The following is a 70,603-nucleotide window of genomic DNA, read 5'->3' as shown; positions in this document are numbered from 1 at the left end:
ATCATTTGCTTTCGCGCCTAAATAATCAGTCTTCGCTTTGGTACACTTCTGTTCATTTATAATTAGTAAAAGTACACTTGATTTCTATCAATGGAGTCTTGTGGTTTTCTTTCCTGATTATCCAATGAAGGAGTGTTGACAGTAAGTGAAGACTCACTCACATCCCACCAGGAGTTTTCAACCTACCGTGGGGGGTGTACTCACAAGAAGGAACGAAGAAAATGTCATTGCGAGCGAGCGATGAAGAGGAGATTGAAAGGGAAACTGCAGACCCATCTTTACCTGAAAGGCTGGCTGGCCTAAGAGTAGAGGAGCCTGCGGTTCGCCGTGACCCGTCAAAAGCGCGAACGTCATAAGCGCGCCGACAACACCGCGGTGCTAAAACCGCGATGTCAAAAGCGCGCCCACAACAGCACGCCGACAACAGTGCGCCGACAGAAGCGCGATTTAATTTAAGGTAAGATTTACAGTTAGGTTTAGGGTTAGGTTTAGGGTTAGGTTTAGGGTTAGATTTAGGGTTAGGTTTAGGGTTACGTTACAGCGCGCTTCTGTCGGCGCGCTTTTGGGCTAATTAGTTGCTCATTCGTCGTGCGGTTTTGTCACCGCGCTTTAGACACTGCGGTTTAGTCAGGCGCGCTTTTGTTTTGCGCGCATTTGTGGTGGAACCCAGTTCGCCCCCGATGGACTTTGGGAGTGGGGCAAAAAGAGGATTCTGAGGAATTGGATGCAGGAGTTACCAGAAGGAGACTAAAAAAAAAACCAGCGGACTGGGAAGAAGCTATGACCGAGCAGAAGAACCGAGGGAGAGCGATGGAAAGGGAGCAAATGGAAGAATTTGAACAAAGGTACTCCTTGCATAAATTTAGGGAGTTTGAAGAGGCCAAGGGGGGATGGGAGCAAGCAAACCCAGAAACAGCCTCCCCACCCCAGCCAGGGCTGCTGCCAGAGTAGCCCCCCCCCCAGAAGATGCAGAATAGCAATTAGACTTATATACCGCTTCATAGAGCTTTCAGCCCTCTCTAAGCGGTTTACAGAGTCAGCATATTGCCCCCAACAATCCAGGTCCTCATTTTACCCACCTCGGAAGGATGGAAGGCTGAGTCAACCCTGAGCCGGTGAGATTTGAACAGCCGAACTGCAGAACTGCAGTCAGTTGAAGTAGCCTGCAGTGCTGCACTCTAACCACTGTGCCACCTCGGCAAAAGTCCCTCCCTTACCAGTAAAATGCCAAGAAGTTGGGCCTTTTCGTCATTCAGATTTGGAATTACATGGAAATATATGGGCCAGATTTAGAATTCGATGAGATGAAGGTGAGAATGGTTTTACTTTCTTTGGAAGAAAAGGCGGCCGATTGGATGGTGAGCTTACACCAATGTAATTCCCCTCTCCTGAGGAATTTTTTTTTTTAATAAATGTTTTTTAATTTTAGTTTAAAACAGGTACACATCTTTCTTTACATCTGTAGAAAATGTATCAATCAATTACAGATAAGTTTTGGTACATCTCCTCCACAGTCAACCAACATAACTCATATTAGCTAAAGCATTATTATTATATATCCTTTTTCATTTAACTGTAATTATTATTTAGAAATATTGATAAAAGTAATAATCTTGAACAATCCCTGCCCACACCGGTGGGAGAGGAAAAAGTCAAAAAAAAAAAAAAAAGGACAAATAAAATATAAAAATTAAAATAAAAAATAAAAATAATACAAAAAAAAGACAAAAACGACAAAAGACAAGGCAGGGAGACAAAACAAAACACAGGTGTCTATCATGAAAAAAAAAAGAAGTATATCAACTGGTTACAACATGCTTTGGTGCTTCTCTTCCATTAACTCATATTAATTCAAATATCTTAACTCAAATATTTACCATATCAACATCATTATACCTCCAGTTTTAGTTACCTATGGTTATTTAAACATCCTTCATCCTTAGCTATGCATTACATAATTAATCCATAACACATGCTGACAATTCATTTACTTATTTGTAAAATCCTCTATTATCATCAAATCCTCATATCCTATTTTAGCTGGACATCCATAATATTTAATTATATATCATAACATTTTCCCAGTATTGATTAACATTTGATTGTATGTATTTTATTTAGTTTTTTAATAGTGATAATTATTGTAGTTAATGCTCTTTATGTATAATCTTCCAATTGTTAGTTATCATATCAACTCCACATTATATACATTACTATCAATATCAATTATTATTCAACTATATCTGTTACAAGAAAAAGCAATTAGGTTTAACTAGTTTTCAATTATATTCTTCAATCTATCAGCCAGTTCCAAATTATATATATTACTATCCATATCAGTCATTATTCAGCTATATCTATTACACATTAAGGTAATCAGATTTAGCTAATTTTAAATTACGTTCTTCCATCTGTCAGCCAGTGTCTCTCCAATAGCAAGATCTTCTCCATCCAATTGCCACGCGTTGGGTAAATGTACCAAATTTTTTCATAAGCAAATCCAGACAAAGATATTTTGGCACCTTTGGACTCTGAATGTCAGTGATGAAATAATAATGTTGTCCTGGGCTTGTAAAATTTTCCAAATTAACTTTAATTCTCAAGGGTGGATTTTCCATTCCTCCTGCACTCTGTCTCTTTAAATGAGTCTTCTTTATAGCTTCCCCCCTCCTTTCTTCCTCTGAGATAGACCAGACACCATTTCTCACATTTTCCGTTTGTATTTCAGGAGCATTTAAACATTCAACGATCTCAGTTTTTACTTCATATTTTAAAATCAGATGATCCAATTTTCTTTCCAGCTTTTGATAAGAGTCAAAGAGTCCTCTGCATGCGGAAAAAAGAATCTGGAATGAAATCTTAGAGGTATTTTGGGACACCATGATGTGTCGCAGTTAAAAATTGCAAGCTCTTTTTTTTTTTCCCCACAGACTTCTTAGTCTCTTACAGGCTGTGCAACAAAGCCAAGTAATAAAGTAATAAAAGTGTCGAGTCGTGACGGTCTAATTAGTAGAGAATAAATTTTACGATCCACTTAGGGAGATTCAGAGGGGGGAGGATGTCGAGGAGTTTCTTGAAGCATTTAAGAAGTAAAGTAACCACCAGCCATAAATCCATTAAAAAAAGCCAATTCGCCGCTAAATTTCCCTGTTCTTTGGTTTCAGTTATCTTAAGTTTTTAACGCGAACAGTCTCTCTTGAATAATAAAATCAGCTTACCAGATGACATCACTTCTACCATTCTTAGGGGCAACCTGCAGTTTCAGTTAGCACGCAGCTAATCCAAAAAGGAATTGGCACGAGGAGTTAATACCCCCCCCCCCAGAGACTTGCGGGTGTCTCTGAGGTCCTGGGTCTCTCCTCACCTTCACTGTCGTCTACGGGACAGCTAGAGTTCAAAGAACCCGTCCAAAAATCCTTCGGTATAGAGGAATTTCAGGAGTAGCCTGAAACTCCATCTTCTCACTGCTAAGCCCCGCCTTCTTCCCCCTCTCCTGAGGAATTTTGATGACTTTATGGCTGCACTAAAGAGGAGGTTTGACGATCCGCTGATTGAGAAACGCGGGAAGGTGAATTTTATGGCCCTAAAGCAGGGAAATAGACCAGTGGCTGAATATGTTCAGGAGTTTCAACAGCTTTCATCGTATATGAGGGGGTGGTCTGAGGAGGCCCTCCTGGATCAATTTGCATTGGGATTAAATGAGGACATTTACCAACAATGCGTTAACAGACACCTTCCCAAGCGAGTTGTTGCTTGGTATGAAAATGCAGCAGACGTTGAGCTAGATTTGATTAGACTTCAACGTGCAAAAGAGGAAAAAGCGGAGCGGTCATCCCCCCAGCTCAAAAAGTCCCATTCCGCATCAGGGGTGAAGGGACGGGAAGCTCCGCCAGCAAGACCAAGCCTTTCACGTGCTTCCGTTGTGGGAAGGGAGGCCATCGCGCTGTGGATTGCCGCGTTAAACTTCCCCCGACTGCCCCACCCCCTGCCAAGAGGGAAGGAAAGGCAAGCAAGGCCCCGGGGAAGAAAAAGGAGGCTGCGTACGCTGCTGAAAATACCCCCCAGCGTTCCCAGCCGGAGGTGGAGGAGGAAGCGGATGTGACCACCAGCTCCTCTGATGAATCTGATGACGATGCCTCACCTCGTTGGGTGAGTTCAAATAAAGGCCCCATGTTAATCCCAATTGAGTTAAGGGTGCCACCTGCTGGTGTGACGGAGCAGCTTTCCACTCTCCTCGACTCGGGCTGCTCTAGATGTATGATTAGTCCGGCAATGGTTGAGAAATTGGGCTTGAAGTTGAGGACTTTGAAAGCCCCTATTGTTTTTTGCCAGATCGATGGATCCATTGCAGGGGGGCGGCATTTTTACACTGAACCTCTAGAAATGAAAATGGGCACCCATTTAGAATTAATCTCTTTTATTGTGGCACCTGGGATGGACAGACCCCTTATTTTGGGACTCCCCTGGCTTCGTAAATGGAACCCTCGCATTAACTGGAGGGTGGGGTGGCTGCGCATTCAGACCAGCACAGCCCCAGACGGGGAGGCTGAAGCCTCAGAGCCTGCTGGCTCCGGCCCCACTTTGGCCGCCAGGGGCTAAGAGAGAATTGAGGGGGAAGAGAAGATTCCAAAGGAATATTGGGACCTGAAAGGAGTTTTTAGTGAAAAGTCTTCCGATAAGCTTCTGCCCCACAGACCCACTGATTGCTCCATGGAGATTTTGCCTGGGGTGCTGCTTCCAAAACCCCAAATATACTCTATGTCACCCAGGGAGATGGAGGAAATGGGGAAGTTTATTGACAAGAACTTGCAAAGGGGTTTCATTGAACCAGCCAGACTCAAGTGGCTGCCCCGGTACTATTCAGAGAGAAGAAAGATGGCTCTCTTCGGCTCTGCATGAACTTTAAGAACCTTAATTCCATCTCTTCCCACAATCTCTACCCTTTGCCTCTGATGAAGGACATGCTGGCCCAACTGGGGAAAGGCCGCATTTTTACTAAACTGGACTTATGGGAGGCATACTATAGGGTCCGGATTAAGGAGGGGGACGAGTGGAAGACTACGTTCAACTGCCCCCTAGGTTGCTTCCAGTTCCGTGTAATGCCCTTTGGTCTGCAGGGGGCGCCTGCAGTTTTCATGCAATTAATTAATGAGGTTTTGCATGACCACCTCTACAAGGGCATTATCGTATATTTGGATGATATCCTTATTTACACGCAAACACATGACGAACACGTCAAGTTGGTCCGCACTGTCCTAAAGAAACTCCGAGCTGCGGAGCTTTATGCCAAGTTGTCCAAATGTGAATTTCACCAGGAGAAGATAGACTACATTAGCTATCGTATCTCCCACGCAGGTGTGGAGATGAACCCCGCTAAAGTCAAGGCACACAGGCAATTGCAGAAATTTTTGGGTTTTGCCAATTTCTATCGTCAGTTCATCCCTTCTTTTGCCAAAATTGCACTTCCCATCACTAATTTGTTGAAGTCCAAACCCAAGCCTAGCAAGCTGTTGAATTGGACCATGGAGTGTCAAGCTGCTTTTGAAAAGTTGAAATGACTTTTTGCCGAGGAGCCAGTTCTGAAGCATCCGGAGATGGACAAGCCCTTTGTCGTTCAAGCTGATGTCAGCGACGTGGCAGTGGGGGCCGTATTGCTTCAGACCAACGACCAGGGTAATTTACAACCTTGTGCCTACACCTCTCATAAACTCACAGACACTGAAAGACGTTGGGCGATCTGGGAGAAAGAAGCATTTGTTGTACGTTGGGCTTTGGCCACATGGCGCTACTTCCTGGAGGGCGCTAAGCACCCGTTTGAGGTATGGACTGACCATAAGAATTTGGAGGCTTTGAGGACTCCCAGGCGGCTCTCCCCTAAGCAGATGTGCTGGGCTCAGCATTTCAATCGTTTTAATTTTACACTTAAATACATCCTGGGGGGGAAGAACTTCATGGCTGATGCTTTGTCCAGACTCCCTCAATACAACTGCTCTAAGCTCAGCATTGTCCAGCCCGTTGTTCCCACATCAAGCCTCGCTGCTCCTGTTGTTACTAGGCAACAGACACGCTCTAAAGTGGACGTGTCCCAAGATTTTCTTTTTGACCTCAAGAAGGCCCTTCCTCAGGATGATTGGTTCCAGCAGCATCAAGGTGAATACACCTTGAGGGATGATTTGCCATGGATTGGAGTGAAACTTAACGTACCTGCCTCTCTTCGTCTCGTTGTTCTCCGACGGGCTCATGATTCCAAGTTGGCGGGGCACTTTGGGTTTGTGAAGACGCTGCATCTGGTGAAACGGCAGTTTTGGTGGCCCTCTTTGAAGAAGGACATTGAACTTTATGTCGCCAGCTGTCCCGTTTGTGCGGCTGCTAAACGCCCGCCGGGGAAACTGCAGGGTTTGCTCCAGACTGGAGCTTGCCCTGTCACTCCTTGGAAGGAGATTTCTATGGACTTCATTGTCGAACTTCCTGAGAGCCAGGGGCACACTGTCATATGGGTGGTTACCGACTTGTTCTCCAAGCAAGTTCATTTTATACCTTGCCCTAAGATTCCTTCTGCAAAAGCGTTAGCTAAACTATTCATTTCTCACATTTACCGTTTGCACGGCGTGACTGATCGCATCATTTCTGATAGGGGCGTGCAATTCACCTCGGTCTTCTGGAAAGAATTTCTTAAACGCATTGGCTCCGCCCAAGGCTTAAGCTCCACCCACCACCCTCACACTAATGGGGCTTGCGAAAGGACTAATTCTGTTCTGGAACAATATTTATGTTGTTTCATCAATTACCAGCAAGATGATTGGGTGGACTTGTTGCCGCACGCAGAAGTGGCTTATAATAATTCTGTACATAGCAGCACTGGGTTCACCCCTTTCCAAGTTGTGTTTGGCCAGGACTTTGTTCCTATTCCCGAAGTTCCTCTTGAGCAGCCGCAGGTGTCTTCCATCTCCGAGTGGAGTGAGCGGTTGCGACATATTTGGCCTTTGGTACTTTGGATGCTGCGCATCGCGCACATAAGAAACAGGCTGATAAGAAATGTGCTCAACCTTATTAGTACAAAGTGGGTGATCAGGTTTATCTATCAACAAAGTTCCTTCAAACTACGCAGAAGTCAAAGAAGTTGGGCCCTAAGTATGTGGGCCCGTTTCCCATAATCAAAATCATTAATCCTGTTTCGGTTCGCTTGCAGCTACCCAAGCACCTCAACTGTGTATACCCTGTTTTGAACATTAATCTCATTAAACCTGTTCGTTTTTCATCTTTACGTCCGCCAGTGGATCTGCCACCTGCCACGCTATTGATTGATGGTGAACAGAAATTTTGGACAGAAATTTTGGACTCTCGAAAACGACGGAATTGGATTCAGCACCTGGTGGCTTGGAAGCACTTTCCTCAGTCTCATGCCGAGTGGATGGACAAGTCTCATCTCCGGGCCCCCCATCTGCTCCGCCAGTTCTATTCTGCTTATCCTGACAAGCCGTAGTTGTCTCTCCTTCCTGACTTTTTCTCTCCCCCCCCCCTATTTTTCTTTTTCTGTTCTTTGTTGTCCGTCTGTTTGTTTGTGTTTTGTCATTTTCCAGATCTGACCGCCTTTTTCCGGAGGAGGGCCGGATGTCAGCCTCTGCTTTGCTGCTGCTTCGGCTGCCATTGAAACGGGGAGGGGGGGCATGGTATTTGGGAGGGGACTACTAATTGTGCTGGAGGAAGATTCTGGAGTTTCTGCTGCCTGTCTTACTGCGCATGCGGAGGAGGTTTCCCGCCAAGGCCAACGGCACCGACATTCCATCTTGGTGATGCCTTTCAAAGTTATCTTGCACTTGACACTTGGGAGAATTATGATTGGACTGTGACTGGGATGCCAAGGGGTAGGGAATGGGTTATTCTATATAACATTTGCTTTCACGCCTAAATAATCAGTCTTCGCTTTGGTATGCTTCTGTTCATTTATAATTAGTAAAAGTACACTTGATTTCTATCAATGGAGTCTTGTGGTTTTCTTTCCTGATTATCCAATGAAGGAGTGTTGACACCTGCATTTATATTCCTTTTAGAATTTTGGCCTGCCATACTTTCTCTTATTTAATTATGCTGTTTCTTTAAGAATAGTCAATGGGAGGGGGAAATAGAAGGAGTAGGATTGTGGAATGTATTGTTTTTCATTCTTTACTAGAAGCAAGGTCATCCTTTGTCTCTGCACCAGTACACCTGACCGGAAGAAGCTGGGCATGGATGCCAGCGTGGAAGAAGAAGATTGGACCATGAGATGAACTGTGGGTGTGGGTACAAGATCATGAACTTTTAACTGGGTGGGATTCTGATGTAACTTCCAGAGTTGGAATCCCACAGAACGATGCCAACATGCCTGTCTTATTAAATTGGAATTTTAAGCATAGTTTTGCCTTTGACTCTGATTTAATTCTGCATGGTATTTGGAACGCTGACAATACCATTCTGGGCAAACGGCTGTCCAATCTCCTCTTGAAAACCTTCAGTGATGGAGCACCCACAACTTCTGGAGGGAATCCCTTCCACTGATCAATTATTCTCAATATCAGGAAATTTCTCCTCTGTTCCAGGTTGCTTCTCTGTTTAATGAACGTCCATGGGGTTACTGCTCATCCTGTCCTCCTGTGGTGCTTTGAAGACTAAAGTCAATCTCTGCTCTGTCCTCTCTGACAGCCACTCAGTTACCGGAAGACTGCCCTCGTATTTGTAGGAAGGGTCGGCTGGAGAGAGAAATGAGAGGGCCACCATATGAAGAGAGAAGAGGCCCCTTGAAAAGAAAGTGCCCTTGATTGATGACCAGAAGCAACTACAGCCATTGGTTCTGGGACAGCTGACCAGTTGCTTCGTGAGTTGATGAGTTTTTATATATTTTTGGTGTTTTGCAATTTCAGAGTTTGTGTGTGTGTGTCTTTTATTATTTAATTAATGTTATTTCTTGCCCACTCAGGATTGTGACTGGCCCAAGGTGGGGCAAATGTTAATCCTCAATATTTGTTTCCTTCGTCGAATCATATCAGTTTGATTTAATCAGTTTTGGCTTGTTTCCGTTGTTTTGCCTATTTGGAGATTGCTGCTGCTGCTGCACTTTCCTAGTGAATGGGGAAGGTCCAGATTTATGAAGGAAAGATTGTTTCCATTCATGGACATTAGTCTCATTCAGGGGGCTTGCTTGAGGCTGTTTCAGAGGGCCAAAGTGGAGCTTTTGGGCAAATTTCTTTCTTTTTTTCCTAACCAGACTATTTCTGGGGTTCTGGAGGAAGTGTTGAGGGAGGAGGGGGAGTCCCACCATATATTATCTCTAGTCCTTTTCTTCATTAGTTGACACTTACCTACTACCCTTATCCAGTCATCCTAAGACTTAACCTTGAGCCTCTTTCAGTTTCTCTCTCCCCTATGAAGGTGGCAAACCACTCTCTGAAGACCTTGCCAAGAGAATTGCAGGTGGTTTCCAAGAACTGGGCCTGGCTGAACGGAAGACAATGAAAAAGAAAGTGAGATGGAATAGGAGGAGAAGAGAGAACAACACGTGGAGTAATGGATTTAAGTTAGTGGAATTGGAAGTCCTGGGTATGGAAGCCCTCCCCAACAGTTGAATCTGAATCTCTCCATGGCGCAGCAGAGGAAACCTGATGACCACAATAATTCTATAGTTTAGACATTTCAAAACTTTCCATTTTGTTTCTGCAAAATTGCGATAATGGCTGAAGTTGCTAATGGAAGAACTGACTGTGCTTAAACCAGACAAATCTGTTGCACGCTCACTGAGCAGATATCTCTGACTTTCAAGGCTGGGAAAAGAACGTGGAAGAAGTGGAGGAAGTGACACAGAATTGAAACCTGAGAGTAAGTAGGCATGCTGGAAGGCACCAGAGGGATCATGTAGTGAGTGGAAAAATCCATTTGTAGCATTGTCAAGATGTAGCTGCCCAATATCTGTTTAAGGCCTCCAGGGATGGAGAATGCGCAACTTCCAAGGGAGACCATTTTACTGGTGATCAGACTTTCCCATCAGAAAATTTTCCCTATACAGTATCTGAATGGAATCTTATACCTGTTACTTCTGGTGCTGGTATCTGGGGCCTGGAAAATAAGTCTTACTATTTTCATGGTAGCTTCCTTGAAGTGCCTGAACCCTGGTATCCGCTTTCCCCTCCCTCCTCTTTCCCCTAGATTGAGCATCTTCAATTCCTCCAGACTCTCCTCCAAGGGCAGGTCCTGCCTCACCTTCCTCGCCTTTTCTAAGCCCCTTCAAGCCGGCCAGAATCCTGGAAATGTGCTGCCCAAATCGTGCAGGGTGCTCCAGGCTGGGTCTCCCCAGAGTAGAGGGGAGGGGAAGGAGGACTTGGGGCATTTTTGCAGGGGATTCTAATGCAGCCCAAAACTGCATCCACCCTTCTAGCGTGTCTCTCGCTACCGAGTCATGTTCGACTGGTTGTCGGAGTCCACATCCAAGTCTGCTGTTGTGCTTCCAGGCCACAAATCTCCCAAATCGTTTGTGTGTCCTGAAATAGAATTCCTTACATGTGTTGAAACAAGTCTTAATCTTCTCAATCTGTAGTCTAAATTAAGACTACAATCTCATTCTGTCGTCATCGTGGTTAGCCGGATCTCCTAGTTTTGTGTTGCCTGCAAATCTGGCACGCAGCCTCTTTTTGGGTCATTAGGAAGATGTTGCATCCCACGGCCTCAAGGCCGATTCCTTTTGGTCAGAGCTCTTAACCCCTTACAGAGGCAGCTGTTGAATGCTGCTCCCTTTAGGCAGCCAGTTGAGGATTTCTCAACCCAAGTCTTGGCAGGCTCTCTTGGACTCCTCTGCACGAGCTTCTAGCTCTGGTGCGAAGATGCCTCGCAAACCTTCATTTATGCAGGACATAGATGCACGATGTCTGCAGGTGCCCCTGGTCCCCAGCCTCTGCGTTCTTCTTTTTGATCTCGGTCAAAAGTGCCATTTTCTGACTTGCTGGCACAAGGACTGCCAGGTGGGCTACCTGCCAGACTTCAGCACCCACCGGTGAGCATTTGCTGTCATGGGCATCCAGCTGGGCACAGGGCTGCCTGCCTCCTTTGGAAGGACCCATCCCTGCACTCTGCTTTGTGAGGTGGTGTGTGGGCCCCTTTTCTGCTGGGATCACCTCTGCTTTGGAAGACGTCCCTGGGCAGCCAGGCGCTCCCATGCTGCCACTTTCGACCGGCCCAAGGAGGGAGCGAAGGGGGGGGGGGAAGGCTGCTTGGTGCAGAAAGCCCCACATAAATGCAGGGAGGCTATTTTGTGTATACCAACCCCACTTCACATAGACTCTCAAAAGAACCTTTCAAATGTAAACGAAATGACCTATTTCGGAACACCACAAAAACAACCTCTAAAGACAAAGATGAAACTCTGGTATTGGGCTGCTTCTCTGAGCCGTGGTCCCTTGCTGAGGGGCCTGACTGGGAGGCTGAGTACAGCAGACAAGTTTCCCCTCCCAGCCTAAGGGACAGGGACAGAGGGGAGCTGGGCCTTCTGGTCTCCTCCCTCAGCACAGGCAGCTCTTTTGATGGGGTTGGGGGGGGGCACGGGGAGAGGAAAGTGGATGCAGGGAGGGCATCTTCCTCATTGGGGGCCCAGGGCAAACACAGCCCTTCAACCTCACCCTCACCCCCCCCCCCAAAATCTTTTGCCTCTGCTTGGGATCCCCAGTCCTCTCTGTGGATTTTTCTCTCTCAGCCATCCTTTTGAAATGGGTTTTGCTTGCTACACTTGAATCGCATTACACACACACACAGAGCACACTCTGCAGGAAGAGAAGTCTAGTAGTAGAAATAGTCACAATATTCTTGGCCGAAGTGTGAATTGGTCAGCCAAATGCTGAATTTCAAGTAAACTATTGCATTCCTCACCCTTAAGCATGCAAAACTTTCTAGCTAGCGATAATTTATCAGCAACAGGAAAGGGAAGTAAAGCCTGAATCAACTGCTGGCCTGAGTCCCTTGATAAGGCTTCCAGGTAGGCTTCCTGGAACTTCTCATCAAGGATGTGAGGCTCAAGCATGACAGAGTCAAAAGGGAAACCTCTAAAAGCAAAATGAAACCAGATCTGCCAGCACTACAGTATTAAAAGCAATAGTGACGGGGGAGGGGGTTTGCCTGCTGCTCACTTAGAAAGGTTGAAAAACGTTTGGATCCCAAAATAAATGAGTTTCTTTTTTATATATATAAATTTTTATTTTATACACACAAACACATCAACAGAAACAGACACATAACTTAAAACAACTTAGGAACAATAAGTTCCATCATATATCATACAGTAGTTCCGTATCGGTTTCTTTGCAGTTAGTGTTTTCCCTTCTATCTTGCATTCATAATCTCCTTATTCATTATCCATTTTTATGTACAATTCTATATTTATTTATACAGCTATTTATAACCAAATATTATTTACCTATATTGTGCTTTATATTTTTACTGTCATTTATTCTCTTACATACAATTATAGGTATACATTCACATAATTATTCTTTTTCTTTGCCATTCTTATACTATTGTTATTCCATTTAAAAGGTTATAAGGTATAGTTTGGATTGCTTTGTTTACCATCCCTAGCACCTGCTGTATCACCACCTTATTTTCTCTTTCTTTTCTCCCTCCCATCCTTCTCTACTTCCTTCCTCCTCTTCCTTCTTCCTTCCCTTACTTCTCCCCTACTCCTACCCTCTTTCTTCTCCTCCCTACCTTCTCTTTCTTTCTCTCTTCCTCCCTCCTCTCCTTCTTTCTCTCCCTTCTGCCCACCTCTCCTTATCTCTTTCTTCTCCCCTTACCTCCTCCACTCTTTCTGTTCCTTTCCTACTATCTCTCCTCTTTCTCTCCATTCCACCTTCCACTGCTTTCCCTTCCTTTGTCCCTCTCTTCTCTATTTCCTTCCTCCTCTCCTTTCCTTCCTTCTTCCCTCCCTTTCTTTTTGTATTGTTATAGGTGTCTTTTTCAAATCCCAGTTTATGTTTTCTTGGGGATGATATTTCCACAAACCCATATAGTTTCATATCATTTCCTTTTTTTCTCTTGTTCTACAGACTATATGCCAGCTATCGTCCTGAATTGATTTCACCAATCTTGACCCTCTTGTCTTACTTATAACTATTATTTTTTAGTGTTATTATATTCATTCATTGCTTTTTGTTTCTTTCCTCCATCCATCTATACCAGTGGTCCCCAACCTTTTTATCGCCGCGGACCAGTCAGCCTTTGATAATTTTACCGTGGCCCGCTGAGGGCGCGCAGGAGTGGGGGGGCGTTGTTCGCGCGCGCTGTAAAATGTAAAATTTTATTGAATATTAACTAGGTTGCTTCTTTTAAGCTATTTTAATGTTTTAAAAAGTAAAATCTGATTTGACAACATTCTCAAGAGTAGTACATGAAAATTTGGCATAAACCTGCGTTATTCTTAGGTGAACATTCTGAGTAAGTTCTAAATAGCCGAATTTCTCTATTTCCTTTTGAGCCTGTATCCGCAAGACTCCATGCAACACATTCAAGGAACTCATATCCCTCCATGAAGTATGGAGCATTCCCAGAGTTTACAGAATACGCATCTTGACACCATATTTGACTCTTCACAAGGAGTAGAATACACAGCTATAAAACGGGAAGAAGCAGACTCGGTCGGGGGGCGGCAACGGGCGCTTCACCAGGCGGGTCAAAGGAGCCGCAGTCGGCTTGGCATTCGGGGCTGGGCGGGAGGCCTGGCGCACCGAAGCCTTCGCCTCTCGGAAGTGTCAGCGAACCGCCTGGCGACACGGGAGGTCAGCCGCCTGCCCCCTCCCCTCCATGGGAAGCACGAGGCTCCGCATCGTTTCAGCCCGAGCGGCCGCCAGGCCAAGTGCGCGCCTTCGCTTCGGCGACAAAATGACAGCCCTGGAGAGTTACTGTGGTGCCAGGCTGGGCGAAGGGAGCCGCCGGCGGCGGGCGGGCGCCCTCCCCTCCCTCCCGCAGTGGAGCCTCCCTCGGCCTCTCGGAACGGCGAAGCTCCCCAAGTTCCCCCGAAACGGCCGCGCTGCGCCCCTCCCCCCGCAACCTTAGTTTCTCCTTGGGAGGAAAATGCAGCGCCGCCGCCCCCTCCTTCCCCCCCTCGTCATTCCACGGGGCAGGCGGGCCGGGCGAGTCCGCGGACAAAGTTTCGCCTCCCAGGCAGCCTCCGCCAGCAGCATCCCAAGTTCGGGCCGAGGCCGCCACCGCCGCCCCCTCCCTCCCGGGGCGAGCAGAGCAAGAGGGCGGGGGGGAGATCAGCTATCATGGCCCCCGGCCGCTGCGCGGCCCGGTGCCAGGTACTCCACGGCCCGGCACCGGTCCGCGGACCGGGGGTTGGGGACCACTGATCTATACCATTTATCCCATATCTGGTAGAATTCTGATTCTTCCTTTCCCTGTATTTCTTTCTTAATTTATCCATTTCGGCACAGTCCATAATCTTTCTTATTATTTCATCTTCATTTGGGGTTAGTTTGTTTTTCCACTTCTGGGCAAAAGCGATCCTTGCTGCTGTAAGTATATGTAGTATTAGATATTGTATTTCTTTTTTGTATTTCACCGACATAATTCCTAATAGAAAAACTTCAGGTTTCCAATGTACCAAAATAAATGATTTTAATGCATGCTTATAACATGCTTCCCCTGGTGATTCTGCCCCTCCTCTTCAGTGCAAACCATCCAATTCTGTGTGGTTTAGTGTCCTCTCCCTCCCCTGTTGTGGCTTCTGTTATTCCCAGCAACCACGCAAAGTAGGATTTCTGCTGCCGAGGGAAAGCGTGTCGGGGCAGGAGAGGTTCCAGCTGATGGAGCAACTCTCCTGGCCTGCTCCTAGGTCGCCTGATCCCACCTACCTTCAGGGAGGTCATGTCAGGATAGTGTCTTCCTCCCTCCCTTCCCGCACTCTTCTGCCCCACCATCTAATCTCCCTAGGAGGGAATTAACGGCGCAGCATCTCAGCTCCGCTTTAAACCGCTTTTCTTTCCCCTGCTCCTTCCATGGAGGCCACAGGAGCCCCCCCCCCCCCCCCCGGGTGCTTCAGGTCACGTCCCGTCTAGGGCACTGACTCAGCAGGGGGGGGGATGGTGGGAATCTTGCCTCCTGCCCGCTTCCTGCTTCTTCTTGGCTGCTGCCTCCCTTCCCACCCGCTCCACACCCAGGTTGAAATCAGGTTTATTGAAACAACGGCCAGCCAAAAGGTGCCCAGGTGCTTCTGCTGCCAGAGGAGGCGGCTGCAGGAGAGAGCCCAGCATAGGGCCAGGCGCTCCTGTCTCACCTGGCCTGGAGCTGGGAGCAGAATGGGCAGCAAAGGCATCCCTCCCCTGGGCCTGGCTCTGGGTTCAGGGAAAGCCAGATGGGCCTATCCAAGTACCGCAAAGTGTCCCCTGGCTGAGGGCCCCCCGCCCAGGCACCAAGTCTTCTGTGCAAGTTGGAAAAACTGTAAATCGGGTGGAGAAAACTCCCAGGAGTCCGTATTCCTGCACTTCATCCTTAACAGATTAGCATTCTCTTTTTTAAAGTCTAAAATGACACCCTGGGTTTCCTTCCAAAGGAGAGGAATGGGGGCCCAGGACAGGAGTGTTTCATAAATGAAGGTTGGGTCACTCTTCACACATCCCATATTAAAGGGGCTTGTTCTGTTTCAACTGAAAGGATTGGCTAGCTACAATGCACAAACTAATTCTGTGCCGAAATCCATTTGTCGGTTTCTCAAACATTTTCCTCCTCTGAGAAATGCATAATACATAAAGTGGGTGTACTTGGAGTGAGGCTGATATAGGGCCTGGGTGCATACACAAGAGACTTGCCCCCCTGCTGCCAGCGGGCAACCTGCAGACAGCCTGCGTAAACTGAAACTATGCCTACAGATCTCCATGCCCAGAGGCAGTCTACCTCTGAATGCCACATGCTGGGAACAAGGGCTGCACGGCTGCTGGGAACCTCCCCAGAACTGGCCAGAGTAGAAACCAGATGCCGAGAAAGACAGAGCCGGGCTCTGTTTGGGCAGGACAGTGTTTTACTCTCCTTAAGTCTTATTGAGGCTTAAGTATTAAGCCCTGACTTCTTTTAAGTCTTATTAACCTGGAGGAGCTCAGGTGGCCCAGAGGCTGGAGCGCCTGTCCTTTCTCAGGGATCCACGCTTAAAACCAGGGCTGCATGCAGAGAGCAGAGGGACAAACCCGTTTCCTCCCCATTGGCTCTCAGCAGAAGGAAAGGAAAAACCGAGGAGGAAAGAATCAGGAAGCAGCTCCAAGCAGGGGCACTCCTTGGCGGGTGGCCCAATGTTAGCGACAACCACAATCTTCCTTCGCGTTCTGACGATGACATGCTGCTCTTTCACTAAAACCACTCAAATGCAATCCATCACAGAACCTGCAGTAATAATAAAAAAATAGAAAATCAGCTTCCTTTTTTTAAAAAACAAAAGGCCCTGCCGTTCCTGGTTGTATTGTGCTGAGGATGCTTGAGTGAAGGGAGCCCGGCAGTGGCTGTCCAAGAGGAAGAGCTGCGGCTGAGGTATTGCGTCCAAAGTCCTTTTTCAGCAACTGGGCACAGCCTCTCCTTACCCGGACATTGGATTCAAGGCACACAATTCTATCTGCCTGTGCAACATGCTCAGCCTCGCCCAGCTGGTGACCTCAGCCAACCGCTGCCAGCTGCCCCATAAATGCTCCCGGAGCCGCCCTCCCAGGCTCAAGTCCTGCTGAGCTTTCAGGACTCCAGGGCAGCTCCAGATCACCTGCAGCTGTGGCCAAGAACTTGGAGAGGATGGAGGGCAGGGAAGAGGCCAAGGAGCAGATCATCTTTGATCAGGTAGGTTTTCATGTTTGGGGTTTTAAGAAGAGAAGCAATTGTTCCTCTTCCTCCTCTCCTCAGTCGGGCTTCAACTTCAAAATCTCACTTACAATGACTGTTTTTACCTGCTGTCAAGTTGGTCTTGACTCTTATCATCCACATAGAAAGGTTTTCTTTACGGGGAGGATCCCTAAATGATTCTCTTCTGGATCTTACGAGGGAGCCTCATCACCACAGAGCCTCCACTTGGCTGCTGCTGGTCCTCTTCTTCTCCTTCCCAGAGCCTTCTCTGGAGAGCTGGGTTTTCACATCAAGCAGGGCCATGTAACCAGGTGATTGGGGCCTGAGTGAAACCTCTGGCCCAATGGCTTTGGTTGGCTCTCTTGGCCCTTCACAGCCTTCTCAGAAGGGTCTTCTGAAATGGAGAGGGTCAATATTATTCCCCTTCCCCCTGCTTCTTCAAGGTCCAACTTTTGCTTTCATGAATGAGGCTCCATAGAGAATCCCAGTACTTGCCTGGTCTTGATCTCTGCAGGGAGGGAATCTCTTTCCCGAGCCCTTCATGGCAGCTGCTCTCCCAGGTGCTCCCAGGGTCTCTTCCTTGGCTGCTGCTCCCTTGGCTGCCAGGGGGGGGGGGTCTACCAGGTTCTCATTCATATAAATTGTGGAGAATATTTTGCCATGGTTTTGAATTTTTTAAAAAGTAATAAATAGTTGATATGTTTATGCTTTCATTTTCATGCTTACCTTTCCTTCCTGATGGTCTTTATTCAAAAAAATAAATAAATAGAAGAATAGTTAGCCATGAAGATTAGATTTAGATATTTTAAAAATCTCACCTTTATTATTTTTACAAATAATTCAAAGCAGCAGAGGTCTACTACTCCTTTCTCTTTCCATTTCCCCCACATCATCCTCATGGAGTGGGTTGGCGGAGAAAGTGTGATTGGCCCTAACTCACTGATAGAACTCACCGTCTCCTGGCTTCAAGCCCTTTAGATGGCTTAAGATTTCTTCATCGCTAGATGAAAGTGGTTCTCTCTCTCTCTCAATATTCAGAGAGTGTTCAGTTATGACAACTGGGAGCAAAATTTCTGTTGCTAAAAAGCAGGCACAATGGTGTGGCTTTTGCCTGTTTTTAAGCAAATCATTGGCGCTGTTAAGTGAATCACCAAGTCAAACCACTCAGGCTTCCTCCACTGGCTTTGCCGATTGGGAGCTGGCCTGGAAGGTCCCACCTGGCCATCTAATCGCCCTCGGACCCTGCAGCCTTAAAAGCATGCTGGTTGCCAAGCGTCCAAATTTTAATCATGCAACTGTGGGGATGCTGCAGTGGTTGTAAATGGGAGGACTGGTCTTCAAATGATTACTAAATGGTCATGTCAAGGACTCCTTGTATCTCAGTCAGATCAAGGCTATTGATCTTGCTAAGCAGTTCCGAACTCCTTGTGGCTGTCAGTGCTTGTAACTCTGAAAAGTTCAGGAGGAGCAACACATCCTGTTCAATTGGGGGCCATTTTTTACCTCAAACATTTTTGATGGCTCTTCAGTTTTTGGAAAATCTCTAAGAGAAATGCAGAGGTTGGCAAATGGCCTGTTTTCACTGCAGCGATGAAAAGAATACCCCCCCCCCTTGCAAGGCAGCTCCATTCATCGCCCTGCAGGGAGCCTAAAGGTCTGGAGGGGGCTGAAGACTGGCTGTGCAGGGAGCCCCTCCGTTGTCCCTGGAGGGCAGGGGAAGCCCAGATATTCAGGTTAGCCCGTCCAGAGAGGGTTTTGGGCAGCCTTGGAGCTCCTGGGAAGCTGTCAGCCTCAAGTCACTCCTCAGAGGGGCTTCAGTTTCCAGCTGAGGTTGTGGCCGTGGGGTTGGCTGGAGGGCCCCAGGGCAGGCTCAGCTTTCTTGCCCTGCACTGCACAATCTGGCACATCTGTTCGCTTGAAAAGTTTCCGCAGAAAAATTATGTAACAAAAATTCCAGTTTTGCGATATGCAGTGGCAATGGAAGAAATGTTGCAATCAGGCATACGCAGTGTGTGTGTGGAAAACAACCCAGTACTGATTACGACAGATGTGATATTAAATACTGTAGGGCCTCATCCACACCCTTTTCCCCAAAAAAACATTCTTGCAAAAGCCTGAGGACAACGTGTGGGGCAACATCGAACATGGGTTTTTGTGAGTTAACTGGAATCTGGATAGGTTAAATACATAAATGTTTTAAAGGGAACGTTTTGTTGGAGCTGGATAGGAGAGTTAATTGGACCAACTCATGCTGGACTACAATTCCCATCAGCTATGCAGGTTAGAAAGGTAGGCATTAATGATGGGAGATTTGTTAATTATCTGAAAGGCTTGTAATTCAAAATGATGAAAAAAATCACTTTTCCTGCAATATAATCTTATCTAATTCATTCATTCATTCATAATTAAATTTACGTCACCAATTCTTGCTCCTGGTTTTCAATGGCATAAAATTGTCCTCTACTCTGGGTGTGCATCTTGTTGTCAACCAGGTGGTAATAACAGACAGACATGCTGTCACCTTCCACATCTGTGATCTCCCATAATGCTCAGCCATATGAGTGTAAAGTATGGAAATTGTAACTCTGCCTTGGGAAATGAGTTAAATAGCATCTGGTTTGATTGAAATGGTGCAATCCTCTTTCCCCTTCTAGCACTTTCTTTTCCTTCAGCACATTTGTCTGTCTCACCACCTTCCTTCTCCTCCCCTCTGAAAAGGAAGTTTGCAATTCTCAGTCACTTACCAAATACTTTCTCTTCCTGTGAAGAAGTGATTGTGCAGCCCTTTCCGCCCTGTGGAGGAGGAGGATGTTGTTAAGCAAGCCCCAGGGCTGCTCTAAAGGAACAAGCGTTGAGCAAGGTCGGAAGGAGCAAGGGTTGTAGCGGGTGCCTGGGAGGTTCCCTGGGATTAGAAGTGCTGCTGCTGTTGCTGCCCCCTTCAGCCCCCTGGCTTCTCTACCTCCAGCCAAGGTTGGCATCCCCTTAGAGTGCAGGACACCCATCTAAATCCACGCTTATAATCCAATGAGGAGGGAGGGAGGATCCTGAGCACATGCTGCCATTTTGGATGGACACTGGGAGGAGAGTCAGTTTTTCATGCCCCTTTACTCAGCCCTCTTCCCTGCCCCTTTTCCCGGCCCTCGGCATCCTTCTATGGTGGCGACCAGAACTGGACCCAACATGAGATGCTGAAGAGTTATCACTCATGTGGTCTTAATTTGTGCACATTCAAGTCTGTCAAGATCCTTTTCAATCTTGAATGTGTTTTGGAAGACTTAATCTATTCCCCCATCAGGTCTTTTCTCAAATCTCAAAAGTCAGACAACTGCTGAGTTCTGGAGCATAAATCAGGCTTTAAGCTCTTGTTCACCCTGTGAGTCATGTGCAGAAGTTAAGTTATAGATGGGACTCCCAGCTTTTCTCTCCAAGGTCCCACCGACTCTGCCAAGCGGGAAGACCTGTGATTGCCAATCCAGGCCCTGCACGTAGGTTTTAGAGGCAGTTCTCTTTTGGCTGAGTTAGTTTTACAAATTATGAATACATACATTATTATAAAACTCGGTTTAGTTAGCATTAGATACAGGAACGTCTTTCCCAACGTGAACTGCGTGAACCAGCTTCAACTGCTCGGCGGTTTGGAACCGGTGCTGGAAGGAAACGAGCTCAGCTGCGCGCAGAGCTGCTCCGGCCCACGACGAAGGTTCGCTTTCGCTTTCAGCCAGAAGGAAGCCCTTTGGCTCCAGCGTGGAGCCTCGACCGGCTGGGATCGTGGGCGGGAGGCCGCCTCCATCAGCCAGGCACGCGGAGAAGGGGCGGCGGGGACAGATCAGAGAGGCCGGTTGGGAGACGCCGCGGACGCTGCCCGGGCTGCGCTTGCTTCCACGCAAGCAGGTTCGGAAGGTGCGGCTCTCCTCGCGGCGCCCGCCGGCCGAGCCTTCTCCGCTGGGCAGGAGCAGCCGCCTTCGCCAGCGCCCCGGAGTTGTGCTGCCCTGCAGGGATGCACCGAGCCTTGGCGGAGCAAGAGGGCGGGCAGGAGGCCCCGGCTCGGCTCCCTCCGCACGTGCCGTGAGACACGCGGCGAGGCGCCCTCGGGGTGGGGGGTTGAGCCTCGGCCCCCGGAACAGCCGCTCCCTCCACCCCCCCCGCACACACCCTCCACCCTGGGCCAATGGGCGGCGGCGGGCAGGGCGCGTCACGCGGAAGCCGGCCGGGATGCCTGATTAGCCGGCGTGGCTCGCGAGTCACTTTGTCCGGCCGGCGCCGTCCCAACTCCGCTCCGCTCCGACCGCTGCCTCGGGCTCCTCCGCGTCGGGCTGGGCGGTTCCGAGCCTCCGTCGGCGGCACCGGCACCATGATCGCCTCACACTTGCTGGCCTACCTCTTCACTGAGCTCCACCACGACCAGGCGCAGCGGGTGAGGCCGGGCAGCACGTGGGTTGGGCCGAGCGCGCTTCCTCTCTCCTCGCCAGCGCCGCCGGACCCCGCCTCGCCGGCACAGGCGCTCCCGGGGCTCTGGGGGGAAAGGTCTGGCGGGGGGGGGGCGCTTTCCCGCGACTGCGTCTGGGGCAGGGCGGGCAGCGACCCAAAGACAGGCGGCCTCCGTCCCGAGGACAGTGGCTGAAGAAGCGGCGCGGGTCAAGAGGCGTGAAAGGCGCCCGGCAGCCCCGCTTCTCTGGGACCTGGCTGGGGGGTTTCCGAGCGGCCGGGGCATCAGGCAAGCGTGGCGGCCTGGCGGGCAAACGGCGCGGGAAGCGACTGTTTCGCCCGTCGGGTTGCTCCCTCGCTCGCCTAAAGAAGCGGCGGGGAGAAACTTCCTAAGGAAAGGCAGGGGAGCCCTTTGCGCCTGGAGCCTCTCCCGGAGCCGGCGCTTCCCGGGCGCGCTCAGGCCGCTGGCCCCCCAGCCCTAGCGAGGACGGCCCCGGCCGGGCCTGAAGTGAGGCGGGCCGGACGCCGCTGGCATCTTTTCCCCTTGCCCGAAAGATGCCGAGCGGCAGCCGTGGCCCCGAAGGGTCCCCGGGATCACCCCGCGCTTCCCGGTGGCGGGGCCCGAAAGGCTCGCCTGGGAGGCGCCCGCTACCCGCCTTCAGTTCGCTCTCCTGCAAAGTGGTGTCCGCGAGTGCCGGCCGCGGCTGTCTCCAAAGAGGTTGCGGACTTCCCGCCTCCCCTGTAGAGGCCCCCAAGGCCCGGGAAGGGGCGGAGCCTGAAACGGGGAGGATGGGGAGGCCAGGCGGGGCGCTGGTCGAGGCATAAGGTGGGGAGGGGGCCTTCCCGCGGAGCCCTTCCCAGAAATGCCAAGATGCTGGGCCTCTTCCAAGGAAACTTCGGGAGCTCCTGTGCCCTCCCCCCACCCCCTAAGGGCTCGGCTTCATCTTCTCTAAGGTCCGAATGGGGGGAGAAGGTTATGGGTTGCATCAGGAAAACGTGGTTGTGGTGCCAACTTTTCCATTGTTGGATTTATTTGTGGTAAGGATGGCTTTATTCATAGGTTGTAAGCCATCCGGAGTTTTGTAAGAGAGCGAGGCCGTACAAATACTCTCAATAAAGGAAAGTAGAGCATTGTTGAGCAACTCGGTGCCGCACCCAGCCTTGTCCTCAACTGCAGCCACTCCTTCTGTGACAGCAGTGGTTTCCTAGAATCTCTTCTCATCTCTTCCTTCACTGAGATTTCCTCCTGATTGAGATGCATCCCCGGTGGCCTCCTTGGGGCGGCAGCATCTCCTGGCCCTGGTCCCCATTTCCTTGGAAGGAAGTCAGAGGGTTCCAGCAATGGGAAACCTTTTAAAAACCTCCCAATTCCTCCTCCCAAAAGCATCTCCTCCTTCCTTGATGTTAATGGGATTCAAAGGTTATCTGGGGACTCAGCAGCCCTGTTGGGGACTATGTGGAGAAAGGCAGGGAAGGGAAAGGAATCCTAAAGAAAAGTGGGCCCCTGTGTTTGCCATCTCCCCTCCCCCCCACTCAATTGCACTGGCATGGCAACGGGACGGGGGATGGGGCGGGGGAGGCAGAAGTGGCCCAGAGGGGCTGGACCCGCCCTCTTCCTACTGCAGCTCTAGGATTGGTGGACATTTTGCCCCAGCTAAGGAGGGAGGGCAGCAAAGCCAGAGGAATCAACCAGCCGTGCTACTTATTGTGCATTGTGTGTGGGTGATGGGGGTGGGGCAGTGGAGGGATTGGTGAAGATGTCATGGACTAGTTTTTCCAACCTGGGTCTGGTCCCTCTTTCGCACAGGCCTCCCTTGCTGATGAAGTGGCATCAAGAATGCCCACAAACCTCTCTCAGTAACCTCCAAAAGAAGTTATGCCAAGCTCCTTTGGCCAAGGGGAGGAGCCTCCGCCTTCCGCTGTGCCCTGGAGCCCCTTTCCCCCTGGGGGTCTGTGCAGTGCACACCTAGGTGCTGGTATGCTCCCCCCCCCCAATGGAGGAGGGAGGGCCATCTCCTTTTGCACAGGCAATGTCCTGCTTGATTTTGCTGCAGAGCGGCCAGACTCGGGGCAGGAAGGGCAGTGCACATTTCGTACAGCTGCCAGGCAGGCAGAACCTTTAACTGCTGCCCTCCAGGGTGTAGGAGGGGCTCTCCTTTGAAGGGCTGCGGGCAATCTTCCCTTGGAAAAAGGCATGACCCACAGGGCCATAAAATTTCACCCAAGGTCGAGTCACTTCAAACATGTAAACTGTGACTGCTAGAGTGTGTAATCTGTAGCAGAGCAGGAGAAAATATCCATCTACCAGTTATTCTTATAAATCAGGCTTCAGAAAATATTGTATTTGAGAAAAGAAAATCCTAATTTCCCTTGATGGATTGCTTCAGAATTTTAGCATCCTTTGCTCTGTTAGGTTGTGCAACTTTATTTGGGTTCAGTTTGGAACTCAGCCTTCAGGTTCTGATGCATCTCCTGCTGGTATTGCCACCACCTGCAGTTCAGGAGCAGTCTGGAGGGCCTCTACGGTTGCCTTGGGAGAAACACCCTTTCTTCCGTCCCCCAAAATCCAGAAGGTGGAGAGAAGGGAAAGAGTTTCATTCTGCTTCTCTTCCCCATTGGTTGATTTCCCCCAGTGCCCTTGAATTAGAATCCGGAACATTGGGCCTGGACTATCACTGTTAAGAACCGTAACAATGCAACGCACCCTGTTTTACCTTCAGTGTGTATTTCATCGTTACGGTTGTTGAGTTATAAATTAGACTTGCTATAACTGAGGCATCATTATAAGATATAATTTGTATGTTGGAGTTCTAGGAATAAGGAATTAACACTAAAATGAGACTAACGTATTTCTGCTCTCTAAAAATATGTCTGTTGAACACAACAAATAGATGCCATTTGGATGCAGAAATACCAGTACTGATGGTTTTGGTTTCCTGCATGGATTAACTTGAAGGGCTGACCTCAAGGCAATCTGCTGCTTTGGGAAGAGCCCAGAAATTAGTGCTGGTGTGCCCCCCCCCAACCAGGTCAACACACCTTCATAGCCAAAACAGCCTCCAAAACAACTTTGGCTGGGTCACCTTCTCCTCTTCTGCATCCAAATGGGCATCTATTTGTTGTTCTCTTGGTAGAGAAAGCAATTAGCTGCTATTGGCCTTTGTTATTGTTTACCATCTGAGTCTCTTGGTGTGATTGTGCTGATGGGTGCCAGCCCCCCCCCCCCCGGAGAATTGTTGTGCTGAAAAGGAAGGTGGGGGATCCTCTGGTCTGAAAGGCTGTCAGGCAAGGAGAGGGGCTTCCTTTCGAGCCCTCCAGCATATGCCCTTCTTGCCCACAGCTTGGACAGAAGCACCTTAAATTGGCAATCGCTTTCCACGTGTGTCTCCCATCCAGCGGCTGAGTAAAGCACAGGCAATGTGTAGAACGAGGGTTGAGATGAGTAAGGAAGAACCAGCCAAGCAGGAAGCTGACTCACTGGGGACTGAGCGAGAAATCTGTCAAGAAGGAAAGTTAATCTTTTGACCTCACAGGCAGAGGGAGCTCCTTTCCTTCGGGGAAATGGGAAGGCCTTCAGCTCTCAGCTGTTTCTTGCCTTGCCTTGCCTTAGCACATTGTGGTTCATGGTAGACCCTGACTGAATAAAGGACTGCCCTGCTGTGGGCTGGAGGACGGTTGACCTCTGGTTCTGGTGCTGAGCCTGGCTCTCCTGAGATCAGAGCAGCTCTGGGCATGAGAGAGGGAGGCGGAAGGAGATCAGCCCAGGAACAGATTCGCCCACCAAGGAGATTCCAGAAAGCATTCCTTGTCCAAACTCTTCTTGGTTGAGGGCTGTGGGCAGGCAGCCTGGTGTGAATGGGGTCAGAATTTTGAGAACATATTTATTTTCACGTAAGGTTACATAAGGTTGGGAAATCAAGTATGCAGGAGCTGCCGAAGACTGATCCGACACGGGCATGAGAGCAAGCCAGATTGTTTTCAACTTTGGTTTGTTGAACCAGTCCTTGTGAGCCTTGTTCACATGTCCCTCTGTCCAGAATCCACCCAGGGATTCCATGGCTTGGCAGGGTGTGTGGCTGGCTCTGCTACGCTTGGCCTTGGCACACGAAGGCCGCCTGGAAGCGGAGGGTTTGATCTGGAGCCTCTGGGGGGTGGGGTGGGGGGCTCTGGCCCTGGGCAGAGAGGGGAGGGTGTGTGGATGTCCAGGGGCTCCCCAAGCAAAGCTCCTTGGGCTGACGGAAGCTGCTGGGGCTGATGCTGCTCATTGACGTCTGGGCTCCCTGGAAGCAGGCAAGGAAGGGGGCGATTCCCAGGCTAACTTTCCTGATCAATGGGCCTTTGGAGGTCATGCCAGAGCGCCTGCCTGCGGCACAAATCCAGCTGGGTGATCTTGGACCAGTCTCTTCTCTTGGGCCCAGGAGGAAGAGGGAGGCCAGGACAGGCCACTCCTGAAACTGCTGCCAAGAGAACTGGGGATGTGGGGGTGGGCTGGGCTTGTCAGGCAGTTGCTGGGAGTCCAGACTGTCTCATTCAGTTCACTACCGTGTGTGGGAATGGAAAGTGTCCCCCACTCTCAAAAAACAGTCGGCCTGGGAATGTTTGAAAGAGCTCTGTAGTTCCAGGACAAGGACAGGCTACCGACTCTCCCTCCTGTGTCCAGTGCATGGCATGAGCCTGGCCAGCCGATGTGACTTAAAGCAGGCTGTGGGCTCACAGTGGCAGCCTCCTTACTCCCTTTGAAAAGAAATGTGTATTCAGACACACCCTCCCTCTTGTCCTGGTGGCCACCTGCTTGGGAAAGCAAATAAGCTTCAGTCTCTGTTTGTGCAACAGAAAAAATTCAGAAGCTCTTAGTGGCACTTCCTGTTCCACTACAGAGGTCGGAAGCAATTGACACAGGAGGAAGCCAAGGGGCTGCACTCTGGCTAGAAACAGGGAAGGCAAACTACAATTGTGCCTTGTAGCATAACACAAATCCATCAAGGCAACTGCTTTACTTGGGCAACTGACGATACACTGAATGGCCATCAGGCAACAGGGTTAAGTTAAACCATTCAATTTCAACTATAGTAGAACTGCCAGAAAAGCAGCCTGGAATTCTCTGAAACCCAGAAATGGGGGACATCACTTCATCCGATTTCTGTAAAAGGGGAAATCCATGTCCAGGAGTTTGAGAGAGGCAGGAGGCTAAATAAACAAAGCTACAAGGGAGGAATTTCTTGAAAACATCTCTTGGGAGTTAAGGAAGGTGTAGGAAGACCAGGTGGCTACAGATCCCCTACACAGGGAGGGTGAATGCAATGAAAGGCACGCCCAACATGCAACCAGGTGAAAGCACCACACTTCCCCTTCAAAAGAAACATCAAAATCAAGTGAAAGATAAGGGGGGGGGGATCAATGAGAATTTCTCTGTCTGGCACTGAATTAAATCGATTGCTGGCAAAATCAAAGTCCTAACCCCTCATATCCCCCTCCTCCCTTGGGGGTATTAAAAGATTTCCAGCTTCCTATTTTTAGCTGATTGTGAAAGCAAACGTCCCTGTCACTTTCTGCAATCTTCCCCCCTCCCTGTTAAATCACAAGGTTAGGCTCACCTAGGACCCTCCTGGCTGCTGGGAGATGGGTGGGAAAGATGTCACATTAATCAAAAATCCCTCTTGGGGGACAGGAATGGTGGTTACGAGCAACTGATGCACCTTCTAATTTGCTCCCTAATGCAATCTTTTAAGTATTGTTTTTCTAGCTGGGAAATAAAGGCATTGTGGCATTTCTGTGTTACAAACTTTTAGCCCTGGTTCCTCTTGCAGCCGGTTGTCATAAGATTCTGAAATGCAGAAGTGGCTCTGTTCAGCTCCAGCCACTGCATCGTCTTTGAAATCCTGATTGGGTAATGTGCATAAACTTTAGGGAACCTTTGTCAGGTGATGAATGAACTTAATTCTGGAACCTGCAGCAATTTCTGACCACAGAAGTGGTTTCCCCATCAGGAGATGAAGGATCTGCAATGGAGGAGAAGGGGGGTGGGGGAGAGTCATTAAGTCAAAGGTGCCTGGCTGGCCAGCTCCCTCCAGAAATCGGCCCTTCTTTTCAACTTCATTTTAATCGAGTAAAAGCAGAGTAATTAAATCAGCAGTTCCCAAATGATGATCTCTGGCAGGCCTTTAATGAGGCAACCTGGGCGGCGACACAGAAAATGAAAAGCCTCCCTTGTGCCTGCAGCTGTGGGATTCCTGCCCTGCTCTGCCTTTGGAGGACCTCCGTTGGGGGGTTGCTAGTCAGTATTTGCAAGCAGCCTTCCTGGACCAGCTGGATTCTGAACCTTCCCTCCAGCCAGCAGGACCAGCCGGGCAAAGCGGATCTGCTGCTGGTTGACCCCAGGTGCAGGATGTGACCCTGGGAGGTCAAGGTGGAGAGGGCGCTATCTTTCAATAATTCACTTTGGCCACAGCTTTGGGCATCTCAACACACCTTTATCTCAATTTCTTCTGGACTTTTTTTTTAAATGGCTAGTTTTATAATTTCCATGGATTTTGTTTTTAAGCCTTTCTAGTTCTGTATGAAATAGGCTGCAATCACTGTTCTGTGTTTCTTTTGGATGTTCCCAAGTGTGCCAAGGCATATCTTAAAATTCCACCATCCATTTTCCCATGTTGGTGCAGTGGGCAATTTGTTGGCCTGTTTAGGATTAAACTTCTCAGTTCAGCCTTTTCCTGCACACAGTGAGGACCAACTGAGATTCCCAGATGCTGATTGGCTGGGATGGCCCTACATATTGGCTCTTGTAGTTCCTGAAAGTGTTTTGAAAGTGGCCTGACCCATCTTTCTCCTGTTGCCAGGTGGACAAGTACCTTTATCACCTGCGGCTTTCGGATGACACCCTCCGTGACATCTCAGAACGGTTCCGGAAGGAAATGGAGAAGGGCCTGGGGGCAGACACCAACCCTACGGCCTCTGTGAAAATGCTGCCAACTTTTGTGAGGTCCATTCCTGATGGAACAGGTGAAGTCTCGGCTCCCCCACAGTAGGGGCCCTCTTGGTCCTAGAAGTTCAGTTCTTCCTTAGATCAAATGTTTAGAGCATCTTTAGAGAACATTTCTTAAACTTTTGGAACTTTCCTATACAAATGGGCCTCCAAAAACGGTGTTCTCTGAATTCTGGAGCTTATGCTGTAGTATGTTTCTTTTTCTTTTTTTACGTTTGAAATATTTTATTTTCTTTTCATAACACACACTCACATGTATACTATACATAGCCCATATCATATAGTATTAAATAATAATTACATCAGTTCCTCTTGTCAACAATGCCCCCCAAAATAGAAACCCATTATAGCTCTTCTGCTGTCCATACACCTCTTTCTTCTACCACCCTCCAACTTTCTATCTTCCTTCCATCATCCCCCTCTACTCTACTTCCCCTCCCCCTCTATCACTCCTCTCTCCACAATCCACTCCCCCCCATCCTTCTCATCTCCCCCCCCTCTCTCCCATCCCTCTCTGCCCATCTTCTTTCCCACTCCTCCTCTCCTTGGTGTATTTCCGCTACATGTCAATATGCTTAGCCTATCCTATTTTTAAAGAAAAAGTAATAATAGTAATAGTAGTAAGAATATAAAATAAAGAGAGAAAAACAAAAAAGAAACATACATGTGGTGTCAAATTACATTGAAATCTAACACATCTCATCTAACCTGATATATATCCCCCCCTCCCCCCCCACAACCTACCACCCCCCCCCCCCCCGGCTTCCCAGAACCCGTACACGGTATAGATTTTTAACAAACACAGTCTAAGATATATTGGGGGGAAAAAAGGAATGAGAAATTAATAACATCTTTACATTGAACTTAGCTCCTCCTTGCTAAACTAACTTTAAACAATTTAAATCATTCCTGATCTTAAGCATAGGCTATCTGGAATTTCTTAGTCCCATATTTATTTTGTATATAATCAATCTATTTTTTCCAGTCTCGTTTATATCTCTCATTTGAGTGGTCTTTAAGATATGCAGATATTTTAACCATCTCGGCTAAATTTGTGACTTTCAATGTCCATTCTTGGATTGTAGGCAAGTCTTCCTTCTTCCAGTATTGCGCCACCAACAAACTTGCTGCTGTTATTAAGTGCAAAATCAAGTTAATCTCTACCGCTGTACAGTCAGTAATTATACCTAACAAAAATAACTGAGGAGTAAACTTTATCCTTTTTTTAAGAATATTTTGTATAATCCACCATATTTTTATCCAAAATGCCTTAACCTTTTGACAAGTCCACCATATATGGAAATATGTAGCATCGAGAGAACCACATCTCCAACATTTGGGTTGTAAATTCGAATACATAGAAGCCAACTTTTTAGGATCTAAATGCCATCTATAGAACATCTTGTAAAAATTTTCTCTCAGGTTTTGGGCTTGTGTAAATTTCACATTTCTTACCCAGATTCTTTCCCATGTGTCCAACATTATTGGTTTTGAGCCCACTTTATCATACAATCTTTAACTAATTCTGTTTCGGAATCCATCTGTACTAATACATTATATATCCTCTTTATATGTATTAAACTTTGATCTCTTATTTGTTTAAATAGATTATCCTTAACTTGCATGAAACCAATTTTTTGATCTGTTTTCCACCTGGCCTGTAACTGCCCATACTGGAACCATGTTTGAATTACCTTTTCCTCTTTTAATACATCTAAGGGTTTTAGTTGTAATACCCCCCTTTCTAGGGTAAGAAGCTGTAGTATGTTTCTGAAGTAGTTTTCACCAACTTGACAGCCATTGTGGAGACTTGAGTCTTGTATGATTTATTATACCCTTATATGCCTAGGTGAGGTGTATTATTTTTTGTGCTGAGGGCCATGCTTGTCCACATGCCAGAAAGTATTTGTTGAGCAGTGATCATTAGCCTTGGTAGAAGCATCAAGAGTGATACTCTGGGCATCTCCCCTGGGCAAGATCCTGCTCCTTTGTTGCCAGTGTGCCCAGGGGCCCATAGCTCAACCAGTGTATTCTTCAACCTGGAAAAAGCTGAAGCTCCTGGACGTTCCTCTTCATGGTGGTGAGCTACAGGCCGAGATGGTTAGTTGCAGGTTTCCCTGAGGATTGGCAAGCAAATGTGTATCTCTAGAGAGCTCAGAGCTCCTTGGTTTTTTGAATCCTGCTTGCATACATGAATGAAATGGGCTCCATCTCTCTCTCCACCCCATCTTCCAACAGAGGAAGGGGACTTCTTAGCATTGGATCTTGGTGGAACAAATTTCCGGGTGCTAAGAGTCAAAGTGGCAGATAACGGCAGCAAGAAAGTTGAGATGGAAAATCAGATCTATGATATTCCGGAAGAACTGATGAGAGGCAGTGGGATGCAGGTGAGTACTGTAGTTTTTCTCTGACTCTCCGATTTTGGAATTCTCTACGTCCTAGTCCAGCTGATGTGCTACTGGGGCAGAGAACCTCTGGATTCTATGGGAAATGTAATGATATACTCTTTACTCTTTATGTTTTTCTGGTCCAAAAACAATTCTTGTTTCCTTTGAGTATCTGTAAATTTCCCCATTTCAAAACATGTAATTCCACTTTTATTTATTTAATGTACATTGTAAATCTTTATAGTGTATTGAAGGCCATAGAAAAGTTAAACAATACAATGATACTTACAGAGCAGTACAGATCAAAACTGAAAAGCCAATAATATTTAGTGGAATGATGTCTAAATCAAGATCTGAGAAAGCTTGATTGCAAATATGAACTGTGTCTAAGGGAGAAGAAGGCTGGTGGGTTTCCTTTGGTTGCAAACAGGGTAACTGGGTTGGGGTGAATCCAGAGATTGGCCTTAAAACATTTTCATGACCAAACTGAGTAATGTCATCAGTGCCAGAAGGGAGTAGGTTAGAGCAAGCCCTACTCCCTTCTAGCACTGATGATGTTACCTAGTTTGGTATGAAATGTCTGCAAGAAAACAGTCAAGCTCGGAGAGCACCAAGGAGCCCTCATTTCAACCCTGAGCTACAAATATTCTCTTCTAGCTGTAGATTTTTTTTGGGATACAGCTCATGTCTCTGGTATTGGAGGCAGCACATAAATGTCACTTGCCTTTTGATTTTGATCTGGTTGTGATGCCTTTGCTCTACATAGATTGGAGTAAAGGCTTTGGCAAACCCAAACCATTGGGTGGTTGGATTTTCTAAAGTTGCATTTCTACCTTTTCAGCTCTTTGACTACATTGCTGACTGTTTGGCTAACTTCATGGAGCAGCTGCAAATAAAGGACAGGAAGCTGCCCCTGGGCTTTACCTTCTCCTTTCCCTGCCACCAGACCAAACTGGACGAAGTAAGTGAGATTTATGTTTCTGAGACACAAATGTGTTAGACCTTCTCCCACATGTGTCCAGCTCTGGCCCAGAGATCCTCTGGCAGCCTCGTTTCCTGCCGGGTCCCCTCGTGCCCAGTCTGTGAATGAGAGGGGCTTCATCTGTCCATAGCTAGTCCTGACATCACAGTTGGGCTTCCTCCTTTGAGGCACATTCAGAGCATCTGCCTGGTGTATAAAATCAATTATGCCGGAGCACCTCTTACATCAGAGGCCCAGTTGGGGTGGGGGGAAGAAGTGGGTGATATGGGGGGAGGGAGTCCTTATGGCTGGTTGGGACTGAGGTGGGCATGGCCCCTCACCGGAGCTCCCCAATCAGTCTTGTCTTCCACCGCCGGGTGATGGGTTGTGCCAGGGATCTGTGGGAGCCGTGCAATACACCAGGCTGATCAGACCGCACTTCCCTTGGGCTGCTGTGGCCCCAAGAGAGGCAGAGCGTAGAGCTGAAACAGCGTAATGGAGGAGTGCTGGGAAGGGCCCAAGGGCTCCTGGGGCCTTTGGAATGTGCAGGAAAGGGAGGAAAATCGCCGCTTGGCATTCAGCCCCTTGGAGATGCTGGGCTTTGCTGCACTTTATTCCACTTGGGTGCTGGCAGAAAGGGGCGCAGGAGGAGGGATGGAGAGACTGCAGCCAAATGAAGTCCCACTTGAAAGTGGGAACAATTTTTTTCTCACATTTTTTTTATTCTGCTCCAATCTACAGAGTCTGGGTGATATTCAGCAGAATTAAAATAAAAAAGAAATATTTAATAAAGACTCCCAAATGCCCACCAGAAACATTCAGTCATGGTTTAAACCATGGTTTAAATAACAACTCCTCCTCCAGATACATGGACTTCAACTTCCTCGGGGAAGATTTCTCCATAGCACCTGTACAGGCTGAGCCGTTCTGGGAATTGAAGTCAGCACTTCTCGGATGGGGGTATCTTGTCAGAGCAGATTGTTCTTGGACACGGGGAGCAGAGCCCCTGTCACGTTAAGGGGAATTCCTTGTCACTTTTACCCTTTTCTCAATCAGAGCATCTTGGATACGTGGACCAAAGGATTCAAGTGCAGTGGTGTGGAAGGGAAGGACGTGGTTTCGCTTCTACGGACAGCTATAAAGAAGCGAGGGGTAATTAAAGTCCGATCTTTCTCCAGCTTGAGATTCTAGAGAGGCCCTAGATTTCCCTGGGGATCTGTTAGCAGGGTCACGGGGCCTTCTGGAATCCTCCCATAGGTGGTCAGTGGGCATGCTGTTTTCTTTAAAATTGTTTGGAAAAGAGTGCAAAACCCCTTCATGCCGTGATAACAGCCAGCTCAAAAATGTTTCTGTGTGCACCATGAAGAAACGACACATTCACTCCAACCCTTCCAGCTTTCTGCCGTTTGCGCAGAGATTGCGAGGTGGCTTAGGCCCGCAAGGGGCCTGGCATCGCCTGCATGTGGGGGTGGCCAGGAGCTCTCTTTGCAGCAGCAGCCGCAGCGGCATCGGCACCTGCCCTGTGCTTCATGCAAGGAAAGTCCCCTGGGAGTGGCTGGAAGGGAAGGCAGCTATTGCACGGAGAGAAGGAGAGCAGGGTCCTTCCACAGCATCTGCCATGGACTCCTTGATCTCCAGAACTTTGCTGCTTTACCATTAAGTCCCAGCACAAAGCCAACTGGGCCCCACTGGCCTGCTCCATCTTGTGCTGCTCCTGCTTCCAAGGCCTGGGAGGAGCCCTGGGTGGCAACTGGATTGTGTAGCTCTCACTCAGCGCTTCCTTTTCCCAATTCCTGCGTTACAGGACTTTGAAATTGACGTTGTAGCTGTGGTGAATGACACCGTTGGGACAATGATGACCTGTGGCTATGACGACCAGAACTGTGAAGTTGGACTTATTATTGGTAAGGGAGTCTATTTAGGCATAAGGAGGCCAAGCAGATCCCCTTTCCCACTTCTGTGGAAAGCCTGTGCCAGTCGAGAAGCAGAAACCAATTTTGGCCCCATTAGAGGCTCCCTCCCCCTTAGATTCGTACCCCACATGGTGTCTGCCAGGACTCCTGGTTTAAGTGGGGTCTTGTCTCTACCCATCAGTGTGACTGGTGCTTCTCGACAAAAGATCCACCACATGTGTCCGAATGTCCATCAAGAGCTTCTACCAGCCCAGTGTCTGATTTTTGCAACATAGACCACCCTGTCCTTGAATGGCTGGCTGGACTGGACATTAACATTTGAACTACTATAGGTTCATGTATTTGCTATATGCTAAGTAATAAACAAATCCCCCTTAGACTTCATCTGCTCAGCTCCGGGCATCTGCTTTATGACAAGAGCTTTTCTGTTGCCCGTCGCTCTGGCCCTGAAGTCCTCTTGGCTTCCGACTTGCCTTCTCCCCCATAGGAACTGGGTCAAATGCTTGCTACATGGAGGAGATGCGCCACATAGAGACAGTGGAGGGCGACGAGGGCCGCATGTGCATCAACATGGAGTGGGGAGCTTTCGGAGATGATGGATCCCTCAAGGACATCCGGACAGAGTTTGACCAAGGGATTGACATGGGCTCCCTGAATCCTGGCAAGCAGCTGTAAGTGGAAGGTCTTGGCCCCAGCCAGAAGGTGTTCCCAGATGTGGGGCTCCTCCAGTCTGAGGAGGCCAGGCAGTTCAGGCCTTGTGAGCTTTTCCAGGCCCAAGATGGACTTACAAGGCTGAAACGGAGGGTCCGTTTCCCTTCTGCGGCCCTCAGTGATTAAAAGGAACTTGGGAGATCAAATGTATGATTGCACCTTCCTGGAACTCTTTAGGATGGGATGGGAACATCTGTTTTTATGAAAGATGATTCTCACTGCATTTCCCTGGAGATGATGATTTACACACAGATTCTCTGTGCCTGGCCAGTGGGCTCCACCATGTGTGACATGCTGAGCGATCCGCCATCTGAAACCTGCCAATCTCTTTGAGGCTGATTGTGCTCCTTCCCTCTCTCATGGCAGGTTTGAGAAGATGATCAGCGGCCTCTACATGGGAGAGCTGGTCAGGCTCATCCTGGTGAAGATGGCCAAGGAGAAGCTGCTCTTCAACGGGAAGGTCCCCGACAATCTGAGGAAGAAAGGCTGCTTTGAGACCAGATACGTCTCTGCCATCGAAAAGTGAGTGGCGGGTCAGGGCCAGGAGCCCTTTGTCCTCCAAGAACCCATCAGACAGGGAGGAGCCGAGGCAAGCACGTCCTTGGCTGACCCCAGGAATGCCTGGAAATGAGGCCCAGACCATTGAGCATCCTGGCTGTAGACCCTGAGGGCAACCAACCGCCCCCCATCCAAAGAGAGAGATTCTTGTATGGAAGAGAAAGAATAGTCTTTATTGGCCAAGTGGGATTGGACACACAAGGAATTTGTCTCCGGTGCAGAAGCTGTCAGTGTACATACACAACAAACAGCAAGTGATCAATCATGATCATAAGTCTTCACAAGTCATGAGATGCAACACTCAGTGAAATATCTTATTTAGGATATGAAATAAGAATATATTAGTTAGGAGGCTGGTCTGCTGTTATCTCACTGGTTTTCTTCTAGCAGCATTTTAATGGTGATCTGCATGGAAGGCAGCCTTGGATTCGTCCTGTCGGCTTGGTCTCCTGCGTGTCTTCGGCAGGTTTGGACCTTGGCCCGGCCAGACAGAGCAGGCACACAGAGCTTAGGGGGTGAGCTAAGGCCCTGAAGGTCCCTGGGGATTAAGCCAATGGTTCCTCCCCAGGCTGGCCTACTTCACAGGGTTGTTGTGGGGAAAACAAAGCAATAGGAGTGTTGTGTAAGCTTTCCTGGAATTCCTAAATGAAGGCCGGGATAGAAGCCCACCTCCAGGCAAATAACTAGATGGGTAGGAATCCCCTGGGCTCCCTGAGCCTCACATGCCAAGGAGCTGTGGCTGGAAGGAAGTGCAGATGGATGGCCCTTCCATGGGCGCCAAAGGAGGGTTAGGAAGGACCCTGCAGCTCATCCCTACTTAGGGCAGGAATCCCCCATTCATCCCGACCGGTGTCTGTCTAGCATTGCAGCCGAGCAGGGCTGAAAATGTCATGAAGGATAGATCAAGGGGTGGAGGGGGGCTGCAGGATTTGGCCATCCCAGAGAGGATTTGGGTAGAGACGGAGGCATGCAGCGTGCCAGGGAGAGGCCTTTTGGGCTGGCCAGGACTTAGCCCGGTTCCTTCTCTAACCTCTCAGGGAGAAAGAAGGCATCTCAAAAGCCCGCACCATCCTGCAGCAGCTGGGCCTGGAGCCTTCCCACGAGGAGTGCGTGGCCACCCAGCGAGTCTGCGAGATTGTCTCCACCCGTTCAGCCAGCCTCTGCGGGGCTGCTCTGGCCGCCGTGCTCCAGCGCCTGAAGGAGAACAGGGGGGTCAACTGGCTGCGCACCACCGTCGGGGTCGATGGCACTGTCTACAAAAAGCACCCCCAGTAAGTGGGCCCTGGAGACCCAGCTGGGGAGACTCCGAGTGGGTGAAGGTAGCGGGTCGTAGCTAGGCAGCATCCTCGCTGGGGACTCCATTTGAGGTCCAGAGGGAGAGGGTATTGTTGAAGGAGCAAGCCAAATTCCTTCCTTCCTTTCCTTTTTCTCCTCCTGTCCTGGACTCTGTAGTTCCTTGGCTCACTTACTGAGTTTGGAGGGCCAAAGTGACCCATGTAATTACAGGCAGAAATGAACGGTATGGGTGTCATATCCATATCTCACAATCTCGGGTGAGCTCAGAGACCACAGTGGAGCGTCACCATCCTCACCCTGATCCTGGTGCCCTCCAAGATGCCCTGGGAGAGAAGTGGCAGCCAGAAGGCAGATGTTTGCAGGGCTGTTCTGGTCTGCATTGGGGGGCAGCTGACATTCCCGTTAGAGAGGCTGTTTTAGAGAGGCGGCCGTCTGCTTTTAAACCTGAGTGTGCAAGACTGGAAAGGGTCTCCCTGAGCAGCAGCTGCCTTCACGGCGCCCTCCAAGTCAAATCTCCCCTTTTGCTCCAGCCCGTGGCAAGGGGAGGCTTCGGCAGGGAGTGCTGCAACAACCCTCTTCTCCATCTTTCTCCCGCACAGTTTTGCCCGCCGCCTTCACAAAGTGGTACGTCACCTCCTGTCTGGCCATGAAATCCGATTCGTCCGGTCAGAAGATGGCAGTGGCAAGGGAGCCGCCATGGTGACGGCAGTGGCGTATCGGCTGGCTGCCCAGCATAAGGCCCGCCAGAAGATCCTCCACCCTCTCCGGCTCAGCCAGCAGCAGCTGCTGGAGGTGAAGAGGAGGATGCAGCGAGAGATGGAGCTGGGCCTTGCCCAGAAGACGCACACCGAGGCCACCGTGAAGATGCTGCCCACCTATGTGTGTGCCACTCCGGATGGGACGGGTAAGGAGGCCCCGGGGAGCCCCGCTGGAGCAGGGGGGAGGTATGGCCAGGATCCCATAGCCCGCTTGTGAGTGATGCAAATGGCAGGACACACCTAACTTCCATGATGAGACCGTGATGCTCCTGATTCCTCCAGGTGCCCATGTAACAAATCACAAAAAAAAAACCCCACCCAAGCCAGGTTTAGCCTACACAGCTATCGGAATGCTGTGACCCTGTTGGATAAGTTTGAAGAACTGAAGCTGCTTCCTCTCTCTCATCGTGGCTTCCTGGATATCTGCTCTTGCCAGAGATTTCCTTGTGGACTGTGTCCTTGGAACAGATTTTATTTGTTCCCTCAAAGCATCGCTGGGGCAGAGGCCAACCTGTGTTGGCCTCTACTGGAGCCCCTTAGTGGCCCTTCCGACGGGAGGGAGGGAGTTTTCTCGCTTGCCCTCTGAATGGTTTTGCGCATGACCTGGAACAAAGTACACCGCCTACACAGGTGCCTTCCAGGTCTCATTCCCAGCAGCAGCCCCAAGTGCCATCCTCTTTTAGAGTTTTGCAAGGTGCTGCTGTCGGTGCATCTGGAGGCCGTCGTGGAGACCAACATCTAAGGATGCCATGGGTCTCCTCCTCCACCTCCCACCGTTGTGGCAACTTTTGGGCTTTGCAGAACGAGGCTTAGGAGTTCTCCTGATGTTTTGGAATGTCTGGGTGGAGCAATGATGGTTGTAAAAGGACCTGGATTTTGGTTTCAGAAAAAGGAGACTTCCTGGCCTTGGACCTGGGCGGCACCAACTTCCGGGTGCTTCTGGTGCGCATACGAAATGGGATGCGGCGCAGCGTGGAGATGCACAACAAGATCTACACAATTTCAGAAGATGTTATGCAGGGCACAGGAGAGGAAGTATGGGATCCTTGGAAGAGTGGGAGGGGGTTTCAACAGATGAAGAAGTCCAGAGGGGCCTCCCTGGCAGCTCAAAGCATCTTGGCTTCAGGGTCTCTGGAAGGGCTGGGAGGCACTAGGAGAAGCAGTCTACTGCCAGGGGTCGCTCTGGGAGGCATTGCCAAAATCAAGCAAATAGTTCTTGATCTTTGGTTTAAGCAATGTTGGAAATTACGATGGCCTTGGAGGGTGCTTTACGATCGATAAAGCACTCCTGACTCTTGCAGAGGGTTATAAAGCATCTTACCTGTGGCCACATGATTGGATGAAGTTCAGTGGTGAGAAAGATTTTGCACATAGACAAGAAAAGCCAAAGCTACAGCTACAGATTAGGTGAAACCTGGTTCAAGAGCAGTAACTTTGAGGGGGATCTTGGAGTCCTAGTGAGTAATTCAGTGAGCCAGCTGTCTGCAGAAGCTGCTGCCAAAAAAGCTGCAACTCTCAGCTCTGCCCCTTGTTTCTCCTGGCAGCTCTTCGATCACATCGTCAGTTGCATTTCGGACTTCCTGGAGTACATGGGGATGAAGGGGGCTTCGCTTCCCTTGGGATTTACCTTCTCCTTCCCTTGTCAGCAAAAGAGACTGGATGAGGTACGTCTTCCCCTGCTGCTTCCAAAGTGTGTGTGTGTGTGTCTGTGTGTTGCTTGTGGGCAGCTCCAATGACGAAACAGGACCAGGCAGCCCAAGGTATTAAGTTGGGTTAAAAGGCAATGAAAGCAAAAAGTATCAATAAGATCATTAGAATTGGTCAAGAAAGGACCAGGAAGGTTAGATAGTTAATTGATTCAGATACCTCCCTGGCCCCCCCAGTTGCCCGAGGGAAGGAGAACCCAAAGTCCTGAGGGCTGTTGGAAGAAGCCTTTCTCCATAATTTTCCTAAAACCAGCAGGGAAGGAGCCTGTTGAGAAGGGGGCAGGGTGGGGCTGGGGCTGCTCTTTGGTTGGATTTCAGGATAGCATTAGCCCAGCCAGCCAAGGCAGTCTGGTCAACTGGCCATAGATCAGTCTTAGGCAAGCCTTGGATTTCTGAGGGACGGGAGCAAGGAGGGAGATCCGGCCCTGAGCAGGGATGTTTTCCATCCACCTTGTGTATTACGTCTTTCCAAACACCTGGATTACCCAGAGGAGAGACTTTGCATGTGTGGATGGGCTGCCTCCTTTGGCCAGTGCAGGAGCTCTGCTGAGTCAAGCAGGGAAGCCTCTGGATGCAGCAGCTGGAAACACGCCCAGTTTGGTTGCTTATTACAGTTGCAGCTGTTTAGAGCAGCTTAAAAGTCAGCTGGGTAGATTTGAGCCTAACCTGAGGCCAGGCAGATAAAGTTGTTGGTAGATGATCTCGAGATGGGAACTGATTTCTGTGTTCCTTTCCTCCTTATTTCTCTCCCTCTCCCACTCTCCCTCTCTCTCTTCCCCCCCCCTCTCCCTCTCAGGGCATTCTCCTGCAATGGACCAAGGGCTTCAGCGCTTCTGGCTGCGAAGGAGAAGACGTTGTGGGGCTACTGAAGGAAGCTATCCTCAGAAGAAAGGTACATCTCCAGATGGGTCTTTCCAATCACAAAATTTATTTATTTATTTATTTGTCAACAAGTACAAGGAAACAAGTATGAAACATGAAAAAAATGGCACACATAAATGGACATAAATAAGCAAAACATAGCCATAAACACATAAAAAGACTACATATAAACGGGGACAGTAGGACAAGGAGGGGAGGCACTCTGGTGCGCTTATGCACGCTCTCTTAGATCCATTTGATCAAAATTGATCCATTTTGGAAAGAAACAAAACCAAAGGAGTGATATTTGGAATATTCTTCATGTGGTTGACTAATTTTGATTTCTAATTCCTTTTTACATCAGGGTAGTTTCATGTTCCTTCATAGAATTTCAGAATTGGAAGGGACCTTATAGGACATCTAGTCCAGCCCCCTACTCAGTCATTTCTGACAAGTGGCTGTCCAGTCTCTTCTTCAAAGCTTCCGGACTCCCTTTTTCTTTATTCTCCTTAGGAGTGTGAACTAGATGTGGCAGCTTTGGTGAATGATACAGTGGGCACCATGATGAGTTGTGGGTATGAAGACCCTTTTTGTGAAGTGGGGCTCATTGTTGGTAAGTACCAAATTTTGGTTGTTAAAGCAGTGATTTAATTGAGGGAGGGGATTCTGCCCTCTTCCATACCAAGAACATCGTCCATGGGCACCTTCTTCATGAAGGAAGCCAACCAGATGGAGATCCATTTTGTCCTTCCGTTTGGATGAAAGTGGCTGTGGGTGAGAGGCTGAGCTCTTCTCTGGTTGGCGGTCATGCTCAGCCCCGCTCTGGGTCCTGGATCCAGGGGTTCGTAGGCTTCAGAGCCATCTCATTTAGGGAGAATCAAATGAATATATCAAACAATAGAACAAAATCCAACTCTCTGAATTCTAAACTTGCTGGAGTCGTTGCCCGCTGAAGGCTGGGCTGAAGATGCTCCCCTTGGAGTCTCCTGTCCTCATTTTTCCCTTCCTCCCAGGAACTGTAGACCCTCAACTGTGTGATTAGGATGTGTCATGTGCTTCATACAACAAGAGAAAACCATACCAGTGTAAAGAAACACAAATGGGTTAATATTTCAAAATGGAATATATTTCATAAAATACAAAATGTATTAAGTAGTTCCTCCTTCTGGAATTCTCTGAAGCTGCTTGGTGGCCCTATAAAAAGGACTACAGAGCAGATGTGGGTTGCTCCCAGTTCGGCCCAGATCAGGCAAAATGGTGGTGGTGGCGCAGGGAGGCTCTGCCCACCAGCCTGGACACTTCTCTGCATGTACAGAAGCATTGTGAGCATGAGTGAGCCAGTAGCCCCGGGATTTGCAACCCACCTCTGGTACAGAGATGACCTTATATAAAATATGTGGCACCTATTAATAGAACCTGAGGTTAGCCTAGGAAAACAGAGGCGTGTGAACAAAAGAAAAGCTACCCTTTTGTTACTTTTGGCATAAGGGGGAGTGGAGGGGAAATATAGTCCGGCTTTCGAGATCCTGTATTAGATCCTATGCCAGTTAACCCAGAGTTTGCGCAACGTGTGTCTTGGGGAAGCTGCTCCTGGTCTTTGCAGCTTGTCTGTTCATGGCATCTGAGGGCAAGGGCTTGGCTTCTTGCTGAGCTGATCTACCTCTGCAGTTGACGCTTGGAGGGATAGGAGTTCTTCTTGGTGACGGAGCCTCGCACCTGGGCATTCCCTGCCACATTGGCACATTTGGCCATATGGTCCATGTCACCTTTTCTACCTTCTACCTCTTTGTCCTAAAGCAGCAGCTGTTCCTTTGGCCTCTGAGATTCTCTCCTGTTGCTTTTCCAGGAACTGGCACCAATGCCTGCTACATGGAGGAGCTGAGGAACGTGGAGCTGGTGGCTGGGGACCAAGGCAGGATGTGTGTCAATATGGAGTGGGGGGCCTTTGGGGACAACGGCTGTCTGGATTACCTCTGGACAGAGTTTGATGCCACCGTGGATGAGAACTCCCTCAACCCTGGGAAGCAACGGTGGGTGAGCTTGGGGCCATTATTTTCCTCCAGGCTTAGCAGGCACACAAAGAAGTGCATGAGGGAGGGGATCCACTCTCCCTGATCTACCTGGACCTTCCTTGCTAGATTCCCACAAGATGTCTATATTCTACTGAAACAGGATTGGTTGGTTCCACATTTGGGGGGGGGGGGCAGCCACTGTCAGAGCGCATGATGCAAACAGGGTCCTATTCTAAGCTATAATGTGGTTTATTTAGTTGAGCCTTACGTGTTGAGCAGTAATGAGGTTTTATTAACCGAAGTTTAACATGCGAGTTGGTGTCCTTCAGCATTCACAAGCTCATTCTCCCTCCCAACATTTCAGATTTGAGAAGATGATCAGTGGGATGTACCTGGGAGAAATTGTCCGCAATATCCTGATTGATTTCACCAAGAAAGGACTTCTCTTCCGTGGGAGAATCTCTGAACGGCTAAAAACCAAAGGGATCTTTAAGACCAAGTTCCTGTCTCAAATTGAGAGGTGAGAGCCAGTCAGACCTGATCGGGATCTGGGCCCAGAATCTCCACTGGCCACAAGCAGAGAAGAGTGTGGCGGAAATGGCTGGTGGCCTCTTCCCCTTCTTGGATTTTCCTTGGGCTCCCCTGGAGGGGCAAAATTCTTATTTATTATGGGATGAGCAAAAGGATGGGTGAGCTGCTTCCTTCAGAAGGACTGCTGCCTCCTAGTGGCCAGGTTTACTTACCCTTCTACAGCCTTTCCCAATCACCAGGTAGTTTCTAGGACTACAAATCCCATAACATCTGACCCAGCCAAGTTGGAGAAGGTTGGTGCAGTATTTCCATGGGAGCAGTTGTATTCTGTCCTAAAGTTGGAGTAGAATTGTAGCAGAGCTAAGGGTATTTTCCCCCCTTCTCTTTATGTTATGTAGTATTTGAATCATGCAATGAACACGCATGATACTTATTGCTATTTTCTTCCAACATGAGGTGGAAAAGGCAGTGATTTTTTTTCTGCTATATATTCTTAGTGTAAAGCAAACACACAAAAAGATAAGTGCACATATATATCGTAGATATACGCATCACACACACACATGTTTTACCAGAGCATCAAATGGATTATTTCCTGTGGAAATAAGTCATTGACCAGGTGGAAGGTCAGAGCAGTTCTTTGAAAGAAAGGCAGGTGGATGGGCAATGCAATATCCTTAGTGGCTGCTGAGATGCAGAGCTTTCAGGTTCATCATCAGTGAATTGGAAACTGTGATTGGATTTTTTTTTTCCTGTAAATGTGTTTTTATTTTCCATTTCATTTTCGTACAGTCACACATATACTGTGCATAACCCGGGCCATATAACATTAAACATTAAACACAGCCATTCCTCTTGTCGACAATACCCCCCAAAATAGAAACCCAATGTACCTCTTTGACCCTCCATAACCCTTTCTTTCGCCCCCCCTCCAACTTTCGAAACTGTGAAGTGACCTAAGATTGCGCTCATCTTGGTCACCCTTGGAATTTCCATTGGGCTCCATTTTGGCCACAAGCTGAGAGTTGAAGCCAGGGCAAGAGAGGGTCCTTCTGAACCCAGGGGTTGTTTTGTGTCAGAATGACGATGGGAGCCTGAGCCCAGGCAGGCCAGAACAGGAAAACCAAAACCACTTTTGCAAGTCTGCTTGTGCTGGGCCATTTCTCGCTTCTTCCATTCCTATGGATCAGGGAGCTGTTTGAGCCCCTTCCAGATGTTCTCTCACTGAATGGAACTGAAAGTGTATTCAGCCTCTTCTTACCTGTCCAGGTTATAAAATAGAATAACAGAGTTGGAGGGGACCTTGGAGGTCTTCTAGTCCACCCCCTGCTTAGGCAGGAAACCCTGCCTATACCTCTTCAGACACATGGTTGTCTAATCTCTAGGTGATGACTCCTGCACATCTCCACCAAAGTCCTCGTTCTGGCTTTCCAGCAGGATGGGCAAGACTCGCCTCTCCTTCTCCCCATCCAATTCCTAAACCTCTGTGCCCCATCTTGTGCCCCCAGTGATTGCCTGGCGCTGCTTCAGGTCCGTCACATCCTCCAGGACCTTGGTCTGAAGAGCACCTGTGACGACAGCATCATTGTGAAGGAGGTGTGCACTGTGATCGCTCGACGTGCCGCTCAGCTCTGTGGGGCAGGAGTGGCCGCGGTGGTAGACAAGATCCGAGAGAACCGACATTTGGACTCCCTTAAGGTCACCGTTGGTGTGGATGGCACCCTCTACAAACTGCATCCACAGTAGGTCCCTTTGCTTGGTGTGTGTGTGTTTGTGTGTGTGTGTGTGTGTGTGTGTGTGTGTGTGAGAGAGAGAGAGAGAGAGGGAGGGAGGGAGGGAGGGAGGGAGGGAGGTTTGGTGCTCTACAGCTGCATTTCTCACACTTGGCATCTTTAAGATGCATTGACCAATTTCCCAGCCAGCACCTGCAGACTTCAGTTCTCAGAATACTAGTGAGGGAATCCTGGGAGTTAAAGCTTCTTAAAGTTGCCAAAGATGAGCAACGCTGGCCTAAGACAAGAACTGCATGAGGTGGAAGGTAGAAGGCGGGGTGGGGGGCAGAAGGTGGCTTTCTGCTGCACCAGTTGGCCCCAGCACCTTCCGCCGTTTGCACGGAGGCATCCTTCATCTCTTTGGAAGCTTGGTCCTGCGCAGTGTAACCTGGTGTTGTGTCGTTCTGCAGTGTGATTGCACGTGATTTGCCATAACAAGAGATTACTGAATCTCTGTTTTCTCAGATATTTGGGGAGACATCTCTAAAGCAGACCCAGAAGTGATTTGTAGAAACAGTTCAAAGTGGAGGACTGCTGGCATTTTTTTTGCAAGGCCAAGAAAGAAAAATGAAAGCAAAAAAAGGCCCAACGGGGGGGGGGGAGGGGGGGGAGAGAAAGCCAGATGACCTCCTCTTCCTTTCTGCTCTCTCTGCAGCTTCTCCAAGGTGATGCAGGAAACCGTCAAGCAACTTTCGCCCAAGTGCGAGGTGTCCTTCCTCCAGTCTGAGGACGGCAGCGGGAAGGGGGCGGCCCTTATCGCTGCAGTGGCATGCCGGTTGCGGGAGGTTGGACAGCATTGAGAAGGGCCCCCAAATACGCAGATGGGGCCACCACTTCCTCCCTGCCAGGTCTCCAGACCATTCCGGGTAGAATCCTTGTGTCTTCCAAAATTGCTCCTGATAGAGCCCACCCAGGCCTCTTTGCACATAGATAGCAAGCCCTCCTGTAGAATACGGGCTTCTTCTTCCAGTTGACCTCTAAGAGCTGTTTGGTGTCCTTCAGCCACCTCTGATCCCCCTGTGGCTGTCTAACATCCAGAGCCACGTCCAGAGTAGAGCATAGCATAGCAGAACCACAGCCTTTTCTACTGAAGGCAGGGAATCTGCTTATACTGTGACTTCAACATTTGTAGTAGGATAACAAGCATCAGTGTGAGGAGAGCTGGGAGGTTCTCCAATCATGACTTTTGAGAAAAGCTTAGGGGGAGCTTTTGGGGGAGCAGAGGCTGGGACATCCCAGGGCCCCAAGAGGCTGCCTGTTGATCTTCCTCTGGGAAGCTGCCATGCCATCCAGCACATGGGCTGCCTGTGGCCTGGATGCCACTTTCTGCTGCAAACAAATCCCCCTCCCCCCAGTCACTCTGAAGGCTCCTTCCACCCCAAAGCTGGCAAAGGAACGTGTGGCCCCATCTGGGAGGGAGGGAGGGAGACGCTCCCTGGGCCCTTGAGGAGCTCCGCTTTTATTTTCCCTCACAACTTATAAGCCAGCACCTTAGTTTGCAGCTTCTTTCTGAATCAGCTTCTTTCTTGAGTTTTCATCTCTGCCAGGTTTGGGGCTGCAACCCCCACCCCTCTCTCCCCATCCCTGGTTCTTTGGGGGTGGGGGGAGGGAAGCCTCTTCCTCACCTCTTTCTTGGGGAAGCTGAAGTGCATTTTGAAGTTTTGAGGGCGAAGGGGGAGGAGGAGGAGAAAGCCCCCTCCAGACGTGAACCGTGGGCCTCCGAGAGAGGCCACTGCAGGGAAGCAGCCTCCGAAAAGCCAGGCGGGCAGCTGGGATGGCAGAGTCCCCTCTTGCCCTTCCATGGCCTCCTGCAGATGACAAGCTCCCCTTCCAGTTCTGAATCCAGGGACGGGATGGGCAGTTGCGAAGAGGGAAACAACGCTGCTGCTTTCCTCAGAGACCACGAGTGGCAAAGAGCCAACGACCCAAAACCTCTCTTTACGGCGGAAGACCTGTTTCACCAGAGTCAGACTTTGCTTGGGACACCCAGTACAATTTTGGTGGTCATTTTGAAGAGAAATTATTCTATTTTTTATCTCTCTATGTATGTATTTATATTTATGGCTTGGTTAACTGAAATGGAAATGTTCAAGAAAATATTCTATTTAAAAATACACTCCTATTCCTCTTTTAAGCATTTGAAATGATTGACTATTTTAGGAAAGCTTCAATCTTGCAATAAAGAGGAACCGTTCCAATCATCTTGTGTGGAAAAGACCAAATGAAAATTTGTGATGGGACAAATATTAAGTTTATCTATTTTTATACAAGGGAAAACAAAAGGAATAATCTAATGCCAAACCTTTTTGTGGAGACTTTACTGCAAATAATACCTCTCTGCTGAAATGATTGAAAACAATATTTGATCTACTGTAATTACAGAGAAAGTAATTCCCTATATATGTATTTTTCTATGGAATTTACATTCATGAGATTGTCGAGAATGTAGAAATACTTTGTATTTTCTTAGTAGTGTGCTGGGTTTAGAGAACAGCACCTTTTGCTTAATAAGATTGTTAACTTGAAAAAAAGACTTAGAAATAAAACCTCTTTTGTCAGACTTGGGTTTGCTGCCATCAGAAGGTGGGTTGCAGGGAGGCCCCAGGGCAGCCTTGGGAAGGCAGTAATAGTAATGGTGGTGGGTGAATCCTTTGGCAGAGCCCTGAGCTGGGACGTAATAGTAGGCTTCTGATTCTCACAATTTTATGTTATTGCTTTTGTGTTATTTAGAATTATTATTTATTAGTCACTTGAGACTCCTAAACAAAGAAAGAGACAGGACAGTTCAAACAGTATAGTCAGGTTTTCAGTCTTGAGTGGGAACTCTGAGTCTGTCTGTCTGCCTTGTGCATGAAGGGTCTCGAGTGAGCTGCTCTCCTGGGCCCCCTGCTAGGGGTGGCTTTCAGACCAGCACCCGGCTGTGGCTCCTCCAGCTCTTCCATGGAGCCCAAGAAAGCCTGGCCAGGCAATTGGAGGTGGGGGCTGTGGCAGGCATTGGGGGTGGGGTGAGGAGAAGCAGTGAAGTAAAATGATTAGCAAATCCAGATCCCTTCCAGTCGGGATTTAGGCCTGGCTACAGCATGGAAACCGCTTTGGTCGCGCTGACCGATGATCTCTGGAGAGCCAGGGATGGAGGTTATGCCTCCGTCCTAGTGCTCCTTGACCTCTCAGCGGCCTTCAATACTATCGACCATGGTATCCTTCTGTGCCGACTGCGGGAGGTGGGGATGGGAGGCACTTTTCTACGGTGGTTCTCCTCTTACCTCTCGGACAGGTCGCAGTCGGTGTTGGTCGGAGGGCAGAGATCGACCCCTAGGCCCCTGAATTATGGGGTGCCGCAGGGTTCGGTCCTGTCCCCCCTCCTGTTTAATATCTACATGAAGCCGCTGGGTGAGATCACTCGACGACACGGAATAAAATACCACCAATATGCGGACGATACACAGTTGTATCTGTCCGCCCCGTGCCAACTCAGTGAAGCGGTTGACGTGATGTGCCAGTGCCTCAAGGCTGTTAGGGCCTGGATGGGGGTTAACAAGCTTGTACTCAATCCGGATAAGACCGAGTGGCTGGTGTGTTTCCCTCCTACTAATTGGCCAAGTTTTCCATCTCTCAGGCTGGGGGGGGGTCAAACAGTACGCCCCTCAGACAGGGTTCGCAATTTGGGAGTCCTCCTGGACCCACAGCTGACTTTCGAACACCACCTGTCAGCTGTGACCAGGGGGGCATTTGCCCAGGTTCGCCTGGTGCACCAGTTGCGTCCCTACCTGAACCGGGAGGCCCTCACAACAGTCACTCGTGCCCTTGTGACCTCTAGACTGGACTACTGCAACGTGCTCTACATGGGGCAGCCCTTGAAGAGCATTCGGAGACTTCAGCTTGTCCAGAATGCAGCCGCGCGAGCTATCGTGGGTGTACCTCGGTTCACCCACGTAACACCTATCCTCCGCGAGCTGCACTGGCTGCCTATTGGTCTTCGGATACGCTTCAAGGCGCTAGTCGTCACTTATAAAGCCCTTCATGGTATTGGACCTGGGTACTTGAGAGACCGCCTGCTGCCAATTGCCTCCAATAGACCGATCAGATCCCACAGATTAGGCCTCCTCCGAATTCCATCCGCCGGCCAATGCCGACTGGCGACTACCTGGAGGAGGGCCTTCTCTGTGGCTGCTCCGACCCTCTGGAACGAGCTCCCCGTGGAGATTCGAACCCTCACCACCCTCCAGGCCTTCCGCAAAGCCCTTAAAACCTGGCTGTTCCGACAGGCCTGGGGCTAAAGAGCTTTTGCCCCCCTCCTCGAATGGTATGGTTGTTGTGTGTTTTTAAATTGTGTATTGTTATGTTCGTCTTTTTATCTCCTGTCTGTATCTCCTGTCCTGTTTTATCTCCTTCCCTGACCGAATTGTGAGCCGCCCTGAGTCCCCTTCGGGGAAAAGGGCGGCATATAAATGAAATAAATCAAATCAATCAAAATTGATTGATCAAATCAATCAATCAATCAATCAAATCATAAAAACCGGCTGTGTGTTGGAAATGGGCATAGTGAGGGGTAGGGTTGAAAAGGGGAGGGGCACAAAAAGTAGCACCATCAAAATTGTCTCTCTAAAATATATATATATAATTTTTATTAAAGATTAGAATTAGAAACAAAAACGCAAACTACAAATAATAAAGTATAGAAAAAAATCTATAAAGAACTACATATACACATGCAAAGGTGTGTGTGTGTCTCCGAGGGCTCCTTATTCCACTGTGGAGACAACTTCCTTCTCATGTGAGGGGAACCTTGGAGTCCAGGTGGCCGATCCCTTAAAGACGAGCCAGCCATGGGCGGCAGCAGCCAAAAATGCCAATACAATCCTTGATTGTATAAACAGGCATAGAATCAAAATCCCATGAAGTATTGGTACTATTTTTGAAGCTTTGGCCACATCTGGAATCCTGCATCCAGTTTTGGTCGTCACGTTACAAAAAAGATGCTGAGATTTTGGAAAAAGCTCAAAGAAGAGGAATAAGCGGAGCAGAAGATCCCAGGGCCTGGCAATGCTTGAAGTGTCTGGGGTTTATGCCACCATCAACACCTCCCGTTGCTAAATAGATGTCACACTTCTGCCAACATCCTGGGTGGAAACTGACCTCTTTGAGCACTGGGTGGCGCAGTGGCGCTTTCACATCCTTTGGCCAGGCTGTTCCAGAACAGTTGCTGAGGAATGCTGGCTAGCCAAATCCTGGCCAGTTGCCCCTGAGTCTCTGAGGCAGTCCTTGCCCAGCAACCTCCCTCCCCCCACAATAACCCTGACAAACTATTCTGGAATCCAGCTCCGGAGGAGAAACCAGGGTGAGATTCAACCAGGTGGCCACTGGTAGCTCTGCCTGAAACCTGGGGCTGCTGTCCGCGGCTGCAACTGGCTGTGGAGCAGTCGGTTTCTTTTCTAAACCGATTCGGCTCTTCAAGAACATGGGAGTTGAACCCCTCCGGAACTCATCCCCAAGGCTTGTAGCCTCTGCTCTAGGCTGGGCTCTCCTCTTGGGCCTCCTCTCTGGGCCAACACCCAATGGGGGTTCCTTCTGTAAGGCCGAGGGTCTATGGGCAGAGGGGGAATGTAGTCGTCTGTCAGGCAGAAAAGACCAGGGGACTATTGGAATTGAGGGTGTCCTAGAACTGCTACCGCTCCCTCCTCCTCCTCCCTCCTCAGTGGCCCCTGGTGGCCATTGGAGAGGGGGGGAATGTGATCGTCCTCAGAACCACCCATTCCGCTGTGCAAAGCAGCAATCTGTGACTGCGGGTGGCATCTCAGAAGCATGCCTGCCTGCCTTGTGCGGGGATTCTGCACCCTCCTTTTGATCGCATTAGCTGTTGTGCTTTAAAGAAGCGAGCTGTATATTTGACGTTGCGTATTTCTATGAGAGATTTTCTTCTACCCTCGGGCAGGCTCTGACTGGAACCTGCTGCTAACACGCATTCAATGTATCCCCAACATTTGACATGGATCCAAGAATGGCTCCCTTTCCCTCCCACTTTTGCCCCCTCCCCTTCCCCAGCAGAGAAAACGTGAACTCTGCTGAGTGGGAGTCTCATTTCCACATTAGCAAGAGCTGCTTTTAGAAGCTGTCCAAGCAGATGAATGTCATTTTGCTGTACAGCTTCTTGGGAGATGCTGAGCAAGGCAGCTGGCGGGAGGGGCGCTTTCTCCCACATTGCATCTGAAGTGGCAACGGCAGTGAAAATGCCACCCGGAGAACCTTCTCTTAGCTGAAAGGCAGCTCCTCAGAAGTGACAGGTCCTATTTTAGTTCTGCCTCATGTCACAGCAGCAAACGCATACTGAATCCTACTACTGTCAGGTGAGTCATTGAGATAAGCAATTATCAGAGTAACAGAATAGAGCTGGAAGGGACCTTGGAGGGGGTTGGATTAGGTCTTCTAATTCACCCCCCTGCTCAGGCAGGGAATCTATACCATTTCAGACAAATGACTGTCCAGCCTCTTCTTAAAAATCTCCAGTGATGGAGCACCCACAACTTCTGAAGGCAAGCAATGATTAGTTGTTCTCACTGTCAGGAAGTTTCTCCTTAGCTCTAGGTTGCTTCTCTCCTTGATTAGTTTCTATACATTGTTTCTTTACTTCTGGTGCTTTGGATAATAGGTTGACCCCCATTTCTTTGGGACAGCCCCTCAAATACTGGAAGACTGTCATCATGTCTCCCCTAGTCCCTTATTTTCACCAGATTAGATGTACCCAATTCCTGCAACCATTCTTCATACAGTATGTTTTAGTCTCCAGCCCCTAATCATTGTTGTGCTCTTTTCTGCACTCTTTCCAGAGACTCAATATATTTTTTATAATATGGTGACCAAAACTGGCTGCAGTGTTCTAAGTGTGGCTTTATTATGACTTTATAAAGCGGTATTAATACTTCACGTGATTAATGACTACACATTGAGTATGGTTTGTCGGCCAGTCACAAATTCATGTAGTGGGGATGCTGCTTATCCCACATTTATCTTTTCCAAGATCTTCCCAGGTATTGATGTCATGCTGATTAGTCTGTAGTTTCTTGGATCTGTTTCCCCCTCCTTTTTTTGAAGATGGGAACCACATCAGCGCTTTTCCAGTCCTCTAGAAATTACCTGATGCTCCAAGAACTTTGAAAGATATGATTTAATGTTTCTGAGATCTGCCAGCTCCTTCAAAACTCTGGGATGGAAAGAGCAATATTATCACTTCCTATGAATCTTGATACTATCCCTCTGTGGATGCAGCCTAGGACTGCATTGGCTTTCTTGGTGGCTGCAACGCACTGCTGGCTTCTACTTAAGCAGTGATCCACTGACTAGGAATCTTAGATCTCTCTCACAATTACTGCTGTTTAGCCTGTTCTATTCCTGTATTTGGTTTTTCTTGCCTATATTTTTCTCACCACTGAACTGAATCTTATTGGTTATAATATGATTTTGAATGATAAGAAATAAGACTTTGAATCTGAACAATAGAAAAGGAACTCTGGCTGGCTTACAGAATATTGTTGCTCATTTATCTTTTAATCTCATTTTTTTTTGAAAATCAATAAAATTATATTAAAATATTCAGAATCTGGTTTATAGGGGAAAAACAAAGTTGAATGAAATTGAATGAAGTGCAAATAGCGCTACATAAATTAGGTTTAAACAAAATGCAATTTTTAAAAAAAGCGAAGAACCAAAACTCATAACTCTATGAAGTGGATATCCGATGGGCCCTTGCAAACCTCAGTTTCCCGACCTCAGGAAAAAGTCTGACCTCAGGGGCATCTTGTTGGAACCTCCAAGCAGGGTATGAAATAATGGATTTGAGGGAGAAAGTGAGATCCCAACCGCTTTCTGGCAGTTCTTCTTCCCTTCACTGGAGGAGGTGTTCCAGCGAAGGCTGGAGGGTCATGCTTGAACTTGGATTCCTATGCTGAGAAGGGGGTTGGACTGGATGGTCTCGTGGTCCCCTTCCAGTTTTAAGGTCTGGAAGTCTAAGTATGTAGGATCCAGGTCCAGGTCAAAGGACCATTGCATGAGAGGAAGGAATAGAGGCCTCTTTTTAACAAGACTTTGATCCTCTGCAACACAGACAGACAAGGATGGTAAGAATAACAAAAAGGCTGCAGGGAATTTCTGACAGACACCGTCGTGTCTTCCTTGGCAATGAGTGTCTCTGAGTGGTATGGCTCTACGACTCTTGGTCACTGTTTCTTTCATGTTCTTTTTCTAATGGATGGTTTATTATATTCTCTATTATTAAAAAGATACTTCAATGTTGTACACCACCTGGAGGTGTTTTTCATGATGGATGGCACATTCTTATTTTAAATAAGTAACAATAATAAGTAAGAGCCAAGGTGGCGCAGTGGTTAAATGCAGCACTGCAGGCTACTGCTAGATCAGCAGGTCAGCGGTTCAAATCTCACCGGCTCAGGGTTGACTCAGCCTTCCATCCTTCCGAGGTGGGTAAAATGAGGACCCAGATTGTTGGGGGCAATATGCTGACTCTCTGTAAACCGCTTAGAGAGGCCTGAAAGGCCTATGAAGCGGTATATAAGTCTACTGCTATAAATAAGTAACAGCATCATAAATTTATGGGCGAGCAGATAAGGCTCATTAGATGAGCTGCAATGTAGAAGATGGCAGACTGGTTCTCTGGGGCTCCCGAGAGGAGACTAGTAGGAAGCAGAGCCCACCAAACTCTTGAATGCCCTGCCTGCTCAAGTCTAAAAGGAACTCCCATTTTTTAGAGTGGTGTCATTGCTTTCCGAGGGCTCAGGCTGGCATCATGGGGGTGTTGCAACAGCAGGCAGCTGCAGCTGCAGCTGCAAACCTGGGCTCACCACACAGCTGCGCTTGGGACCAGCTGCAAGGCACAGAGGGGAAGCCGAAAAGGCTGCCGCTCTGCACCCCGCATGCCAAGCCTGGACCCTCAGAGGTTGTGGGGAAAGAGCAGAGCAAGGCTGTGCTGGCCTCCTGGCGGCAGCGATCATCTTCTAGATCTTGATTTAGTTCCACCTCGACAGGTCAGGCTGATGGCAGACAAGCTTTACTTTTCAGCTGTATTTTTATGGGGTGGGGGGAGTGGGCTTACTAGCACTGGTCTGGCAGCCACTGGTTACCGGGCTATTCTGCTACTGGTGGTGGAAGAGTCGGGCTCCCTCCCTTTTCTTTGGCCATCAGGGCCCAGCCTGACAGCACAGCTCCAGTCCACCAGGCTGGCAGGGGGCAAGGAACCCAGGTAGGTTGGGGGCCCTGCTGCAGCCATGGTGTTGGGGAAGCAGTTCTTTTTTTTTAATGAGAATTTTAAAAAACAAACTTTTACAAATATTTACTTCCCTCCCCCCACCCTCCCCCCCAAACCTCCCCCAACCTTACACCCCCCCCCGACTTTCCAGAACCAATACAGGGTATAAATCTTTAACAAAAACAATCTAAAATACACATGAAAAAAAACCCAAAAAAGATAGTTAATAACATCTTTCAATTGAGCTTTAGCTCCTCCTTGCTAGACTAGCTCTAGACAATTTATAATTCCTGGTCTCTAATCATAAGCTATCTGGAATTTCTTAGTCCCATATTTATTTTGAGTATAGTCAATCCATCTTTTCCACTCCAGTTTGTATCTCTCGTTTGAATGGTCCTTAAGATATGCAGATATTTTGGCCATCTCGGCTAGGTTTGTTACTTCCAATGTCCATTCTTGAATAGTAGACAAATCTTCCTTCTTCCAGTATTGCGCCACCAACAATCTAGCTGCCATTATTAAGTGCAAAATCAAATTAATCTCTACAACTGTACAATCAGTAATTATACCTAACAAAAATAACTGAGGGCAAACTTTATCCCTTTTTAAAGAACATTTTGCATAATCCATCATATTTTTATCCAAAATGCTTTAACCTTTTTGCAAGTCTACCATATGTGAAAATATGTAGTGTCCACACAATCACATCTCCAGCATTTAGGTTGTAAATTCGGAAACATAGAAGCCAATTTTTTAGGATCTAAATGCCATCTATAAAACATCTTATAAGAGTTTTCTCTCAAGTTTTGGACTCGGCGAATGCTCTGACGGAGCATGGGAGTTCATGGCTTCCATGATAGCCATGGACTTGACCCAAGTAATTCAAGGTCCGACTCATACAGTGGGTCACACGCTCGACCTCGTGTTTCTTTCGGGGCAGTGGAGATGTGATCGTGGGTTGAGGGGCATTAAAATCTTGCCCCTGTCATGGTCAGATCACTTCCTGGTGAGGCTTGACTTCCGGAAACCAATCCCCCACTGTAGGGAGGTGGAACCGATTTGGTGGTTCCGTCCCAGGCGCCTGATGGACCCTACGGGATTTCAGACGGCACTTGGGGAGATACCTGAATCTCTGGCCCGCAGTCCGGCAGAGTCCTTAGTCGCTGCTTGGAATATAGTGGCGGCGGAGGCTCTAAACTGGATCATGCCTTTACGGCCTCTCCGCGGTAGTGGATCCAGGAGGGCACCTTGGTTCACCGAGGAACTCCGGGAGATGAAGCGCCAAAAGAGACGCCTAGAGCGACGATGGAGGGCTAGTAACTCTGAATCCGACCGAACACAATTAAGAGCCTTTGTTAGGACTTATCTAGTGGCAAGACGGGCAGCAAAATGTGTGTATTTTTCCGCTCTTATTGCATCCGCAGAATCGCGCCCAGCCGCCCTGTTTAGGATAGCCCGCTCCCTCTTGAAAGGGAGGGATGCGGACAAACCTCTACAGGGTAGAGCTGAGGAATTTTCCCAGTTTCTGTCGGATAAAATCGCTCGGATTCGGACGGACCTGAACTCCACTTGGATGGTACCAGCCGAGGTGCCGGGGGAAGGTCCTGATCAGATTTTATGGAGCGAGTTTCAACTTGTCGCTCCTGAGGAAGTGGACAAGGCCATGGGAGCAGTGAGTGCCTCCACCTGTTTACTGGACCCATGTCCCTCCTGGCTGGTCTTGGTCAGCAGAGAGGTGACGCGTGGTTGGCTCCAGGGGATTATTAACACCTCTCTTCGGGAGGGATCCTTCCCACACCCCTTAAAGGATGCGGTGGTGAGACTCCTCCTCAAGAAACTTTTCCTGGATCCAGCCATTTTGAACAACTATCGTCCAGTCTCCAAACTCCCATTCATGGGGAAGGTTGTTGAGAAGGTGGTGGCCTTTCAACTCCGATGGACCTTGGATGAAATGGATTATCTGGATCCCTTTCAGTCGGGTTTCAGGCCTGGTTACGGCACTGAAACTGCTTTGGTCGCGCTGACCGATGATCTCTGGCGAGCCAGGGATAGAGGTCATTCCTCTATCCTAGCGCTTCTTGACCTCTCAGCGGCCTTTGATACCATCGACCATGGTATCCTTCTGCGATGGTTACGGGAGGTGGGAGTGGGAGGCACCGTCCTACGGTGGTTCTCCTCCTACTTTTCGGACAGGTCGCAGTCGGTGTTGGTTGGAGGACAGAGGTCAACCCCTAGGCCCCTAAAGTATGGGGTGCCTCAGGGCTCGGTCCTGTCCCAGCTCCTATTTAACATCTACATGAAGCCGCTGGGTGAGATCATACGCCGGCACGGGATTAAATATCACCAATACGCGGACGATACACAACTGTATCTGTCCGCCCTGTGCCAACTCAGTGAAGCAGTTGAAGTGATGTGCCAATGCCTGGAGGCTGTCAGGGTCTGGATGGGAGCGAACAAGCTTGCACTCAATCCAGACAAGACCGAGTGGCTATTGATATTGCCTCCCAAGGACGGTCCTGATATTCCACCTCTTAACCTGGGGGGTGAAATTATTCACCCCTCGGAGAGGGCTCGCAGTCTGGGTGTCCTCCTGGACCCACAGCTGACGTTAGAACACCGTTTGTCGGCTGTGACCAGGGGGGCCTTTGCCCAGGTTCGCCTGGTGCACCAGTTGCGGCCCTATCTGGATCGGGAGGCACTTCGAATAGTCACTCATGCCCTCGTCACCTCAAGACTGGATTACTGTAACACGCTCTACATGGGGCTGCCCCTGAAGAGTGTCTGAAGACTACAGCTGGTCCAGAATGCAGCCGCGTGAGCAATATTGGTATCCTCCGCGAGCTGCACTGGCTTCCTATTGGTCTCCAGACTCGCTTCAAGGTGCTAGTCGTTACTTTTAAAGCCCTACATGGTATCGGACCTGGCTACCTGAGAGACCACCTCCTGCCATTTACCTCCCAATGACCAATAAGATCACACAGGTTGGGCCTCCTCCGGGTGCCGTCGACCGGACAATGCCGGTTGGCAGCTCCCCGAGGGAGGGCCTTCTCTGTAGCTGCACCGGCCTTGTGGAACAAACTTCCTGCTGAGATCCGGACCCTCACCACCCTCCCAGCCTTCCGTAAAGTGACTAAGACCTGGCTGTTCCGGCAGGCCTGGGGCTGTGGAGTATTCCAGCCCCATTTGATGTAATGGACGCTGTGTTGATTTTAATTTTGTAATTTTAAATGCTTTAAATGTTTTTTATTGTTGTTTTATTTGCTGTGAGCTGCCCAGAGTCCCTAGGGAGTGGGCGGCATACAAATACCATTAAAGTTTGAAAGTTTGAAAGCTTGTGTAAATTTTACATTTCTTACCCAAATTTTTCCCCATGTATCCAACATTATTGGTTCTTCAATATTTTGAGCCCACTTTATCATACAATCTTTAACAAATTCTGTTTCTGAGTCCATTTTTATTAATACATTATATAATCTCTTTATACGCATTGGACTTTGATCTCTAATTTGTTTGAGTAAATTATCCTCGACTTGCATAAAGCCAATTTTTAGATCTATTTTCCATCTGGCTTGTAACTGCCCGTACTGAAACCATGTTTGAATTACCTTTTCCTCTTTTAATACATCCAAGGGTTTTAATTGTAGTACACCTCTTTCTAAGGTAAGAAGCTGTCTGTAAGTAGTTACATCCTGTTTTTGTACTATGTTCATATTTTCTATTGCATGTCTGGGAATTGCCCACATGGGTAACTTATCATTTAGTTTGTAGCTGAGGTGGCACAGTGGTTAAATGCAGCACTGCAGGCTACTTCAGCTGACTGCAGTTCTGCAGTTCGGCTGTTCAAATCTCACCGGCTCAGGGTTGACTCAGCCTTCCATCCTTCCAAGGTGGGTAAAATGAGGACCCAGACTGTGGGGGCAATATGCTGACTCTGTAAATCGCTTAGAGAGGGCTGAAAGCCCTATGAAGCGGTATATAAGTCTAACTGCTATTGCTATTGCATTGATATTTTTTCCAGACCCGCAGTAGAGCATTCCTTAAAATATGACTTTTGAAATTCTTGTCCACCTTTTTGTTATATAGCAGATAAGCATGCCAACCATATACCAAATCATGCCCTTCAATATTAAGTATTCTATCATCTGTTAAATTAATCCAGTCACTAATTACAGATAAAACTACTGCTTCATAATATAGCTTTAAATTGGGTAATTTCAAGCCTCTCTCACTCACATCTTGCATTATTTTTAGTTTTACTCTCGGCTTCTTCCCTGCCCATACAAATGTATTAATGCCCTTCTGCCATTCTAGCAGGTTCACATCTTTTTTGAGTATTGGTAATGTTTGAAAAAGAAATAAAAATTTAGGTAGAATATTCATTTTCATTGCTGCTATTCTTCCCAGCAAAGATAACTGAAGTTTCTCCCATTTTTTCATCTCTGTCTGTATACTATGCCATAGTGGTTCATAATTGTACTTGTATAACTTCCCATTTGAGGTTGAAATATAAACTCCTAAATATTTGACTTTTTAAACTATTTCACATCCTGTCATTCCTTCTGGTTCATTCCTTTGTTTAGTGTTCATATTTGTAACTAGTATCTTTGTTTTCCCTAAGTTTATTTTAAATCCTGACACTTGGCCATATTGATTAATCATATTCATTAAAACCTTGCTAGATTCCTGTGGTTGGGTTAATGTTATAACTAAAACATCCGCAAATGCCCGTACTCGATATTCTTGCTGCCTAATCTTGATTCCTTGTAAGTCCTCTGAACCTCGTATTTTATTCAACAATAGTTCTAAAGTTATGATAAACAATAATGGGGATAAGGGACAACCCTGCCTTGTACCTTTCTCAATTTTAAATGAATCTGTTAGACTTCCATTAACTCTAAGGTGACCAGATTTTCAGATTGGTAAAGAGGGACACCATTGACCGGGGGGGGGGGGGGGTTTGATTAAAAATTTTATATTTTGTCAAAAGGTCACCCCAGGACACTGAAACCATCATAAATACGAATCTGTTGCCCAACAAAATTTTGATCACGTGACCATGAGGATGCTGCAACGGTCGCTAAGTGTGAAAAATGGTCATCAGTCACTTTTTCAATGCCATTGTGTTCTGTCCCCCCTTCATGGCTCTTAACAAACGGCAGACAATTAAACTTAAAAGGAACTTTTCTTTATCAGTTCACAGTTCAAACTGGCTTCAAGCCCAAAAATAACATAAATACAAGTCTTTGACCAGATAACGTAATGAAAAAAAATCTTTCTTACGGCAACTCAATTTGAACAAAATGAAAGCAAAACACTTCTTCCAAAGTCTCTATGAATCAGGGTTACAGACATACAGAGCACTTATCCAAGTGAATCTTACATAAACCACGACTGATGATCAAACAATGTTGTACAAACCAAGGCACGCACGAAGGAACGTTGACTCCTGCGATTAGGGCGTGGCAGCATCCGTCCTTTTATCTCCAAACCTGCCTCTACAAGCCCCAGCTGCATAATGAATCTTGTATCCCGAAAAGACTCACAGCAGACATCTGCTGAGTCACAACACTATCCCCCACCGCAGGGCCCTTTCCCCGGGGTTCGATGGTCTGGATATGGTGGGAATGTCGTGTCCACAAGATGACCCACACCCATTTCCCTTGGTGCCTTTTTCATGAATCCCAAACCTCTGGAGGCATAGCCCCCTTGAATCGGAACTCTTTAGGTATCCGGTGGCCACCATGTTTCCTTCCACCCTTCCCGGCGTCGACTCCCCGTCCAGGGTCCTCCACCCTCCACAAGGCCGACCCACCAGCCCCCCTACCGTCGGAGGTTGATGGCAGCTCTACCAGCTTCGCCCGAGCCTTAACACCCTGTCCAGGGTCCTCCACCCTCTGCAAGGCCGACCCACTAGCCCCCTTTCCATCAGAGGTTGACAGCAGCTCTACCGACTTCGGCTGAGCCTTAACACCCTGTCCAGGGTCCTCCACCCTCTGCACGGCCGACCCACCAACCCCCTACCGTTGGAGGTTGATGGCACCTCTACCAGCTTTGGCCGAGCCGTAACACCCTGTCCAGGGTCCTCCACCCGCTGCAAGGCCGACCCACCAACCCCCTTTCCGTCAGAGGTTGACGGCAGCTCTACCGATTCCTGCTGAACCACCACGCAATCCCCTCCCGCAGAGCCCTTCCCCCGGTTTCGATGATCGGGGTGCGGCCCAGAAGGGTTGGTGACGGCCTTCCCGGAGCACGGTCCAAGACCCTGGGACCCCACTGGGACCCTAAAGACAAAGTCCAGTGTTGCGGGGACCAGAGTCGACAATGGCTGGAATCTCGGCGGAGTTCTCTTTGTAGTCCTGGCCAAATGACACTGGGCACATGACTTCACGCACCTCCGTACGTCATTTTTCAAATGGGGCCACCAAAATTGACGGGAGGCCAGGTGCAACGTCCGAACAAACCCCCAATGTCTTGCTGCAGACGCGCAATGAATCTGCGCGAGCACCCGTCGACAGATGTGCCCTGCGGGAACATAGAGCCAGCCCCGACACTTCAAAAGGTCCCCTTTCAAAGTCCATGGGGACGCTGGCCCCACTTCTGCCTTTTGTCGCTCCACCCAGTCGTCACCCCACTGCGCATCCCGTACCAGAGCCTGCGTGCTCACGGGATGACAAACGGCAGCGCAGGATGCAATGGGTAGAACCGTCCGAGGTGGAAGCGAGTTCACCGGGTCAGAGTTCTTTACTTTACTCGGCAGGGCATTCGCCCTGGGACTCCACCCCCCCCAAACTCACACTATCTTGTGCGAATGGGGTAACACGGCCGCACCAATGTGCTGATTGTCCGACTTGATCGTGCGTTGCTGAGGGACAGCTGCAGTCCACGCAACCCTTCTGTTCTTCTTGGGGCAGCTCCCTGCCAAGTGTCCAAGATCCCCACAGTAAAAACACAATCTCTCCGCATGTCGTCTGTCCATCTCTGTCCATGACATCAAGGTCGAATAGCACCCAACTCTATGAGTTCCTCCCAGTCCACTGCAGTCCCTTGCTGAACCGGCATGCTGGTGGTCTCCTGTAATACACAGCGAGGCCTTCGCCTCTGCAGCTGGGCGTCTATCCGGAGGCACAGGTGGACCAACGCGTCGAACGTTGGTGGCCTGTCCACCCTCGCCAGTTTATCCTGCAAGGCCTCAGACAATCCATCTTGGAATGTGTCCATTAGAGCTGGTTCATTCCATGTGGAATCCTGGCTACGTAGCCTGAATTCAGACACATAGTCCTGCAATGAACCACGCCCCTGCTGCAGTGATTTCAAACTTCTGGCAGCTGTTTCCCCTTTGATCAGATCTTCAAACATCCATTTGAAATGCTGGCAGAAGTCCTGGAAGTCATCCAACAAAGGGCTCTGATGAACTAACAAGGGGGTGGCCCAACGGGCAGCTGTGCCTGAGAGCAAGCTGATAATGAATCCCACCTTTGTCCGGTCAGTGGGAAAGTCCTCCGCTCTCAGGCTAATAAACAGCTGGCATTGTCCCAAGAATGCTGCAAACATGGCCAGACTCCCATCATATTTATCTGGCATGACTACTGGGCACTTCCTCCTTGGCTGGGGGGGTCTTACAGTTCTCTGCAATTGTGCCATTTGATCCGTCAGGACAGCCATTTGTTGCACGAGTTGCATATGTGCAGCATGTAATTGCTCCATAGTTAATGAAATGGAGGCTTGTCAGGCAGGAGTCAATCTGTTCTGTCCCCTCTTCACGGCTCTTAACAAACGGCAGACAATTAAACTTAAAAGGAACTTTTTTTTATCAGTTCACAGTTCAAACTGGCTTCAAGCCCAAAAATAACATAAATACAAGTCTTTGACCAGATAACGTAATGAAAAAAAATCTTTCTTATGGCAACTCAATTTGAACAAAACGAAAGCAAAACACTTCTTCCAAAGTCTCTATGAATCAGGGTTACAGACATATAGAGCACTTATTCAAGTGAATCTTACATAAACCACGACTGATGATCAAACAATGTTGTACAAACCAAGGGACGCACAAAGGAACGTTGACTTCTGCGATTAGGGCGTGGCAGCATCCGTCCTTTTATCTCCAAACCTGCCTCTACAAGCCCCAGCTGCATAATGAATCTTGTATCCTGAAAAGACTCACAGCAGACATCTGCTGAGTCACAACACATTGTAACTTTGGTCACTAAATGTTTTTCCCCTCCTCGAGACACCTCACTTCTTCCTTTATTCCTCTTGCTTATCTACCTTCACCTTATCCGTCTTCTGCTCTTTCCCTCCCTTCCTTTCTCCTTCCATCCTCTCTTCTTTCCTCACTCACTCCCTTCCTCCTTTCCTCTTCCCTCCTCCTTCCATTCTTTCAGCTTCATTTCTTTTGCCTATCTACCTTCTCTTTCTTTCTGCTCTTTCCATCTCTCTCTTCCTCTTTGCTTCTGTTCCTTCTGTTCCTCCTTCCATCCTTTCACCTTCTCTCCTTCCTATTTCTTCCTTCTTCCTTCCTTCTGCCTATCTACCTTCACCTTCTCTGTTTTTCTGCTCTTTCCCTGTCTTCCCCTTTCCTCCCTCCCTCCCTTCTTTCCTTTCTAGTTCCATCTTTTCTTCTTTCCTCTCTCCCTCCCTTTTTCTTTCTTCCTTCCTTCCACCTTCCTCTTGCCTATCAACTTCATCCTCTTTGTCTTTCTGCTCTTTCCCTCTCTTCCCCTTTTCTTCCTACCTCCTTCCCTCTTTTCTCCCTCCCTTCTTTTTCTTCCTTTCTTCTTCCATCTTCCTCCTTCTCCTTCCTCCTTCTATTCTTTCTCCTTCCTTCCATCTGTTCTCCTTCCATCTTCTCCCCCTCCCTTCTTCTTTTCCTTTCCCCCTCCCTCCTTCCTTCCTCTCCTTCCCACTCTCTCCTTGGAAGGGGTTGGGGGTTGGGGGTGCAGCAGAGACCAAACAAAGTCAAAAATCTTATTAAAACTTTCCTATTTGTTGGATCGCATTGCTGCGAACTTATAAACCAAATCAGGGGAACATTTTGCAACTGAGGGTGCTGCAAGGAAAGGGGGGAGGCAGCCCTGCCCTTTCCCCAGTTTTGCAAGGAATGAGAAATGGTGCTTTAATCCGAAGCAACTGCAATCGGAACCGCAGACAGAGAAAGAAAGAAAGATCCTTGTAGCACAAAACCCACCTTTGCATAGTTGTGAGAACATAGGTAAAACAAAAACAAAAAGCACAGCGTCCCTCCACCCTCTGAATGGGACTCAGCATGACTCCGATTTGAATACAATGACACGGAGCCAGGCGGGGAGATAAGCACCTTCATTTGCATTCTCTGCAACCATGATGATTTGCAAGGAACATTCCCCGGGCTCCCTGTGACTTTTTGCAGATTTTTCCTTTCGTGCTTAAAAAAAAAAGAACGGGACTTCTTTAAAATACCACAGAATGAGCTGTCAGCCTAACAAAAATGCAACCCCTTCCTTCGTCCTCCTCCTCCTCTGTCACTAACAGCTGGGGGCTCAGAAATCGGAGCGAAAAGCCAGTCCTCCATCTCTTCCCTCTTCCTGGATTCACTCTGAAGTTTTAAATCCCCCTTCTGTGCATAAACACTCCTTCAGCCTCCCTCTCTCTCTCTCTGTATCTGTTTGTCTCTCACTCTCTGTATGGCTCTTTGCCTCTATCTCCCTCCCTCCCTCTGTCTCTCTCTCTCTGTCATTCTCTGTGTGTGTCTGTCTCTCTCTCTGTCTCTCCTCCCTCCGTGTGTGTGTGTGTGTGTGTGTGTGTGTGTGTGGATCCCTGCCCCCGTGGATGGGCTCCAGACTAGCGGAGCCTCCTCTTCCTCCTTTTTAACCAGGCGATCTTCGGCTGCTGCACAATCCCAAGGGCACGGGCTGCCTGGTTTGCTGAATCCAGCGTGGCTTCAGAGAAAGAAGGCGTGCGAGAAAGCCCCCCCACATCCCCGCTGCCTGAACATTTGAATGAAGGAGGCTGCAGGCTCCTTTGTCCTCGGCTATGCAATTTTCTTTCATTCTCTGCTGCCCGAACGAGTGAATGAGGCAGAGGAAGAATGAAAGGAGATTGCATCCCTTCTGTCTCCCCGTTGCTCAGAAAAGCAACTCCGGGAAGGTCCTTTGGTGGCGGCAGGCGTCCTAGAACCTGCCTGCTAGCAAAGGACCTTCCCAGACTTGCTTTTCTGAGCAACGGGGAGACAGAAGGGACAAAATACTGGCCGGCTGGGATGGGTATACAGGGCTGAGGGCGGGGCAGGCTTACTTCCGGGTCCGGTCACAAAAATCGGGACTTTTTAAGAATGCCCCAGGATGCGGGACAAATTGTGCAAAATCGTGACTGTCCCGCAAAAATTGGGACGTCTGGTCACCTTAATTAACTATGATTTGAGTGTTTGTTCCTGATATATTGCTTTAATTGATTGTAAAAAGTGCTCTCCTATTTGCATTTTTTGCAATATTTTCAGCAGGAATTGCCAATTCACTCGATCAAAGGCTTTCTCAGGATCTAAAAATATAAGCGCAGCAGGGATTTGGTTGTTCTTTCCCAGGTATTCTAGTGTATTGACAATTAGTCTTACATTACTTCTCATTTTTCTCCCTTGAATAAAACCTGTTTGATCATTAAGAATCAATTGCTGAATAACCAACATTAACCTATTCGCTAGTATTTTAGTAAAAATTTTATAATCTATATTAATGATATAGGTCTATAATTTTTTGGTTGAGTAAAATCTTGATCTTCTTTAGGTATCAGGGATATGAAGGCTGTCTTCCAAGATGGGGGTACTTTCCTTTCCACTTGGATCTTATTAAATAATTCCTTAAGATGTTCTACCATTTCTAATTGTAAGTTTTTGTAATAAGCCGCCGACAAGCCATCTGTACCCGGTGCTTTCCCTGCCTTTAGCTGTTTAATTACCTGGAGAATTTCCCCCCAAGTTATTGGTTGATTCAGTCTTTCCCTCTGCTCGTCTTTAACTATGGGTATTTTTTCTTTACCCAGGTATCTATCTATATCTAAGCCTTGAATTTTATCATTCGTGTACAATCCTATAAAGAATTCACGAAAGACCCTTTGAATCTCATCCTGTTGGTACACTTCCTTTTTCTGGCCACGTCTTGTCTGTTGATGCTGCTTAATTCACCCTAAACAGCACCAATAAATTACAAGTGACAAGAAGACAACGACTGTGGTGTCAAAAAAGAAGAAAAGAAGCAGATCTCCAGCTGCTTCCCCTCTAATTGCCACCTTCCTATGAATTATAGATGGGCTAACATCCTACCCAACAATCCTTCCTGAAAATATTCCTGCTATTTATTCCAGTGCTGTGCATATAGTAACACAGGCAAACCCAGACACAATTCAGTGTGACAGCAAAGAAACCCACCGAAAACCGGGAGCAGGCAAAACAGAACTGAAGTCATTTGGTGCCCTAAGCCCCAACCTGCTTGGAGGCCTGGCAGCAGTGGGTCAGCAGCCTAGCCTGGACTCTTGGGCCACATGAATGCCTACCCTGCCCTCAGAAAGGTGGGCCTGGCTCTTGCTTGCTTGCTTATTTATTTAGATCCACATGGCTTCCCTCCTGACCAAAGGGACTGTTTGCAGACCCCAGAGATAGTGCTAACCTTGTCTGGGTCCTGGCTTAATAGAAATGTGACTAGTTATCAGGTAGCATTGAAAAAGCAGCTGAAAGTGCTACCCAGTGCAGACCAAACGCCGATCCCTATGGGGCCTTAGTGTAACATCTCTAGCGAGGGTGGGGTGGTGGAAGAGGTTGCTGGCTCCAAGCAAGAAGCCTTGAGTTGATTGCCTGAAGTGATTTAATGCATCTTGTCTCCCGGAAAACAAATAAGCTCTTCTCTTTTTCAGTCATGTTGTTTAAGTTATTTCAGTTGTGCCTGGAATCCCAAAGCATCTTTAGCTCCTCAAAGGTTCTTCTTCCCCTAAAAATGACAAATCGTCTATGTAAACAATTTTAATGAAATCTAATTTGCAAGAGGATGTGTCTGATCATTTCCTCTGTGCCATTTTCCATACACACAGCATCATTGATTCAAAAAGCTGGTACATTGAAAAATAGTTACCAATATGATAGTAAAATCTGCAAGTATACACAGGGGAATTTTCTTAAAAAAAGATGCCTTTCTCATTCCGTGAAAAATGGGATTGAGATGATCCCAAATATAATATTTTTCACCTTGGACGTGGGCGTGGCTAGCACATAACTCATCCAGCCTGATTGCTAGGATTTTGGAGAGAAGTCTGAGGGAGAGAAGGTGATAAGGTAGGTGGGGCTTCTGTGGGGCAAACCTGAGGGAAGGGAGATGATAAGGTATGTGGGGCTTCAGTGGGGCAAACCAGAGGGAGAGAAGGTGATAAGGTAGGTGGGGCTTCTGTGGGGCAAACCTGAGGGAGGGAAGGTGATAGGATAGGTGGGGCTACTGTTGGACAAGTCTGAGGGAGGGAATGTGATAGCATAGGTCGGGGTTCTGTTGGACAAACCTGAGGGAGGGTAGGATAGGTGGGGTTTCTGTTGGACAAACCTGAGGGAGGGAAGGTGATAAGGTAGGTGGGACCTCTATGGTGCAAACCTGAGGGAGATAAGGTGATAGGATAGGTGGGGCTTCTGTTGGACAAACCTGAGGGAAGGGAGATGATAAGGTAGGTGGGGCTTCTGTTGGACAAACCTGAGGGAGAGAAGGTGATAGGATAGGTGGGGCTTCTGTTGGACAAACCTGAGGGAAGGGAAATGATAAGGTAGGTAGGGCTTCAGTGGGGCAAACCTGAGGGAGAAAAGGTGATAAGGTAGGTGGGGCTTCTGTTGGACAAACCTGAGGGAAGGGAGGTGAAAAGGTAGGTGGGGCTTCTGTGGGGCATAACTGAGAGAGAGAAGGTGATAGGATAGGTGGGGCTTCTGTGGGGCATATATGAGGCAGAGAAGGTGATAAGGTAGGTGGGGCTTCTGTGGGGCAAACCTGAGGGAGGGAAGGTGATATGATAGGTGTGGCTTCTGTTGGACAAACCTGAGGGAGGGTACAATAGGTGGGGTTTCTGTTGGACAAACCTGACTGAGGGAAGGTGATAAGGTAGGTGGGACTTCTGTTGTATAAATCCGAGGGAGGTTAGGATAGGTGGGGCTTCTGTTGGGCAAACCAGAGGGAGGGTGGGATAGGTGGGGTTTCTGTTGGACAAACCTGAGGGAGGGGAGATGATAAGGTAGGTGGGGCTTCAGTGGGGCAAACCTTAGGGAGAGAAGGTGATAGGATAGTTGGGGCTTCTGTTGGAAAAACATGAGGGAGGGGAGGCGATAAGGTAGGTGGGGCTACTGTGGGGCATACCTGAGGGAGAGAAGGTGATAGGATAGGTGGGGCTTCTGTTGTATAAATCCGAGGGAGGGTAGGATAGGTGGGGCTTCTGTTGGGCAAACCAGAGGGAGGGTGGGATAGGTGGGGTTTCTGTTGGACAAACCTGAGGGAGGGGAGATGATAAGGTAGGTGGGGCTTCAGTGGGGCAAACCTTAGGGAGGGGAGGGGATAAGGTAGGTGGGACTTCTGTGGGGCAAACCTGATGGAGAGAAGGTGATAAGGTAGGCGGGGCTACTGTTGGACGAACCTGAGGGAGGGAATGTGCTAGCATAGGGGTGGGGGTCTTCTGTTGGACAAACCTGAGGGAGAGAAGGTGATAAGGTAGGTGGGACTTCTGTGGGGCGAACCTGATGGAGAGAAGGTGATAAGGTAGGCGGGGCTACTGTTGGACGAACCTGAGGGAGGGAATGTGCCAGCATAGGGGTGGGGGGCTTCTGTTGGACAAACCAGAGGGAGGGTAGGATAGGTGGGGCTTCTGTTGGACAAACCTGAGGGAAGGGAGATGATAAGGTAGGTGGGGCTCCATTGGAGCAAACCTGAGGGAGAGAAGGTGATAAGGTAGGTGGGACTTTCTGTGGGGCAAACCTGAGGGAGGGAAGGTGACAAGGTAGGTGGGACTTCTGTGGGGCAAACCTGATGGAGAGAAGGTGATAAGGTAGGCGGGGCTACTGTTGGACGAACCTGAGGGAAGGAATGTGCTAGCATAGGATGGGGGTCTTCTGTGGGGCAAACCTGAGGGAGAGAAGGTGATAGGATAGGTGGGGCTTCTGTTGGACAAGCCTGAGGGAGAGAAGGTGATAAGGTAGGTGGGGCTTCTGTGGGGCAAACCTGGGGGAGGGAAGGTGATAGGATAGGTGGGGCTTCTGTTGGACAAACCTGAGGGAGGGTAGGATAGGTGGGGCTTCTGTTGGACAAACCTGAGGGAGGGAAGGTGATAAGGAAGGTGGGACATGTGGTGCAAACTTAAGGGAGAGATGGTGATAGGATAGGTGGGGCTTCTGTTGGACAAACCTGACTGAGGGAAGATGATAAGGTAGGTGGGACTTCTGTGGGGCAAACCTGAGGGAGGTAAGGTGATAGGATAGGTAGGGCCTCTCTAACAAACCTGAGGGAGAGAAGGTGATTGGATATTTGGGGCTTCTGTTGGACAAACCTGAGGGAAGGGAGGTGAAAAGTTCGGTGGGGCTTCTGTGGGGCATAACTGAGGGAGAGAAGGTGATACGATAGTTGGGGCTTATGTTGGGCAAACCAGAGGGAAAGTAGGATAGGTGGGGCTTCTGTTGGACAAACCTGAGGGAAGGTAGATGATAAGGTATGTGGTGCTTCAGTGGGGCAAACATGAGGGAGAGAAGGTGATAAGGTAGGTGGGGCTTCTGTGGGGCAAACCTGAGGGAGGGAAGGTGATAGCATAGGTTGGGATTCTGTTGGACAAACCTGAGGGAGGATAGGATAGGTGGGCCTTCTGTTGGACAAACCTGAGGGAGAGAAGGTGATAGGATAAGTGGGGCTTCTGTGGGTGATACGATTGGTAGGGCCTCTCTAACAAACCTGTAGGGCAAACCTGAGGGAGGGAAGGTGGTAGGATAGGTGGGGATTCAGTGGGGCAAACCTGAGGGAGAGAAGGTGATAGGATAGGTGGGGATTCAGTGGGGCAAACCTGAGGGAGAGAAGGTGATAGGATAGGTGGGCCTTCTGTTGGACAAACCTGAGGGTTGGGAGGTGATAGGATAGGTGGGGCTTCTGTTGTATAAATCTGAGGGAGGGTAGGATAGGTGGGGCTTCTGTTGGACAAACCTGAGGGAGAGAAGGTGATAGGATAGGTGGGGCTTCTGTTGGACAAACCTGAGGGAAGGGAGATAATAAGGTAGGTGGGGCTTCTGTTGGACAAACCTGAGGGAGAGAAGGTGATAGGATAGGTGGGGCTTCTGTTGGACAAACCTGAGGGAAGGGAAATGATAAGGTAAGTGGGGCTTCAGTGGGGAAACCTGAGGGAGAAAAGGTGATAAGGTAGGTGGGGCTTCTGTGGGGCAAACCTGAGGAAGGGAAGGTGATAGGATAGGTGGGGCTTCTGTTGGACAAACCTGAGGGAAGGGAGGTGAAAAGGTAGGTGGTGCTTCTGTGGGGCATCTGAGGGAGAGAAGGTGATACGATAGTTGGGACTTATGTTGGGCAAACCAGAGGGAAAGTAGGATAGGTGGGGCTTCTGTTGGACAAACCTGAGGGAAGGTAGATGATAAGGTATGTGGTGCTTCAGTGGGGCAAACATGAGGGAGAGAAGGTGATAAGGTAGGTGGGGCTTCTGTGGGGCAAACCTGAGGGACGGAAGGTGATAGCATAGGTTGGGATTCTGTTGGACAAACCTGAGGGAGGATAGGATAGGTGGGCCTTCTGTTGGACAAACCTGAGGGAGAGAAGGTGATAGGATAAGTGGGGCTTCTGTGGGTGATACAATTGGTAGGGCCTCTCTAACAAACCTGTAGGGCAAACCTGAGGGAGGGAAGGTGGTAGGATAGGTGGGGATTCAGTGGGGCAAACCTGAGGGAGAGAAGGTGATAGGATAGGTGGGGATTCAGTGGGGCAAACCTGAGGGAGAGAAGGTGATAGGATAGGTGGGCCTTCTGTTGGACAAACCTGAGGGAAGGGAGATAATAAGGTAGGTGGGGCTTCTGTTGGACAAACCTGAGGGAGAGAAGGTGATAGGATAGGTGGGGCTTCTGTTGTATAAATCCGAGGGAGGGTAGGATAGGTGGGGCTTCTGTTGGGCAAACCAGAGGGAGGGTGGGATAGGTGGGGTTTCTGTTGGACAAACCTGAGGGAGGGGAGATGATAAGGTAGGTGGGGCTTCAGTGGGGCAAACCTTAGGGAGGGGAGGGGATAAGGTAGGTGGGACTTCTGTGGGGCAAACCTGATGGAGAGAAGGTGATAAGGTAGGCGGGGCTACTGTTGGACGAACCTGAGGGAGGGAATGTGCTAGCATAGGGGTGGGGGTCTTCTGTTGGACAAACCTGAGGGAGAGAAGGTGATAAGGTAGGTGGGACTTCTGTGGGGCGAACCTGATGGAGAGAAGGTGATAAGGTAGGCGGGGCTACTGTTGGACGAACCTGAGGGAGGGAATGTGCCAGCATAGGGCTGGGGGGCTTCTGTTGGACAAACCAGAGGGAGGGTAGGATAGGTGGGGCTTCTGTTGGACATACCTGAGGGAAGGGAGATGATAAGGTAGGTGGGGCTCCATTGGAGCAAACCTGAGGGAGAGAAGGTGATAAGGTAGGTGGGACTTTCTGTGGGGCAAACCTGAGGGAGGGAAGGTGACAAGGTAGGTGGGACTTCTGTGGGGCAAACCTGATGGAGAGAAGGTGATAAGGTAGGCGGGGCTACTGTTGGACGAACCTGAGGGAAGGAATGTGCTAGCATAGGATGGGGGTCTTCTGTGGGGCAAACCTGAGGGAGAGAAGGTGATAGGATAGGTGGGGCTTCTGTTGGACAAGCCTGAGGGAGAGAAGGTGATAAGGTAGGTGGGGCTTCTGTGGGGCAAACCTGGGGGAGGGAAGGTGATAGGATAGGTGGGGCTTCTGTTGGACAAACCTGAGGGAAGGGAGGTGAAAAGTTCAGTGGGGCTTCTGTGGGGCATAACTGAGGGAGAGAAGGTGATACGATAGTTGGGGCTTATGTTGGGCAAACCAGAGGGAAAGTAGGATAGGTGGGGCTTCTGTTGGACAAACCTGAGGGAAGGTAGATGATAAGGTATGTGGTGCTTCAGTGGGGCAAACATGAGGGAGCGAAGGTGATAAGGTAGGTGGGGCTTCTGTGGGGCAAACCTGAGGGAGGGAAGGTGATAGCATAGGTTGGGATTCTGTTGGACAAACCTGAGGGAGAGAAGGTGATAGGATAAGTGGGGCTTCTGTGGGTGATACGATTGGTAGGGCCTCTCTAACAAACCTGTAGGGCAAACCTGAGGGAGGGAAGGTGGTAGGATAGGTGGGGATTCAGTGGGGCAAACCTGAGGGAGAGAAGGTGATAGGATAGGTGGGGATTCAGTGGGGCAAACCTGAGGGAGAGAAGGTGATAGGATAGGTGGGCCTTCTGTTGGACAAACCTGAGGGTTGGGAGGTGATAGGATAGGTGGGGCTTCTGTTGTATAAATCTGAGGGAGGGTAGGATAGGTGGGGCTTCTGTTGGACAAACCTGAGGGAGAGAAGGTGATAGGATAGGTGGGGCTTCTGTTGGACAAGCCTGAGGGAGAGAAGGTGATAAGGTAGGTGGGGCTTCTGTGG

At 48.8% G+C, this 70,603-nt stretch overlaps 1 protein-coding gene across 3 annotated transcripts; it reads left to right on the top strand.

Moving 5' to 3' along the window:
- Positions 1 to 15,098: 15,098 nt before the first annotated feature.
- On the top strand, positions 15,099 to 46,260 carry HK2 (hexokinase 2). Of its 3 annotated transcripts, none has more exons than XM_032229809.1 (18): positions 15,099 to 16,824; positions 28,089 to 28,251; positions 30,473 to 30,621; positions 31,463 to 31,582; positions 32,639 to 32,734; positions 33,387 to 33,486; positions 33,983 to 34,166; positions 34,573 to 34,728; positions 35,802 to 36,035; positions 36,660 to 36,964; positions 37,705 to 37,853; positions 38,363 to 38,482; positions 39,321 to 39,416; positions 39,899 to 39,998; positions 41,232 to 41,415; positions 41,762 to 41,917; positions 43,437 to 43,670; positions 44,356 to 46,260. In XM_032229809.1, exons 1-18 carry the CDS (start codon positions 16,780 to 16,782, stop codon positions 44,498 to 44,500), a joined length of 2,736 nt encoding a protein of 911 aa, XP_032085700.1. In that variant the 5' UTR covers positions 15,099 to 16,779; the 3' UTR covers positions 44,501 to 46,260. The 3 variants fall into 3 exon arrangements, with proteins under 3 accessions (XP_032085700.1, XP_032085699.1, XP_032085701.1); XM_032229808.1 differs by lacking the exon at positions 15,099 to 16,824 and adding an exon at positions 20,997 to 21,241; XM_032229810.1 differs by lacking the exons at positions 15,099 to 16,824; positions 43,437 to 43,670; positions 44,356 to 46,260 and adding an exon at positions 20,997 to 21,241 and having other exon boundaries at positions 41,232 to 41,419; positions 41,762 to 41,820.
- Positions 46,261 to 70,603: the final 24,343 nt, after the last annotated feature.

The sequence above is a fragment of the Thamnophis elegans genome, chromosome 13 (assembly GCF_009769535.1).
Source record: "Thamnophis elegans isolate rThaEle1 chromosome 13, rThaEle1.pri, whole genome shotgun sequence".
Classification (NCBI taxonomy): Eukaryota; Metazoa; Chordata; class Lepidosauria; order Squamata; family Colubridae; genus Thamnophis; species Thamnophis elegans.
Note: the sequence above shows the minus strand (reverse complement) of the source record. Positions and strands in the feature narration are given on the sequence as shown.

Excerpts from the sequence above, each read along its gene's own strand:
- HK2 (XM_032229808.1), top strand. The coding sequence starts at position 21,179 with ATGATCGCCTCACACTTGCTGGCCTACCTCTTCACTGAGCTCCACCAC. Across the intron at positions 32,735-33,386 it reads CAGCTATAAAGAAGCGAGGG|GACTTTGAAATTGACGTTGT; the intron begins GTAATTAAAGTC and ends CCTGCGTTACAG. Across the intron at positions 41,918-43,436 it reads TTCCTGTCTCAAATTGAGAG|TGATTGCCTGGCGCTGCTTC; the intron begins GTGAGAGCCAGT and ends TTGTGCCCCCAG.